At 32.1% G+C, this 72,089-nt stretch overlaps 4 protein-coding genes and 1 pseudogene across 4 annotated transcripts; 1 reads left to right on the top strand and 4 right to left on the bottom strand.

Annotated features, from left to right (window-relative positions):
* Positions 1–19,108: 19,108 nt before the first annotated feature.
* On the bottom strand, positions 19,109–19,959 carry LOC118034872 (auxin-responsive protein SAUR78). Its single transcript, XM_035040303.2, has one exon. It carries the CDS (start codon positions 19,842–19,844, stop codon positions 19,437–19,439), a length of 408 nt encoding a protein of 135 aa, XP_034896194.1. The 5' UTR covers positions 19,845–19,959; the 3' UTR covers positions 19,109–19,436.
* Positions 19,960–34,253: 14,294 nt separating this feature from the next.
* On the bottom strand, positions 34,254–41,046 carry LOC118034873 (protein SLOW WALKER 2). The gene is made up of 16 exons (XM_073404244.1): positions 40,236–41,046; positions 39,785–39,860; positions 39,301–39,420; positions 39,101–39,176; positions 38,843–38,911; positions 38,635–38,715; positions 38,470–38,541; positions 37,691–37,783; positions 37,455–37,607; positions 37,203–37,286; positions 36,919–37,066; positions 36,601–36,686; positions 36,137–36,219; positions 35,704–36,066; positions 35,299–35,521; positions 34,254–35,123 (listed from the first exon to the last, which is right to left on the bottom strand). Exons 1-16 carry the CDS (start codon positions 40,969–40,971, stop codon positions 34,473–34,475), a joined length of 3,114 nt encoding a protein of 1,037 aa, XP_073260345.1. The 5' UTR covers positions 40,972–41,046; the 3' UTR covers positions 34,254–34,472.
* A 931-nt stretch (positions 41,047–41,977) lies between these two features.
* Positions 41,978–44,451, top strand: LOC118034875 (small ribosomal subunit protein uS2). The gene is made up of 5 exons (XM_035040307.2): positions 41,978–42,236; positions 42,853–43,115; positions 43,226–43,423; positions 43,725–43,923; positions 44,021–44,451. Exons 1-5 carry the CDS (start codon positions 42,080–42,082, stop codon positions 44,143–44,145), a joined length of 942 nt encoding a protein of 313 aa, XP_034896198.1. The 5' UTR covers positions 41,978–42,079; the 3' UTR covers positions 44,146–44,451.
* Positions 44,452–44,566: 115 nt separating this feature from the next.
* LOC118034874 (phosphoinositide phosphatase SAC2-like) lies at positions 44,567–54,208 on the bottom strand. The gene is given in 18 exon segments (XM_073407138.1): positions 44,567–45,044; positions 45,420–45,510; positions 45,589–45,759; positions 46,203–46,382; positions 47,126–47,236; positions 47,397–47,518; positions 48,191–48,548; positions 49,003–49,121; positions 49,124–49,148; positions 49,231–49,364; positions 49,568–49,665; positions 49,743–49,930; positions 50,180–50,256; positions 50,656–50,878; positions 51,606–51,771; positions 51,856–52,060; positions 53,719–53,869; positions 54,071–54,208. Coding segments are annotated over 17 exon segments (2,454 nt in total). The 5' UTR covers positions 53,794–53,869; positions 54,071–54,208; the 3' UTR covers positions 44,567–44,933.
* A 12,802-nt stretch (positions 54,209–67,010) lies between these two features.
* Positions 67,011–70,792, bottom strand: LOC118034871 (uncharacterized; annotated as a pseudogene).
* Positions 70,793–72,089: the final 1,297 nt, after the last annotated feature.

The raw sequence follows: 72,089 nt of genomic DNA, 5'->3' as shown, positions 1-72,089 counted from the left end.
CTATATTTCTCCCTTATAGTAAATGTGTTATTGTCGATCTTTTCATGTGTTAGAATATCATTTCTATTCCTTACCCTGTTTCTGTTAACTACTTGTTTTTATAAGGTTGTTGCTGACTAATATTTTAACTAAACTATATGCTTGTCTTATTGTTAATTAGGTGGATGTAATATTATAAATTATGTTTGATTTGGTTTAATATAGGTACTTAAAATATCTTCTCGAGATGTTTTATTAGGTGTTGACGAGATTGACTCCATTTCATCAACATTTGATTCAAATTTTGCTCCTATGAACACTGAAGAATTTAATGTGTTCATTAAAAAAAATGAATGTGTTGTTAATTTAGAATTTATGGTTTTAGATATTTTGTTTTAAATATCTTAAATTTATATTTGGTTTGTGTTTAGGTTATTGAATTAAATTTATGCTGTTGGTTTAAAATTTAAATTTGGTTTATATAAGTGTTGCATTATAACTAGTTAAGTGTTTTCTATAGGTCTTACATTGGATTTTTTTTGTTGACCCGGGTCAACCCATCTAACTCGTAGCTCGATCATTATACTAGGTCGATCACTGGATCGGGTTTAAAAACTATGCATGATCTTATTAAACAAATAAAAATAAAATAGTCTGGCTCTTTTTTTAGTATGGGAGGAGAATAATTATTGTGGATTTAAACAGGAGACTAAACTATGTTAGTTATCTTGAGCTAAGTATGATGATAAAAGAATTATCACTCAAACGGCTTCCTCAACCTTATGTAAAAACATGTATAGTATGTATAGGATGTCGGTATAGTAAGACACATTAGCTACCATATGAAGATTCAAAGCTTAGAGCAATAAAATCATTAGTAGCTAATGTGTGTGTGTTAATGATTTTGTAAGGTTTGTGTGGGTTTTCTTTATGAAAGAAAAATACATTCATAAAGTTTAAAGAGTTCAAAAGTTAGTTGAAGGAGAAGTAAGGAGAAAGATTCACCACTTGCGTAATGACAATAAGGGAGAATATAGCTCAGATGAATTCTTTTAATACTTATAAGAATTTCATATACATCACCAATACACTTGTGCAAATACACAACAACAAAATGAAGTAGCTGTGAGGAAAAATCGACATCTTGTGAAAATCTGTCGAAGCATGTTACATGAAGAACATGTACTAGAAAGATTTTGGGCTAAAGTAATGAGGAATTATATAATCAATAAACTCCCACAAAAGAGGTTAGAGTTTATATCACCTTATGAGAAACTATAGAATACAAAGCCTATGGTTAGCTATTTTTAAGGTTATGTATTTATCCTTAGTCATCTACACAGCAAATTTGATAAGAATTATGTTAGATGTATATTTATAGGATATGATAGCCAAAGAAAAAGGGTGAAAATGTTATGATCTTATGATAGGGAGGTGTTCCACATCACAAGATGTGGTGTTTTAAGAACCACCATCTTGGTGGTCTTTAGATAAAAAAGGATGATTCCATATTCAAAAGAGTTTGAAGAAAGGCTACAATAATAGAATGATGAAAAATCTATACAAGTTCAATCAAGTTTAGAAAATCCTAAAAAAGTATACAATGATTTTATTAAAGAGCAAGAAATTAATTAGAATCCTTGGCATACTAGTGTCTACCAACAACAAATAGATGGATGTAGTATAATAGATGAATCATCTCCACAAATACATCTCAAAAGATCAACAAGAGTTTGTAAGCCAAACTCTAAATATGCTAATACAAGCATAGTAAAAGAAGCAAGTGAAATGTACCTAACATTTTTAAAGAAGCATTACATAACTCTAAATAGATTAAAGCTATGAAAGAAAAGGTCAATGCGGCAGGACAAAATCAAACATGGGATATTGTGCCTAAACTAGTTAAGTGAAACTTATATCTTGTAAATAGGTTTACAAGATTAAACGTCGAGCAGATGGATCGATTGAAAGGTATAAAGCTTGTTTGGTGGTTCATGGGTTTTCATAACAATTTGGTTTAAACTATGATAAAACATATAATCATATAAAAAAAAACTCATAATTGTACGAGTTTTACTTATAGCAAACAAGAACTCAAGACTATGATAGATGGATGTGAAGAATGTATTTCTTCATTGAGAGTTGGATTGATAAATTTATATTCAACAAGTAGGTTTTTATATTAAAGATCATTATGAGCATGTGTAAATTGAAAAAAAGCACTATAAAGATTAAAACAAACATTAAAGGCTTGGTATGGTAAGATTGTTGAATTCTTTATTTAAGAAGGATATTTAATAACACTTTAGATTCCATCTTATTTGTGAAAGTCAATGAAGGAAATATAGCTATTGTACTAGTTTATGTGGATGATTTAGTCATAATCGGTGATAATGAGTTATTATCTAAACAAAGGAGAATTTTTCAATTCATTTTCAAATGAAAGAAGTTGGAGATATCAAGCATTTTTTTAGGTTAAAGGTTGATTGTAAATAAAAAGGAATATTTGTTTGACAAAAAAAAATATTCAAGAAATTTGTTAGAAATGTTTGGTTGCAAGTCAGTTCTAACACCAATGTAACCAAGCATTAAGATAACTACTCATGAAAAAAAAAAAAACTTAACAGATGCAACAATGTATTGGCAATTAGTAGGTAATTTGATCTATTTAACCTTGATTATATTGAATATTTTATATAACATTGATGTAATGAGTCGTTACATGCAAAATCCAAAGTTTTATTTAGAAGCAGTTTGAAGAATACTGAGATACGTGAAGAGTACAATTGGTTATGACATTTCATACAAGAAAGGTATAGATTGCAAGTTAGTTGGTTACTATGATGTTGATTATGCAGAAGATCATGACACTTGATGATCTACGAGTGGTTATGTGTATAAGATTGAGCCAGGAGCAATTTCTTTGTGTAGTAAGAGACAACCAACATTATCCTTATCAACAACAAAAGCAAAATATTGAGCGGTAGCAATGGCAGCTCAAGAAAATACTTGGTTGATACAATTGATGAATAATTTACACCAACAAGTAGATTATGCAATAATGTTCTATTATAATAATCAATTAACAATTTATTTGACAAAAAAATCAGTGTTTCATTCAAGGAAAACATATATAGAAATACATTATCATTTAATTAGAGAAAAATCAATGCAACAGGAAATTGAGATGGGTTGACAAGACATATGAGCAAGTTGCGGATTTGTTTACAAATGGCTTGAGCACTAGAAAATTTGATTGTTTTTAGCTATTAGCTTAATTTAGTAAAAGAGTGACGATTAATATTAAGAGGGAGTATTAAAATTCAATATCAGTTAGGACTTAGAATTTAGAGTTCGTAAGAATTCTAATATTGTTAGAATTGTGCAATACTATATCATTATTTATTTATTAGAGTTTTATCATTATCATGAATTAGCTAGTTAGATAAAGAATAAAGGACTTAGTCTAAATAAAACTCGTAAGGCTATATATATAGCCACCTTAAACATTCATAAATATACATAAGTAAATAATAAAAAGAAAATGTTAGCTGTGTGTTTTTATTAGAGCGAAACCAAAGTGAGTTTTGTTCAACATCTTGTTCTTATCAAAACTTGGTAACTTCTTCTTTGACTAAGGCTTTGTTTCCTTTCTTTTCCCTTATAATTGCAGAGCTGCTTCCGTGCGTGATAGAGCTAGCTATCTTTCAAGAGTCTAGCTCAGCCATATTCATCGTGCTTGGAAGTGTGATCATCACTGAACATTCTTTCTCTATTTTTTAATATAATTTGAAGGGTTTATGGAACTGAACTTGATATTCTCTAGTTAATTGATGCCTCATGTCTATATGTGATTTTGACTCTTTCATGCCCCATAATTTTTTATGTTTCAATTTGGTTGGAAAAATGATTTTTTTTTTTTTTGTTAAGGAAGAAACAAAAGAAGGTGGGACATCATAATCATAAACCATCCAAAGAAATTAAAATTTTCCATAGCCCTTTCTGTTGTATACAATGAGTACGTAGCTTGTACCCGTAGGCCCTAGCTAGCTAGCATTGATTTGCTAACATATATTTTGAACCACGAAGAAATGAGTACTCGACTCGATGTGAACAAGCAAAAACCAGAATATATCATGTCAGGATTTAAACCCTTTCGATTTTTTCTTTTTATCCATGTAGGCTGATTGTTATTAGAAATGTTGAAATTATTTTGAAAATATTAGATTGGTGATAATTATCAGCAAATATTTAAACCGTTTTCAAGTTCTTACACCTAATTTAGGGCAAGATCCTATGCGCAAAGCTGTTGATCACAAACTCATAATGACAGTAAGATAAATGACAAACTAAATCTAGCTACAAGTTTCTAGCCTTGGAATCTCTTGTTCTCTCAATTTATATCATCTTATTGGTTAAGAAATAATTAAATCATGTGTATCATTTAACTTTGTGGTCATGGCATGTACCTTTTTATAAATGAAATATTAATATAATTGCCTCTTTCACTTAGATGGTAAGATGGTAAGAATATCAGTAATCAACATTTTGCAAGAGCACTTAACAGAAGAATGCATTTCTTTATGTGGAGCTCGAGGTGTGAAACCTAGCAAGTTAAGCAAACTAATTAGAGCTCGAGGAGTGAAGGGACTTGGAGGTACGACTTCATTGCTGCCTAAAGGTTATGTTCATATTAGCATAGGGTTTAACAATGATGCCAGGCGATTCATTGTTCATTCAAACATGTTTGCGCCTCAAGTGCTGCATATATAATGCATAGTGTATTTTTTCACATCAAATAATTGGTCTTTAAAAGTTGAATGTATGACACTCTCAAAGCTTCAATATTAGAAAACATAAAACCAAAGGATCTGTATCAAGGATTAGGATAGGGCTAATATTGTCTTTTCACATAAAATTAAATTATTATTTTGTGTTTTCATTGAAAAAATTGAAGCCCTTGTTTTTTGGGTATTTTAGTATTTTTTTTTTTATAAGCTCATTGGTCATTAAATGTTTTAGTGAGGGTATGGTAGTCTTTTCATAATTATTTGTATAGTAAAAATATTATTATACCCTCAAGCTTAACAAAATTAAGATATGTTGTCTAGGGGTTTTTTCTACTTTTCACAAACTATTAAATAGTTAAAATACATTTTAAGTCTTAGAAAAGAAAAAAATAAGCTTTGTATATAGAGTATTTTTATTCTTTCACAATGTTTTTTGTGTAATTTTCTATAATTATAAAGGGATGTTTTGATATTTTAATATTGTTTTATTATTTTTAAATTCTAAAAGTTGTGTTGGACTCATGTTTATTTGGATCTAACAAACAAGTAAGACCTAAATTACTTGCTTATCATATTCAAGGTTCTTGAATTTGTTATTAAATATTTTTATATATTTTTTTAAAAATAATAATATTAATTCACTGTGAAGCTCATGACAATATACCACGTACAGTCATGTATCTTCTCAATACAAACACTACCATAAATTTGGATTCAAATAAATGGTTATCTTTTTCTATCTTTTTACAAGAACGGGACAAGCTGGAAAAAAAAAAAAAATCTAATCGAAAGCTTAGACTCTGGACTCTGTCTTTCATTTTATGTAAGATAAGATGATCCATCAATCAATCTCTTAGCAGAGAGGTAAGTGATGAAGTCATATGATATGAAAATGAGATCCCATATCCTCCCAATCTGTGCAAGTAGCTTCCCACTTATTCCAAGACTCGATGGTGTCAATCAGACTCGATGTGTACGCGAGTGTGGTAGAATTTTTTTAAAAAAGTTATTGTTTTATTCAAAATTAATTATTTTATTATCTTTGAATTGAATATCAAATTTAAATTTTAAAAATCAGCAATTTCAAGCAGCCTTAATGTATCTCGTGACCAAAAGTCGTGACTAAATGCAGCAGTGATTGATTGAGATTGATGCGAATAGACTTGCCGACGGTGACTAATAAGTGAAGATGAACAAACAGCAAATTGACAGCTTACCTAAGATTGCAGCTGGCAGACCAGTCGCTGTCATTCTGAAGAGCAACAGAGTTCAAGAACACAAAATTACAACCCAGCAGGTTTGGCATATTCTGGGTTTTCAACACTTCGTCCTGAGTTCTGATGCCACCCAGGAGGCAAAAAGGTTAACCCTGTGGGCTAGGCCGTGGTAAATATGCCATTGAGCACACAGATTACTATCGTGTTTGAAAAATAGTAACAAGTGTTTTTAATAATTTTTTATGTTGAAATTATATTAATAATATTTTTAAATTTTTTAAAAATTATTTTTGATATCAACATATTAAAACGATCCAAAACATACAAATCACATTAAATTTTAATAAATAAAAAAAGTTTGAATTTTATAAAAACATGATTTACACCGTGTTCCGAAACACCCTTTACATACTGCCTCCTCCTCCTGTTTCGAGCCCCTCATGGCCCCATGTCTCCTTAACAATTGATTGAGCTTTGTGTTTCTGCATTCATGCATCATAAAAGGGGTCATTTTCACCTTGGACCCGTCTGCTTCTCCTCCTATATTAGTGATATCAAATGGGAAAATGTGCTGAATCTTCAGCAGAGCGAGTAGTTGAGGGTTTTTTTTTTTATTGTGATCTCAGCATTTACGAAATTGACATGGAATCTATGAATATGAACAGAGAAGATGAGTGGTGCTGAAGATTCCACGTATTCCTATCTCACTACAAAATTTGTGCTAATCTTGAAGACCCCTTAATGAAATCATCTGAAAAATCTAATTGTTTTTTGTTTCACTAAAACAGATACATAGATCATCTATGGCTAGCTGTTGGTTAATTAGATGGAATGTTTATGAGACACCTTTGCCGCACGAGGGGCTTGCTATAGGAGTCGTTCAGCTCCCCTCCAGTTTCAACTTTCAAGTGTATTCGTTTTTCTTAAAAATTTATTGCAGATGCGAGCCACTTTCTTAAAAATATCTGAAAATGAAACGTTTAGTAAATCGGTGTCGGCAATATTTGATATCATAATATTAGTTGTTTTTTTAAATGTTTTTTTATATAAAAAATAATTTTTTAAAATTTATTTTTGATATTATTATATCAAAACGATCCAAAATTATAAAAAAAATTAATTTTTAAAAAAAATATTTTATAAACACTTTTTGAACCCAAAAAGAAACATACTCTATAATATACTTTTCATGTCCATAAAAGTTGAATGCGCTCTGATAATATCCATGGGCGCCACTTATATATGAGTTTGAGAGCACTACTTACCTAGTAGTTGTGTGTATGTGTACTAGATAGGAGGTCCCGCGCTATGCCATGAGTCGACCTATTATTCTTTCAATGTAAAAATATATTAAGATGATTCAATGAGAAAATACACTTGAGATTATGGTAATTGACTAGAATGGATCTAATAAACTTGGTTGATTTAATAATATGATTAGAAATTAATATGGTGGTTTAGTAAATGGGTGTTGGTAATGTTTGAGATTATAATATTGGTTGTTTTTTAAAATATTTTTTATATAGAAATATATTAAAATAATTTTTTAAAATTTATTTTTGACATCATTACACCAAAAACGTTCCAAAATCATAAAAAAAATTAATTTAAGGGAAAAAAATTTATAAGCACTTTTTAAACGCAAAAACAAACACACTCCGTAATATACTTCTCATCTTCATAAAAGTTTAACCCGCTTTTGATAATATCCATGGGCACCACTTGTATATAAGTTCGAAGAGCACTATTTACCTAGTATTTGTGTGTGTGTGTGTGTGTGTTTGTTTATACTAGATAGGTGGACCATTTGGATTTAGTAGGGTTGGAGAGATTTTGCAATCTCATTTCAATTATCTCATGTCAAGATTTGAAGTTTTGTTGATAACTTTGGAGAGTGATTAGGAAAGTGATTGATAATGGTTGTTTTTAAAGTATTTTTGTTTGAAAATATATTAAAATAATATTTTTATTATTTTTTAAAATTAATTTTGATATATGCATATCAGAACGATTTAGAAACAAAAAATATTAAAAAAAAAACACTTTTGAAATATAAAAATATACAAGATGTAAATTAGAGTTACATGAATTATTTTTTCAATGTAAAAAAGATATCAAGATGATGTGAAACGTTCTTAAAAAAAAAAAAAAAAAGGAATTTGAGATTATAGTCATTGATTTAAATGGATTTAATAAACTCGGTTAATTTAATAATATGATTAGAAAATAAGATATTAATAACAAATAAAGCAAAAAAAAGTCAACAACGATTTAATGCAAAAGATGAACGCTTGTCAATATTATGAAAATATATCCTTACAATATTATTAAAACATCTCAATGATTTTATTTGTTAACAAAGTGAAAATTAAATGAGAATAACATGATTTCATAGGAAGAAAAATGAAAAAAAAATACATGAATTTCAATTCCTAGCTAACAAAATAACGAATGACAAAGTTAAAAAGAAAACAATTTTCATAAACAAAAAAAAAAGAAAGAAATTGGCTCGAGTCTGTCCGAGCCAGCATATAGGTGAATTCTTAAAAATACATCCTCTAAATAAACCGGACATGATAATTTTTTATCATCCAGCTTGAGCAAAAATAAACTAAATCTATAACCTAGTTGTGGGACCGGGATAACCCCATGAAAAGTAGACTTAATAAAATCACGGAACTCAATTCTCAAACCAATATAATATTAAAAGGCAAAATTAAAACAAAAATATTTTAAAAAGCAATGAGAAAAAAAAAATCTAACTCAATCCTATTGAACTTATTGAATCCATGACCCAAGACATGATATTGTGATAATTTCATATAAAGAAAAGTTAAAAAAAATATATATCAATTTCCAACGAACCCTATCACGCTATGACGTCAAGACTCCTCAAAGTTGAGAGGGGAAATAATATCAAGGAAAATTAAGAGTCTCCACCAAGTAATTAAAGGAGATTGTTGGTCATAAAATGTACATTGGTTCCAGATATTCAGGTACGAGGTTAGTTGTGCTTAAAGAAATAACAATGTCACCCCTTACAACATCCTTTCTTATAAAATGTTACATTTATTATGTGTTTTCTTCTAAATTTCTCTTTATGATTATTGTAATTATCCTAATTGATTTTATTTTTTTATTTAATTTATAATTATTTTGTGAAAAAATAGACATTGATCCTTAAAAATAAGAAACTTTTTGATTTGGTTATTAACAAAAAAAAAAAAATCAAGTCTTGACATTGATCCCTTTTAGAAGGATACTTGTCATTTTGGTTGTTCATGAAAAAACTAATATTTAGTCCTTTAAGGAGACTAGTCTTTCATGATATTTTAACATTGGTCCCTCTATATATATAAAAAAAGACTTGTCAATTAAGTCATTTTGAAAACAAGCATTGGACTTGTCATAAACCAATATTTTTCAGGTTTTCCCTAAAATCATTTTTTTCTTTTAAAATCCAAAAAAAAAAAAAAAGATTGACAACATGACAAGAGCATACTAAGAAGGGTTTCAAATACATGGAGGAACTAAGCTAGAGTTTTGAATAAATTTAGGAGACTAGTTATACCGTAGTATACCCAAGACTGAAAATAGCATGACTAAGCTTTGCATCATCACATAATGATAATATAAAGCAGTAGAGCATATTTCTATAGATTTAATAAGAAAATGCTTAACATGAAGAACCTACTCAAATCCATTGTCATTGAAACCTTGATCAACGGAGTTTATAACTACTCTTTATAGAAATGATTAGATACGCTCCCTAACTAAACTCTCATCAATGTTAAATAGTAAATAAAGAACTATATTCGACTAAGAGAAGCAAGTGTGACCAGATAACTATATTTACAAAGAGAAAAATCTCTTCAATGCAATCAATCTCTTACAAAGACATTTAAGAAAAACATTAAATGATCTATTTATGATCATTTGATATTTCCTGAGCTCATGGCAACATCTCTAACCACCACACATGTTAAGGTGTTGGTTACCATTAAGGGAAAAGAATTCAAGCAATAATTACCTCCAATGAAAAGTGACGCATGAACATAAAGAACTTTACCAAGTTTTGTCACTTTCACCACGATCATAGTTATGATATTGAGGAATGTCATGCCCTAAAAAAAAAAAGATATAAAGATTAAACTTTAGGAGATTCATCCAATAATGTATAAGGAAATAAATGTAACCTGAAATAATAGGGAAATATCCAATGATGCACTATCTAAGATCTGATAATTTTTAGAAATTGTATTTCCATTATCTTTTGAAGTTTTCAATAAAATAAGTAATACATCTCCATATCTCCAATGTCTCCAATGAAAATCTTCATAATGAGATCTCTATATCTTTAGATTTGTCTCTAATTTCTCCAACAAAAATCTTTATGGTGAGATCTTCATTGAAATCTTCATGTCTCCATACATTATCTTCTTAAACAATGCTTACACATTGCTTTCACACAAAGTATTCTCTACTAGATAGGTGTGTTTGTGTGTGTTTGTTTATACTAGATAGGGGGACCATTTGGATTTAGTAGGGTTAGAGAGATTTTGCAATCTCATTTCAATTATCTCAGGTCAAGATTTGAAGTTTTGTTGATATCTTTGGAGAGTGATTAGGAAAGTAATTGATAATGGTTGTTTTTAAAGTATTTTTGTTTGAAAATATATTAAAATAATATTTTTATTATTTTTTAAAATTAATTTTGATATATGCACATCAGAACGATTTAGAAACAAAAAATATTAAAAAAAAAAACACACTTTTGATAATGGATTTAATAAGCTCGGTTGATTTAATAATATGATTAAAAAATAAGATATCAACAACAAATAAAACCAAAAAAAAAATCAATAACGATTCAATGCAAAAGATGAACGCTTGTTAATATTATGAAAATATATCCTTACAATATTCTTAAGACATCTCAATGATCTTATTTGTTAACAAAACAAAAATTAAATGAAAATAAGATAATTTTATAGGAAGACAAATGAAAAAAAATATGAATTTAATTCCCAGCAAACAAAATTACAAATGACAAAGTTGAAAAGAAAATAATTTTAATAAACAAAAAAAAAATTGGTTTGAGTCTATCCAAACCAACACATAGCTAGGTGAATTTTTAAAAATACATCCTCCAAAGAAACTGGAAATGATAATTTTTTATCATTCGGCTTGAGCAAAAATCAAACCATATCTATAACCTAATCGTGGGACCAAGATAACCCCGTGAAAAGTAAAATTAATAAAATCACGGAACTCAATTCTCAAACCAATCTAATATTAAAATGTAAAATTAAAAAAAAATATATTTTAAAAAGCAATGAGAAAAAAAAAATATAACTCAACCCTAATGAACTTGTTGAATCCATGACCCAAGACATGATATCGTGATAATTTCATATAAAAGGAAAGTTCAAAAAAAAAAATATCAATTTCCAATGAACCTTGTCACACGATGATGTCGAACGAGACTCCTCAAAGTTGAGGGGGGGAAATAATATCGAGGAAAATTGAGAGTCAATACCTAGTAATTAAAGGAAATTATAGGTCCTAAACTGTATATTGATTCTAGATATTCAGGGAAAGGGTTAGTTGTGCTTAAGAGAATAACAATGTTACCCTTACAGTATCTTTTTTTATGAAAAGTTACATTTACTATGTGTTTTCTTCTAAATTTGTCTTTGTGATTATTGTAATTATCCTCATTGATTTTAGCTTTTTTTATTTAATTTCTAATTATTTTGTGAAAAAATAGACATTGATTCTTAAAAATAAGAGACTCGTTGATTATTCACAAAAAAAAAAAAAAAATCAAGTCTTGACATCGATCCTTTTTAAAAGGATACTTGTCATTCTGGTTGTTCATGAAAAAACTAATATTTAGTCCCTTAAGAAGGAGACTTATCTTTCATGAGATTTTAACATTGGTCCTATATATATATATATACTTGTCAATTAAGTCATTTTAAAAAACAGGTATTGGATCTGTCATAAACTAAATTTCAAGTTTTCCCTAAAATCATCTTTTTTTTAAAAAATCCAAAAAGAATAAACTGACAATATGACAATAGCAAACTAAGAATGGTTTTAAATATATAGAGAAACCAAGCTAGAGTTTTGGAAAATTTTAGGAAATTAGTTGTATCATATTGTACCCAAGACTAAAAATAGCATGACTAAGCTTGTCGTCATCACACAATGATAATATAAAGCAGCAGAGCATATTTCTATAGTTTTAATAAGAAAATGCTCAACATGAAGAACCTACTCAAATCCATTATCATTAAAGCCTTGATCAGTTGGGTCTATAACTATTTTTTATATGAATGATTGGATACTCTCCCTAACTAAACTCTCATCAATGTTAAACAACAAATAAAGAACTATATTCGAATAAAAGAAGCAAGTGTGACCAGATAACAAAACCCATATTTAGAAAGAGAAAAATCTCTTCAACACAATCAATCTCTTACTACGACATTCAAGAAAAGCACTAAATGATATATTCAGGATCGTTTGATATTTCATGAGCTCATAACTACATCTCTGACCACCACATATGCTAAGGTGTTGGTTATCATCAAAGGAAAAGAATTCAAGCAATGCTTACCTCCTATGAAAAATAACATGAACACAAGGAACCCTACCAAGTTTTGTCACTTTCACCACAATCATAGTTATGATACTGAGAAATGTCATGTCCTAGAAAAAAAAAAGATATAAAGATTAATCTTCAGGGGATTCATCCAATAATGTGTAAGGAAATAAATGTAACCTGAAATTATAGGGAAATATTCAATGATACACTACCCAAGATCTGATAATTTTTAGAAATTGAATCTCTATTATCTCTTAAAGTTTTCAATAAAATAAGCAATACATCTTCATATCTCAGATGTCTTCAACGAAAATCTTCATAGTGAGATCTCTATATCTCTATATTTGTCTCTAATTTTTCTAACAAAAATCTCTATGGTTAGATCTCCATTGAAATCTTCATGTCTCCATACATTATCTTTTTAAACAATGCTTACACGTTGCTTTCACACAAAGTATTCTCTACTTTATAAATAATAATTTTTTCAATTGTGAGAGGAATAAACAAACTAGTTAAACCCATGTCTCTCTTATAAACAAACACTCATCTCTCTTTTAGGGACGTTAACAAAAATCATAAAAAGGTAACATTAATTGTACAAAACAAGTAAGTTTTTTCCCTTATTTTTTATGTTTAAGTCTTTCAAATATGATTATTTAAAACATTTGAAAGTGTGAAAATGATGATGTACAAAAAAAAAAATGGTCATTTGGACCAGCTTAAATAGGCATTCATTTGGAAATTTGTGTTTCATGAAACATGAGCCTATAGAGAGAAGCTGACATTTAAACTTAATCACCATAGCCCAAGATGCAACCCATGAAAAAATTTATTCTTGTCTAAAGTTTTCATGACTTCATCGGCTACCTTTTAAACTGGAGGGGAGTTTAATCCTTTAAAGACAATAGAACGCCACATCCACATGGTCTAAAAACTCGATGGTAAAATCTAATTGTTTTATTATTTATATATAAAAAAATATAATTTTATAATGGAATCATTTGCATGTCATTAAATTTATATTTATTTGACCAATATTTTGGTAGGTTCTTTGTCACCTATTGTGATGAAATTAAATGCATCGAAAACACTGGAAAGAAAACTTATATAAAATGCATGACAACGAATCAAAATATGTTTTCTATGTCGGTAGTTCTTCATTTATTTCTCGTGTATCAATTTTTTTTCTAGGATTTTTGTTTTTTTTTTCTAGATTTTTAAAAATTACAATTTCTTTTAGTACGTGTTTTCAGTACTTGTGAGGGACATCTCCAGCATAAAAGAAAAAAAAAAAGTACCAAAAGGGTTTACATGTTGTGATATTGGATAGCATTTGAATATATGATGACTCACTTGATTATTTAAAAAAAAAAATAGTGGGAGAATTAACTTACAACATTAAAAGAAATAGGATTTTTTATGGTGTTTTTTTGTTTATATAAATAATGAATCACTTTAATATATATTTTTAATATTTTAGAACAAATCCAAGTTTTAAATTAGTTGGTTAGGCCTGTGACAAACAAAAGGTTGTAGGTTCAAGAGCTTGGAGGGATAACTATTTTCTAGATTATAATCCACGACTTGTTGTCTATTAATTTTGTTTTTAAAAAATATAAAAGGTGAACGACCTGTTATTCATTTTTTTTAATTAAAAAACATATATAATAGGACTGCACATGCAGGCCGAAACCCTTTGGTGGCTTTTTCTTTTCTTCATTTTTTTTTTGTTACTTTGTTTTTTTTTTTTTTTTACACTCCTAAAAAAATTTGTTGGATTCACTTACTTTTTAATTTTTATATGCCTTTTAAATAGTATTATTAATTTTAATTTAATATTTTTTTAATTATTATGTATTTGATCTTAAAATAAAAATACTAATAATAGATTTTTATGAAATAGGTTGTTTATTATTAGAATGTGTAAATAGATTTGGAAAATGATTTTATAACCTTTATGGTTTCTTTTTAGCTTTCAATCACATAAATTATGAATATACTATTTTGATTTTTTTTTAATTTTTTTTAATAATCATAATTTAAAAAAAAACATAAATAATATTTTCAGATAAAACCATTAAGTTGGGTCATTGGCTAAGATAAACAAGATATATATTAATAGAAAATTTTATTTTAAAAAAAAATACAAATCCGAAAAAAACTATCAAAAAATTAAACTCCCCGCAACATAGACGGATCGACTATTAACCCTTGACAATAGAAGCTTCGAACACTGACATTCTGTGACTCATTGGTTAGTCTTTGTCAACAACGTAAATTATTTTCCTTAAAAACATGACCAAACCACATATAATAGCAATTGGATTTTCCTTAAAAACATGAATTAGCTTTTTTTATTTTGATTTAAAAAAAGTGTGGTTGGGTGTGGTTAGTTGAATTTAAATATGTGTTTGGTAAAAATTGTAGTTGAGATTTATGTGCAGCAAAAAACATGTATAAAATGTTTGGTTGTGATTACTTTTCAAAAGTGTTTTTTACTTGAAAATGCATCAAAATATTTTTTTGTTATTTTTTTCAAATTATTTTTTATATTAGCGCATCAAAATGATCTAAAAATATTAAAAATTTTAATTTGAAGAAAATTCAAATTAAAAAAAAAAACGTTTTTGAAACGCAAAAACAAACAGAGTTTTACGAAACTCAGTTAAAAATACACGTAAAAACTTCATAAAAACTATGTTTCAAATTTAATTTTTTAGTGGATCTCATAATATAGAACACAGTTGAGTGTATTATTAAATACCTAACTATATTTTTTACACCGCAAATAAAAACACTACAACTAAAAAAAGGGACCCTTGGTCTTTGTCAAAAAGGTAATTATTTTCCTTAAAAATATGACCAAACCACATATAATAGCATCATCAAGTATACAATAATAATTGTGGATGCTAAAAGAAGCATCTCTAACCACCCAATCATTTCCATTTATATTATATATTTTCCTAACTCTTTTTCCTGTAGCAGTTAACAAGCCCGTCATACACTCAACAAACTTATTCACATTTTTAGTGCCTTGGGTCCACATGTTTAATCTTGCCTTCTATCCCTTGCTTCCTAAGACTAATAATTAATTATAAATACTTGCTGTATTTTTTGCTTAGCCAATTGTCCCAACTTTTATGTACGGAGTAATGAGTATAATAATGAACATTTGTTTCCCAATTTTTATCTACAATTGTATATTGAAAGCAAACCTAAATAAGCACTATATGTTATTTAAAAATATAATAATAGTCATTTTTTAAAGTATTTTTTATTTATATATATATATATTGAAATAATATTTTTTATTTTTTAAAAAAATATTTTTGATATCAACACATCAAAATTATCCATAAATATTAAAAAATTAATTTAAAAAAAAACAATTGATTAATTTTTTAAAAAAATATCAATTTAAAATACAATTTCAAACGAATTTAAAGACACTATGGTCTAGGATGTGTACTTCTCTTAATATTTTGAATTCAAATTTCGAGATTAGTAGTTAAAAAAATAAATTATTTAAATGTACGGGCCAATATAAAAAATATGCTTTTAAAATTAAAAAAGAACTTAATCTCGTGTGAATTAATTTAAGAATACCCTTTGTTATTAAAAAAAATTCCAAGTACATAAAATAAAGTTATTACCCACCACACCCACTTCATGCTGAAGGAGTAGGTGAAAGGGAGTAAGCGTTTACAACACAAGTCTTATTGTATTAATTTTTTATTAAAAAAAAATATTTATAATTTTATTAATAATAGTATATAGTTATTATTTTGATAAGATTCGAAGAGAGACCATGAGATGACTATAAAAGGAACCATTGACCTTTATAAAATATATCACTTAACCAACCCTCTAATTTTTTAGTGGCATGGGTAATGTTATTTTTTTAAAATATTTTTTTTTAATATATTAAATAATATTTTTTAATTATTAAAATTTATTTTTCATATCAACACATCAAAACAATTTAAAAATATAAAAAACATTAATTAAAAACAAAAAAAAAAATTAAAATTTATTAAAACTTCGGCACAAACACAACACCTAACAGATATTGTATTTGATATTATTTTTTTATCAATAATATCAAACGAATCTGAATATGTTTATCCCATAAGGAAATTTTGATTGGGATTTTATATTGATATAGTTGTCATAGCAGTACTAATTAATGAACTGATCTCTAAGAGCGTGTTTGACAGTGTGGTAGCGGTTGCTTTTCAAATAGTTTTTCGTGCCGAAATACATGCCAATGATGTTTTTTTATTTTTTAAAAATTATTTTTGACATCAGCACATCAAAACGATCCAAAAAGTACAAACCGAACTCAATTTTAGCAAAAAAAAAAAAATTGAATTTGGGCAAAACACCATTTGGAACGCATTGCAAAACGGTGTCTAAGAAGCTAAATCAATAACAACAACAACAACAACAATAATAATAATAAAATACTAATAATAATATCGATGGTGTGGACGGAAGTAAATTTTCTATAATGAAAAAGATTCTAATACACAATTCAAGATTCGTTTCCTGTAACAGGGCCAAAATGAAGGGGGACCAATAAAGTGGCAAGATTTTTATTTTTTAATTTTGAAAAATATGATTAAGTAAATTACCCTTACAATAAAAAAAATTCTTAAACTGGGTTCAAGGGCATTTTTATTTTTTCATTATGGTATTTTTATCATATTCAAGTTTACTTAGGGGTTATTTGCTAATTTAAAAAAAATATATAAATATTATTAAAAAAATAGCATAGGTAATTGTGTGAAGTTATCCGGCAATGAAATACCGGCTTCCATAGCTTGTGTTATCAATAGACCTCTGGTTTGGCGCCAATTACCTTCTTTTCTTTTCTTTTTTTTTCTTATATTTTTTTTTCTCATGTTCTGCACTTGGTACTTCAAGAGCTCTTTAATTTATTTTTCTTTTAAACTTGTTTTTTTTTTATTATTATATTGTTTTATATGAAATAACTTATAAAATTAATATATATTTTTTTAATTTCATCTAGTTTTAGTTTTTCATATATTAGATTTAGTCCTTATTTTTATTGTTATTTATTTTATTGGAAATAATTTTTAAGATTGAAATTTTTTTGTGATTTCATCCTCCTTTGGTTTTGTTTTTTTTTTTTTTTTTTGCCTATCAAACTTAATCCTTATTTTTTTTATTGCTATTTTTTTATTTTGAAAATAATTTTAAATTGATAATTATTTTAGTTTTATTTTTAACATTAAATTAGTTGGGAATTGAGCTTTTTGATTAAACTCAAGTCTAGGATTTCAGGAGTTGTGAATTTGGGAGATTAACCCAGGTTTAGGAGATTCGTCAAAGTTAGCTTGGTTTTTTGTTTTTTTTTTTAAGCTCATATTTTTTTTAATTTTATCATTCAATATTTATTTAATTAAAGATTGGTTTCCTTTTTTTATTTACTTTCTATTAGATTTTTCATTGATTAAAATGGCTCAAGTTATCTCACCCTTCAAGACATAAGTTGTTAGATAATTAAGATTCATAGTTTTATTCAATTTGCTTTCAATATGGCTGCCTTGATATTACAACTAAGTCATAGATTTTGCATGTTAACCCGAATGGACTCGAGTCAGGTTTTGTTTACCTTTTTTTGGATTTTATTCTTTTCTTTAATTTCAACCTTCATTTTTTTTTTATTAAAAATTGAGCTTCAAATTTTTTTCATTTTATTTTCTATGGGGTTCTCACATTCTCATTTAATATTTTCTTTGTTATCTAAAATATCCTTCAACATTTTATTTTTTTTAAGTAATTTTTTATCCTTCAATTTTTAATTGATTGGGAATTGATCTTTATGTTTATTTTTTCCTTTCTTTGGAATTATCTTAATCCTATGCCCATCATGAAGTTAGCTGTTTAACCTTATTTGACTTAGTTTTTTTGTCATGTTTTTTTTTAAAATAAAATATTGTTTCATCCCTCGATATTGAATTGTTTAATAACTAAGATTCATAATTTTATTCAATTTTATTTTAATGTAATTACCCAAACATCACAACCAAGCTACATATTTGACGTGCTAGAACAGATGAGTTCATATCAGGGTTTTTTTTATATTTTTATTTGTTAGTTTTTTTTCTCTTTATTTATTGTCATCATATTTTTTTGTGTTATTAAAATTAGTCAAATTTATTAAACTTAATTTACTCAATTATTAGAATCTCATTTTTTTCTCTCTCTCTCTTTTAGAAATGTATACATTACCTTAGTATTTTCTTCTTTATTTGTTGAAAAAAAAATGGAATATAGGCGGGCCACCATGTATTTATTCTGGAGAAAGGGACAGTAAAAGCTGGCGTCACATCTAAGGGAGCAAACGTGCCCCACCACCCTCGAACCGCCATGCTCATGGCTTCTAGAGATCTTGGAGAGAGTAATTTAACAGTTTCCACTACAAGAAGATCCTATTGATTTGATTGCCAACCTGAACCATACATATTGCCGTGGTCCTGTTGTGATTCATTTGATCTTACGCTGCCTTCAAGCATAAAGATGAACGTACAAGAGATAGCTAGGGAGTAGATTAATGGCTTCTCGAAGCATAAAGAGCTAAAAACTTGATTTCATGACCTATGACCTAATCTCTGTATACTTTTAAAAAATTTAGAAAAAAAAAAAAAAAAAAACCCTAGCTAATCACCTTCTTTAACAACACAATCCACCATTAAGCAGATGGGTTATCCTCGCAATCAAGCTCAATTAGTACAGTACTTGATTATTTTCCTTTGAATGCCTCTAATATTCTTTTACTACAGCAATCTCTTACCATCACCGTCATCATCAGCAAGTGTAATAGAACTCAGCAAGCTCCTCCATGGACCCCAACTGAGAGCCGCCGCTCTCAAGCATCCACAGCAAGTGCTCAAACAAAACAACCTCACAAGCAACAACAACTACTTGATTATCTTCTTCATCACCAGAACCAGCGCCTGACCTGTCCATTAAACCTTGGAAAAGAGGATGACAGATGACATCGGAACGTAAGAGATACCTCCTCCTTGACTTTCCAACATAAACTGCATGAAGTCCATTTGAAACCTTGCCATCGACGTGATCATCAGACTGATCGCACTGATCATGATCGTTGTTAAAAGCAGCAATGGAGCTATTTGTGCGGCCTGTCTTGGTGAAAGATGGCAATCTCTTTATGGCGGACTTGAGCTTTGTTAACTTGGAAAACTTTTCCATTTATCTATCTGTGTGTCCTTGCTTTTCTTCGTATATCAAGAACTATTAGAAAGGGAGAGGATTTTGTGTAGGAAGAAAACCAAGGGTCTGTGAGAGGAATTGATGAGGAGAAAGAGAAGGAAAGGTTCCTATATAAAAGAAGGGGCTGGAGGAGAGAGAAGAGGAACAGGCATATACGTGCATGGCCCACTGTTTGACACATAACAGCTAAGAGATTGCTGCTTTGTTTTGGCCTTTGGTGGGTGCTTTTGGTCGAGAAATCTTTATTTTTACTTTCCTGTTTTACCTGCAGACATATCTCCATTCTCGTGTATTTTTTTTTTAAATAAATTATTTTATTTTAAATTAATATTTTTTTATATTTCTAAATTATTTTAATGTGTTAATATTAAATATAAATTTAAAAAATAAAAAATATTATTTTAATATATTTTAAAATAAAAAACAATCATAATCATAATATCAACTAATTATTATTACAGTTTTGCTAAGAAATTTTGTTGTGAATGATTGCATGAATTGCAATTATGTGTATTTGATCGTATTTTTTTTTATTTCAAAAATATTTTTTAAAAAATTAAATTTATTTTATTTTTTTATTTCAAACTAATATTTTTTTAATATTTTTAAATTATTTTAATATGTTGATTTTAAAAATAATTTTTAAAACATAAAAAAAATATTATTTTAATATATTTCTAAATAAAAAAAATATTTTAAAAATTAATTATAACCACAATTAAAAAAAAGACCCTAATACAGGGAGTCGTGGCAGTTGCAATCCCACGTGAATGAATCTTAACCTAGTGGTTCAAGATCATATAATTGCCCTTTTCTCGTAATGTTTGATGCTGCCCCTTAATTATGTGTCTCCTCACAATTAAAAGCAAAAAAAATAAAAATGAAATTGTAATTAAATCGATAATTGAGATCAGAAGCAAACTAGCCAGTAGGGGTGTTGGTTCTCTGTTTTAATTCGTCAAATATCATTTGAAGCTGCTTGTTGGTAAGAAGCCAATGGTTCCCATCTGTAACACCGACTGGTTCTGTTCTAAACACCAACTAGTTCTGTTCTAAACACCAACTGATTCTGTTCTTAACACCAACTGGTTCCCATCAGAACAGAACTTAAAATGAAACTCATGCCTAATTGTTTGGCACTTGATAATTTCAACTGACACTACAAGATTTCACAGTTTTACCGACGGAACTATTCTGTCGGTGTGTGACAGAACGTTCGTCGGTAAATTATTTACCGACTATATTACCGACGGCATACTCCCGTCGGAATACCTTTTGTCGGTGATTCCACATTCCGTCGCTATATCCGTCGGTAATAAAAAAAAACACATTTACCGACGGCCGACGGCCTGTGCGCGCCAAAAAAAAAAAAAGTTTCCCGCTTGGAATATACCGACGGAATACATTCCGTCGGTGTTATGTAAATACCGACGGACTAACTCCGTCGGCAAAAGTGTCGGTGATATTTCATACCGACCGAATAAATCCGTCTGTAAATTCGTCGGTATTTTTATACCGACGGATTATTTCCGTCGGTGAGTATGTCAGTGATGGGATGGCATACCTCAGACACTGTCCAATGCCGACGGATTTATTCCGTCGGTAAATCCCTGTGTAATTTTTTTTTTTAATTATTTAGAAAAAATAATATAAATTAATAGTAATACAAACCAATTATGCAAATAAAATTTATATTAAGCAACAAAAACTCAAAGTTAAATAATATTCATTACAAAATGAATGTGTTTAAAAAAAAAAACAATTAATATAAAGGTGGAGGAGGAGGAGGAGGAGGAGGGTGGGGGTTAGGCGGCCAAAAAGGATTAGGCGCACATGTTCCGCCTTGTGTCATGTTCATGACCATTTGACGAAGCTCTTCATAGGCCGCTCTTTGTTGTTCAGACTCTGCTCTGCGTTGTTCGTCCGCCAATCTGTGTTGTTCGTTCGCCAATCTTTGCTCTTCTTTGAGTTGTGTGTACGCCTCTGATAGGTGGTCGCACCTTTGCTGCAAGGCCACAAACTCCTTAGATTGGGAGCTCGATACAGATTGGGAGCTCCCACCGGTTGAAGCAGTACCGGTCGACCGCAACTTGGCAGCGGTAGTGTTGGAGAGCCCGTAAACCCAATTTTTATCGGGTCCACCTGACGATCCAGCCTCCATCCACAAATCCAGATCGAATTCCGGATGGGTCGAAGGATCATCCCCGTATCTCTCCCTCAACCGATTATTATAGGTCTCCTGAAAAAAAAAATCATATTTAATTCAATAAACATAATAATAACTTACAAAATAAAATGGTTAAACAAACACACCACAAACTGTTGAGCACGGTTGTCAACGAACTGTTGCGTCCCCTTTTGGCGGTCATGACTCCGCACGTGCGTCTCCACAAACAGCTCCATAGGGCTCGGCTCACGTCCAAGAGACGTAGCCTATATATAATGAAAAAAATGTATTAACAACAAATTAATTGAACGATATATTTCATTTAAATTAATCTTACCATCCGTTTCGCATGTGCAGCAAACGGAACGGAGCCGCCGGTGTGCGTTGTAACCGAGCCATGAATTTGCCGATTCCGGTTGCCGGCACCGGACTGTGAGCGTCGAGTGAACCGCTCAGACGTCACGTGCTGAAGATAGTGCGGCCATATATCTTCCGGGATGTATATTGGTTTGAAATCCCTCCAAACCGCAACATCGTTCCAGCCTTGTAACCCCTTATCCCTCGCTGTTTTTTTTTGCTTTTTTCTGGGCGTCATACCAAAAATCACGCAACCTAATTCACGCACGAAAAAATTACATTTCAAAACATAAATAATTATGTAAAAAAAAGTCGTATTGTTTTCGATGTTACCTAATTGCCGCGTGATTTTCCCACACCCTCCTCACAACACTGTCATGTTCATCGTCCCAGCAGAATCGATGCTGTATATAAAAAAATAATTTTTTAAAATGTTAATAATTTATTTACAATTATAACATGAATTTATAATTAGAAATAAGCTGAAAATTATATATTAACACGAACCTCAAATCTACGAAACCATGCATTGATTTGAGGCATCCATTCAGGATGTCTGGATATCTGACTCCATTGAAACAATGGAATCTCCATCGACGCTTTAAACGCCGATGATATTAATCGGGCGGCCTCAATGTTTGTGAACCTGAAAAGAAATGAAATTAATTTGTGATTACTTCATAAATTATGTTTTAAATTTGTTTTTTTTATATAAAAAAACTAAAACATTAACAAACTTACATTGAAAGATCGTCCTTCCACTGTGCCTCGAACTGGCGGGTAAATTGATTCCGCTTCGAAGGCATGCCGCGTCTGCGATGTGAAACATCGCTGGAAGAGGCAGCATCGGTTGACGGCGCAGGTGGTGTAGGTGCCTCTTCTTGAGAGGCACCTAAGGAAACATCATCATCGCTGCTAGACGAACTTGATTCGACTTGACGACCAGCTCTGGTTTTCATTTTGCGCATCTAAACAATTTTATATTAATAATTGTAAAATAAAATTCAAAAGTTAAAAAAGATACTACCCAAATCCACAAACCTGCAAATATTAACAATAGCCACAACCAATCGAACCAATCTATACTAATTATTCCAACATATTCAACTATTAATCCTAAGATAAATTCAACGTTAACAATTACAATTCACAAATTAATCAATAATTATATTCAAAACAATAAAAAATATAACAAAAAATAAATTCAATAAATTCAACAAATTATACTTCAACAAATTAACAATTACAATTCAACAAATTCAAAAAATTCAAAAAAATTCAAAAATTCAACTTTAACTAATTCTAAGTTAAATTAACTAATAGCAATTCTAACAACACAACAACAAAAAATATTCAATAAATCCAACAATTAAATTCAATTATTCAACAATTAAATTAACAAATATTCAACAAATTCAAAAAATATTCAAAAAATTCAACTTTAACTAATTCTAAGTTAAATTACCTAATAACAATTCTAGCAACACAACAACAAAAAATATTCAATAAATCCAACAATTAAATTCAATTATTCAACAATTAAATTAACAAATATTCAACAAATTCAAAAAATATTCAAAAAATTCAACTTTAACTAATTCTAAGTTAAATTACCTAATAACAATTCTAGCAACACAACAACAAAAAATATTCAATAAATCCAACAATTAAATTCAATTATTCAACAATTAATTCAACAAATTCAAAAAATTCAAAAAATATTCAAAAAATTCAACTTTAACTAATTCTAAGTTAAATTACCTAATAACAATTCTAGCAACACAACAACAAAAAATATTCAATAAATTCAACAATTAAATTCAATTATTCAACAATTAAATTAACAAATATTCAACAAATTCAAAAAATATTCAAAAAATTCAACTTTAACTAATTCTAAGTTAAATTACCTAATAACAATTCTAGCAACACAACAACAAAAAATATTCAATAAATCCAACAATTAAATTCAATTATTCAACAATTAAATTAACAAATATTCAACAAATTCAAAAAATATTCAAAAAATTCAACTTTAACTAATTCTAAGTTAAATTACCTAATAACAATTCTAGCAACACAACAACAAAAAATATTCAATAAATCCAACAATTAAATTCAATTATTCAACAATTAAATTAACAAATATTCAACAAATTCAAAAAATTCAAAAAATATTCAAAAAATTCAACTTTAACTAATTCTAAGTTAAATTACCTAATAACAATTCTAACAACACAACAACAAAAATATTCAATAAATTCAACAATTAAATTCAATTATTCAACAATTAAATTAACAAATATTCAACAAATTCAAAAAATATTCAAAAAAAAAGGGAACGAAATATACATACCTTAATAATGTGTCAAATTCAAAACTTTATCTACATTGCAACAAAAAACACCAACACAACAAAAATAAAAACAACTAAAAATAAAATAAAATAAAATAAATTAGAAAAAAAACACATACCTTTTAATATAATGAAGATTTACAACACCAAATCTTGCTAGAGATTAAAGGTGAAAGTGTTTAAGGATTGAGGGGGAAAAAATAAAAAATCTAGGCTGAAAAACGCAGGAGAAGAGAAGAAGCGGCGGGGAGAAGAAGAAAAAATGAGGCGAAGCGGCGGGGGTGGAACTTATAGGTCAATTTTACCGACGGACTCCCCCGACGGAATTAACATCCGTCGGTAACAGGTTACAAATCCGTCGGTACAAGGTCAAAATTCCGTCGGTATTTTTCGAATTTCGCCCCGAATTTTTAAAAGCCCTCCAAAATTTTCGAAGTCCGTCGGTGATTCCGTCGGTAATCTGACAAGTTCAGGGGCGCATTAATTAACGCACTTTGGGAAATGCGCGGTTCGTCGGTAATTCTGTCGGTAAAATGGGTAACCGACAAATTACCGACGGAGCTACGCCGTCGGTAATACCGTCGATGGTGGTTTTATGTTTTCGAGCTTACTGTGAGATGCCGACGGATGTTATTCCGTCGGCATGGCCGTCGGTGATTGTGGCATTTTGTTGTAAATATTTTCGAACTCTCTGTGAGATACCGACGGAAGGTGAGTCCGTCGGTATGGCCGTCGGTGATTGTGGCATTTTGTTGTAAATATTTTTGAACTCTCTGTGAGATACCGACGGAAGGTGAGTCCGTCGGTATGGCCGTCGGTTATTGTGGCATTTTGTTGTAAATATTTTCAAACTCTCTGTGAGATACCGACGAATGTTATTCCGTCGGTATGGCCGTCGGTGATTGTGGCATTTTGTTGTAAATATTTTCGAACTCTCTGTGAGATACCGACGGACGGTGAGTCCGTCGGCATGGACGTCGGTGATTGTGGCATTTTGTTGTAAATATTTTCGAACTCTCTGTGAGATACCGACGGACGGTGAGTCCGTCGGCATGGCCGTCGGTGATTGTGGCATTATGCAGGAAAGTTTGTCTTTGTATTGCCTGTTTACCTTCCTGCAGAAACTTAACTGATAAACTATCCATCACATAAACACAATAACCACATTGCTTAAACAGTAAATATTTTGTTTTACAAAATACATCATCAATAATCTAAATTACATGAGACAAATGTTTTTACATAGGGCTTCATGTTCAAAAAAAGAAGCTTTACCTCCGTTTGCTAGCGTGAATGCCTTGTTGTTTTCCATGCAGTATGGACATGCGAGTTTCCCATGCGTGCTCCAACCAGAAAGCATTCCATAAGCTGGAAAATCACTGATAGTCCACATCAAAGCCGCCCTCATAAGGAAATTTTGTTTCCTAGATATATCATAAGTCAGAGATCCGGAGGACCACAACTGCGCCAGCTCATCTATCAACGGTCGAAGACAAACATCTATATTCCGCCCCGGGCTGCTTGGACCGGGTATGACAGTAGATAGAAACATGAACTCCGGCCTCATACACATTCCCGGTGGCAAGTTATAAACTGTGAGAATGACCGGCCAACAAGAATAGGGAGCAGCAAATGACCCAAATGGGTTGAACCCGTCTGTACACAACCCAAGTCGAACATTCCTTGATTCAGCAGAAAAGTCAGGATGAACACTGTTAAAGCGTTTCCACTCTTCGCCATCAGAAGGATGCACCATCACACCATCAACGACATCGTGTGTTTGGTGCCATGTCATGTGCTCAGCAGTCCTTGGTGACATAAATAACCTCTGCAGTCTAGGTGTGATCGGGAAATATCTAAGTTTTTTATATGCCACTAGAGTCTTCCCCCTGCCAGTTCTGGGTTTGTAACGGGAATGCCCGCATGTCATGCACTCGGTCATCACAGCATTTTCAAGGTAGTATAACATGCAGAAGTTAGGGCACATGTCAATTTTCTGGTATCCTAAACCGAGGGGTTTCATCATGGACTTCGCAGCATAGAAGTTCTCTTTGAGCCTGTTCCCTTCTGGTAAAATGCTTCTTGCCCAATCAATAATTTTGTCATACCCGGCCTCACTCAACCCGTGATCTGACTTGATGGTGAACACCTGTGCCACAGCCGATAATTTACTGTGGTTTGTGCAGCCATCCCATAATGGTTCGTCAGAATCTTTCAACAAATCAAAAAACATAGCTGCCTCTGCATTAGGTTCTTCTTCTACGATTGGACATTGATTGACATTATCTTGATTCATTCTCATTGCATCCATAACCATGTTTCTGTAAGGATTAGTGTTGTCATTTGCCGCTTCATGCACGTTGCTAGCACTAGAAGTTGACCCAACCACCGTTTCTCCCATTCTCCTATTACTAACAAATACCTCTCCATGTGCATACCAACACTCGTAATCCTCCACAAACCCTTTGTGTAGAAGATGCATCATTACAACATCTGGATGCAGATACTTTTTATTTTGACACTTCCTGCATGGACACCTAATACCGCCTCCAGTAAAATTTCTGGGAATAGATGTTGCGAAATTAATAAAACCCTGAACCCCGATACAATAATTCATCCTCCGCAATCCTTGGGGTGAATCTAGATACATCCATGAACGATCATCCATGACTTCTATCGAACCTCTATAAAAAGGACCCATTAATTAAGCAAGCTCTTAATTATTTCAAAACACAACATGTAATTCGGTAATTCTACAAATTAAATTTTAACAATTTTCAAACAAATACAATCTTACAAAATCTAAAACAAACCATAACAAGTATAAAATTATACATTCATATACTACAAGTTTGTTTGAGAAATAACAATAAAACATGTACATCTACTAAAAAAAAATAATACATATACTAAAAGAACAATAAAATTAACATTTAAATGTTAAAATTTTAAAAGATAGAATTACTTACAAAAAATGATAAAATCCGTCGGTAAATCAGAACACGGATGCTGTGACCACAAAACAAATATAACTTGTTGTGCTGAGATGAGAAAAATTCTTGTTTTGGGGTGAGGGGGGGCTGGTTATTTTGCAGATGGGGAGGGTTAGGATTAGGAAGAAGAAGGAGAAATAGGGGAGAGAGTGTCGGCAGAGGAGCCATATATTAACTTTTGCCGACGGACTTACCGACGGACATTAATATCGTCGGTGAATCCGTCGGCAAAACCGTCGGTACACGTCACCGCACGGACCTGCTGTTCAAATCCATCGGTGATTCCGTCGGTATTTTTAACGGTGCACCCGTCACGTCACTGGCACGGATCTGGCATTTCAAATCCGTCGGTGATTCCGTCGGTTTTTTTTTTACGGTGAATAGGTCCCCTCACGCGTACGGGCCCCAGTTTTTAATTCCGTCGGTGATTCCGTCGGAAAAATCACCCGCCAAAACCTCCGCGCTACTGCCCGCCCTTTTTTCATTAATTCTGAATTTTCGGTCGGTAATTCGGTCGGTAATTACCGACGGACTATTTCCGTCGGTAATTACCGACCGAATTACCGACGAATATTTTCCGTCGGTGATTTCGGCCGAAAAATACCGACAGAAAAAATTCCGTCGGTATGTCCGTTGGTATTTAGCAATTTTCTGGTAGTGTGATTAATGAAGTTCTTGTCTCAATCTTTGTCTTGATTATATATTTTGATTGTCGACTTCTGATTTTGTGATATATAGTCATATTGATATTGTAGCTAGATATTAATTCACATTAGTACTTGCAAATAATTACCATTCAAGGAAAAAACTAAAACGGAAAGGAGTTTTAACAAAGTCAAATACGGTAACTTTATATTTATATTTATATTTACATTTACATTGTAGACTGTAATAGTAAATTTTTTAGATTTTAATATTTTAATTTTTCATATTAAATTAATTGGAAAATAATTTTTTTAGTTGAATTTGAGTATGAAATTTTACAGGTAACAAGTTATAATATTAATTTAGATTTAGAAGATTCATTTAGAGTTGATTGATTCTTTATATATATATATATATATATAAAAATTCATGTTTTTTTTTTTTTAGTTTTATCTTTCAACAACATTAAAGATTGTGCTTTGTTATTTTTTTTTTCTATATAATTTTTTAATAATTTTAAAAAAGACTCTAGTTATCTTCGGTCTTTTTATTATTTTATTTGTTAAATTTAGGTTTTTTTAAAAAAAATTATTTTTAACTGCATATACAATCTCTTTTAATGTTGTCATGCAGTATTTCATTGTAGTGTTAAAAACATCGTGGTGAGCTTTTAATAGTGTGTAGTAGTGTTCACGGTGGAGTGATAATAAATCTCTAACGAGCTTATCTTCCTTCTCCTCCCTAATATAATATCATCAATTTATTTTTTTATAGTTAATTATTGCTTTTTTTTCATTTTGTTTATTGTCAATGTTTCTTTTTAATCATATTATTAAATTAACCGATTTTATTGGACTGAATTAAGTGAAAAACATGAATCTTATATCTTTTATACTTTTTTAAAAATATTGATATTGGTTGAATATCTTTTTAACTTCTTTAAAAATGTTGATATTGTTTGAAAAAAAGATTAAAAAGGAAAAATCGGGGAACTATCTTATTCTGATAAAAGGAAGAAGAAGAAGAAGAAGATTAATGTAGATATCGAGGGGTTATATCATGTGCAATGCAAGATATCATGAGCTCCTAATCATTGTCAGATCATGCTTAAGAAGATCATGAATTAGGAGCACATTCATAAGAAAGAAGAAGAAGAAGAAAGAAGAGCATTATGCTGTTTGAGAGCTTTAAAGCAGACATGAGATCAAAGACACAGCTGCATGTCGACGATTCCGATGTTGCATATACTGAGGAACACAGATATTGTGCCGTGGGGAACCACGAGATCGAATCTGGTCCAGGTTGTGCTTTCCATGTGATCTGCCGTTAATATTGTGCAAAATAGCCGGAGATTTAAACCAAAAAAAAAAAAAAAGCCTTTTCCGTTTTGGGAAGAAAAAGTAAAAGAACAAATTTATACGAGGCCAAACCCAAGACGCCATGCCCAGACAGGAGGACTATGCAAGAATCAAGAGGGGTTTTTATATTACAATTACTTTCACATGAAAAACTAAATGGTGCGTTGGAACCACTGGGTATTGCACGCACATACTTATAACATTGTCGGTTGAGATAGTGTTTTACACTCTCTCTCTCTCTCTCTCTCTCTCTCTCTCTCTTCTTAAATGTCTTTTATTTTGGTCATTTTGGTCATTGAACATTTAGTTTTTATATTGTATTTCCATTAAGAATTAAACTTGATGAATTATGTGCCAAAACAACATTTTAGTATTGGGTTAATGCCTAATTTTATAAAATTAAATTACATTTTATTGCTTACAAAAAAAAAAAATTAAGACTTTGTGAATTAAGTTTGACTCTAAAGTAAAAATACAGCCTTTCTTTTCTTCCTTTTTTTTTTTTTTTGCAATTTTTCATGAGGCATGTTTTTAAAAGTTTTGAACCCTAAACTTTAATTTTTTATTTATTTATTTAGTTCATTTAGTTCGAAACTTTTATCTTTTGGTTCAAAACTTTACTTATTCACATTTTAGTCTATGAGAAGAAGAGTCATTGGAAAACAGGGAATAAGAAAAAAAGTTATCGGTTTTTTCGCATTTTAATAGATAAAAAAAATAATCTCAATATTAATGGATTCTATTTTCCAAAAAGGGTTCAATTTAAGTGTTTTTTACCTTTTATTTTGCTAGAAAAAATCCGAGATAGGGAATGTTTTTCATCCAAGTTGATTTTTTATTTTTAGAGTGATTAAAAGTTGTTTTGAGGTTAAATATGGATTTATTAAGATTTATGAGATGCTTCTTAGGTGTTCTCAAGTAGAAAAGGGGTTTAAAATGGATTTATTTTCTTTTTTTTTTACCAAAAGATCATAGCTCATTTGTACAACTACATAGAATACATTGTCTATCCATTTTTATTTTTATTTTTAAAAAAAGGTGTTGCAAACCCGCAATCCTGGCCTTGCAAACCCACACACTTGCTCTTCTTTTTAATGGGTCAGGTGCTTAACGGTTGTATTTTTTTATATTTTTTGTTTAATTTTAATTATAATTCATGAAAATAAATTTATTAAGATTTATTTTATATGTTATTTTATTAAATACTATTCAATTATTAAACTCAACTAAGTTTATGACCCAGCTCACTGATTTCACAGGTTAACTAGGGTTAGCCTAGATTATTCTGAAATGTCATTATTTTAAAAAGTTAAAATAATGTTATCTTGAAAAAGTTTTTTTATAGTTAAAAAGAGTTTTTGATCGAGTCATGTTTGGACCCGCCACATTACTTTAGGTTAGTTCTTACCCAATTTAATTTAAAACTTGGGTCAAATGAGGGGTCAAGATAAGGGTCTCTAAGTTGACTCTTCAGGCCACGCCGATTTAGTAACATTAACAAGACATTCATAGCGACAACGCGTGGACAATGTATTATTATTATATTTATTTAATATATTCCTGTCAAAACTATTATAATTTTTTTTAATTAAAACTTGTTTTTATGATTATAATAAGATATTATCTAAAAAAAAAATATTGTGGTAAAAATGCCAAAAAGAAAAATAGGGCATGTTGATTTAATTAGAGAGGTATCTTTTTTATTCTTTTTACAAATCATCATCATTCTTCTTCTTCTTCTTCTTCTTTTGGTTTTGGTTGCTTTTTATTTTTATTAAATAAGGACCATATAACAAGAGGTCATAGTTCTTTTTAGGGGGGGGGAAAAAACATAATAAAAAAGGGAGGAATTATAGTGGCAAGTCATTTTGTTTCAATAAAATTTAAATTATTACTTTTAATATAAAAAAAACTAATTGTCATATAATTAAATTAAAGTACTCCTCACAATACAAAACAAATATCTTAATCGGCATCTATTTTTCAACTTCTTGATTTGATTTTTAGTTAACGTTAACATAAAAAAATTAATATTTATTGGTGTATGTAATTCTCAATTTATTTTATTAAACAAGCACATTAGATTTTCAATTTACAGTTAAAAAAAATATGCTAAAAAAAAACAACGCTTGCACATTTTTTTTTATGTAAAATTGTTTTTGATCCAATCCATAGTAGGACTCGATTCAACCGACTAGTTTGATATATACATGGTAGCTTAATTATTTAAAAGGTGCATTCATGGCAAGGGGATTTTTTTTTTGAAATATGAAACAAATTGGTAAAAGCTTGGGGAGAATGACATGAGTTTGAAAAGTATTTGGGAAATGGTACAATTAGAAGTTTGAACACAACTATATTTAAAAAAAAAATTATATACAACTGCTATTAAAAATAATGATTGTTTAGTCAAAGCCAAAATACATGTCTCATGCAAGTTAATTAACATGTATTAAAGTCAATTTAAAATTTTATGAAAATCTAATGGCAAGAAAGAGATAGGAGATAAGTTGATATGGCAGGAGAGATAAATATGGAAAGAAAAAAAAAAAAAAAGGTCACCAGAGATACACTAGAGCTCTATTTTTGATATACCGATACTGTTAAAAAAATCTCAACGAGACAATTCTAATCACACCTGGGAATATCAAACATGAGGTCGTAATTGATTAGGTGTTTTGTTTGAGGTTAATTATAACATCGTTTGGTGGTCTTTTAATGTGTGGTTGAAATTATCTTATCGAAATATTTCTAACAGTACCAGATATGTCGAAAATAAAATCTCGGTATGTTTTTAGTGACCCATTATTTTTTTTTTTCTTCTCTTTTCTTTTTCTCCATTTTTATTTCCTGATATTTTTATTTTTTTAGTTATTGAATTTTGAATCTCATTTATTGTCCATTGAATCTTCTTAAAATTCTGGAGTTAACTTTTGTACATGTTAATTTTAGCTTTTGACTAAACAACCATTATGCAGTACAAAACTAATATAAATTTTATTTAAATTATGTTATTTCTCAAGTATTCTTTTTAACATATGTATTCTCTCAAAAATTTTAATAAGTTATATTAGAATGGTAAAAAAAAAAAAAAACCGTGGTAATGGTAAGGGTCCATCTTCTATAGCATATTTTTTTTAAGCCATGACATGGTTCTAATTGACCGCGGTTGCAGTAGGAAAAAAAATTGCAGTTGCAGATGTTATGGAACATTCACGTTTTTTCTTTTTAATTCTTTTATTTGAGAGGAAGATAATTCGAATCATTTACGTATAAATCAAAATTAAATATGCTTTTCTAACAAAGATTAATCTATTGTAATGTAATGAGAAAAATATTATATATATTAATTTTAAAATTTATATTCAGTAAATTTAAAAATAATCATACTTTTTTATATAGAAATACTAACTTTTGGGGACATGTAATGATCACGTTTAATTACCTAAAACTCGTACCAATATATTTAAGGTTGGATTTTTCCATGCTCTTCGCTCTCCAACTTTCCTCTTTGCTTTTATGTGTGTTCATATGTATGTTTATTCCACTATTTTCTTAGTAACCAAACAGTTTAAGTCAGCCTCCTGCCAGTAAAACTTTCGTCTCTCTCTCATTTTGTCTCGTCCAACTTTCACAAGAAACAAGCAACCTTTATTTACTTACTACAAGAAGAATTTGTTGAGAAGATGAGCAAGAACAATAATATTCCTGTCCTGTCGACATTTTGGATGCTCCCAAAGAGTACATTTCTACATGAACGAACCTGGATTGTCCGAGTCTGATATCCTGGTACGTATAGCCAATGTTCCATTTTGTGCTGTAGTTTTTTAAATAAAAACATCTTTGTTGCTGAACCAATTTTATTGACTACAGGTGACTGTTGAAGATGAGAATACTCTGGTGATTAAAAGTGCAGGAAAGAGGAAACGCGAAGATGGTGATGAGGAAGGCTGCAAGTACATCAGGCTTGAAAGGAAGCCACCTCAGATGCTGCTGAGGAAGTTCCGGTTGCCCGAGAATGCCATTGTGTCTTCTGCCATTACTGCTAAATGTGAGACTGGGGTTTTGCCTGTGGTTGTTGAGAAGCATCCTCCACCACCCTAGACAGAGTTGCTATTACTATCTCTTGAAATTAAGGAGACTGAAGAGTGAAGAGAAAATTTGTGGAAGATAATGAGTTAGGTTAACGAGCTCTTAATTAGGGTTTTGTCCAGTTTGTCTTCTTGATGTATATGATTTTGCAAGCATCTTAGGCTTAAGTTATGGTAAATGTGGATGATGGTGGTGCAACGAACCCGTGCTGTGTCGAGATTTGAAACCATATTTGCTAGATGGAGAAGAGGCAAAGCAATGCATCCCTCCATCGAAGCATTCTAGTCAAAGATTCAAGGGTAACAGCGGAGGCCTAAATTCCCAGGGTACAGAGCAGGAGAGTTTGACATCTTTTAGAGAGCTTGTAACAGCAACAATTTCAGTATCCGGTAATGAATTGGCAAATTTAAAGAGCAGAACTCGAACAAAAAAGCTTAAAATTAAATATATTTTAAATCAACAATCCTGTCATGACCAGTTTGGCCATGCTGCTTGATCTACCAAAATTGCCTGGTTTATAACTTGGCGAAAAGTTTTGAAGCGAACGAGGAAAATGCACCAACAATACACACCAAACTCTTGTGTGGTTTCTTGGGAATTTGAAGGCACATGACAGTACAGAAAAACCAACAACGTAAATTAGGACTCTTTAGATGATTTTCTCTTCTTCAGTGATTTAGACTTTTTCTTTCTTTCTGACTTCTTTTTTGTTGCACTATCTTCGTTTAATATATGCTCATATTCCTCAAGACTTGCAAATGGGGACGCACCTGCCTTCCCTCTAGACTTCCGCTTTCTTTTCCGTTGGTCAAGCCCATCCTCATCAGTACCATCATCTGCATCCCCGACATCAACAGCATCATTGTCACTGTCAACAATGGTGTCAAAATCTTCTCCCTCAGTATCTGTTAGGGCATCCACCTCCACATCATCAACTAAGTCATCGTCATCTTCATTAACAACTTGGTCCAAGTCATCGTAGTCATATTCATTTTCTGCTCCGTGACTAAGATTGGTAGAGTCTAATAGATCATCGATCTCTTCATTGTCACTCTCATCATCACCAACCACATCGTCGTCGTCGTCGCCATCATCACCATCACCATCACCCACATCAAACAAGTCTTCAGCAGCTTCCTCTTCAGCTGCCTTCTTCTTTTTCTTTTTCTTTGGTTTTGAAGTATTCATTTTATTCACATAAAACTTGTGAAAGACAAGATCTTCTGGAGGTACATCTACTTCAGCCAATGAAAGAATTTCAGGCCCGATCAAATGCATGTTCATGTCAAGCTGAAAAAAATGAAAAAGTCAGCGACGATACAAAGGAACTGATGCTTTTGTTGCTGCTGACAAAAAAACAAAGCTTCAAACCCTAAATGACAGGGAAATCTGAAATTCATTATATATATAAAAAAAACACTGCAAACACAAAAGGGCAACAAAAGTAAGTGCTATGATAGCTAACCTTCTTGGCTGGTTCAATTTGGGAGCCACCATGCCATGCAGTCTGCTTGGGTTTCTTCTCCATAAACTTGTCTAGGAAAGCAGTAAGTGATAGATCATTCAGTGGATTTCCATTGTAAACAATATTAGCACCAGATAGAAGTGTCCCAGCCATGGTAGCAACAGATGGATGCGCATGTGAAGCAAGTACCATCAGCTCCCACCAGCTAGCATGATCTGCATTGCTGTTGATAAATCGGAAAATAAAGTCAGAAAAAAACATCAACACCTTGAAGTGATGGTAAAGAGGCCCATAATTCCTTTTTGTTCTTTTTTATCCAAAGAAATGAAAAGCATATATACCACATACACATTATATGATGCAAAACCCAAATGCACCCATTTAATTGTAGAAAAGACAACATACCAGTAAGAAGGTTCCCTGTGACGTGGATCATATCCTCCAGGCAGGGAGGACCCTGAAGAATTTATTTGTGGCTGGTTACCATTATGATCAGATTGTGGTTGTGAATCTTGAAGTTCTTTTGAACTGTCTCCCATTAGCAACTCCTCTTCATCTGAAACATCATCCTCGGAGCTAGAAGCGGGAGAATCACTTTCATCTTCTGCAGAATCACTTTCAGAGTCGATCTTATCACCATTTTCAACTAAATCAACTTTGATCTCTTCTTTTTTGGGTGTTGTGGAAGGTTCATTATCAGTTTCTTCCATTATGTCTTCAAAATGTTCAAGATCTTCATCAACTGACTCACTTTGGAGCACCATGTTCCTGCAGGATAGAACAAGTTAGCAAACATGGAAAAAAAAAACTAGTAACAAAAAATAAAAATCAATATTACCATAAAGGTGGCCGTGCTTTGAGAACTTCCGAGAGGAGAAAAAGGCATCCACAGGAATACTGAGGTGGCTGCTGAAGGGCAACCTGTCCAAGTATCTAAGGTCAATCTTCGTTTCAAATGCATCCCAAAGAAAGGTACTAGACTTCCAGAAGATAAGGAGAAAAGAAACCTACAGGTCCCAAAATACTTTTTTCTATAAAAAAATCAGACTGAAAAATTCAAAATATAGTGTGCCCTTTTGAATGCTCAAATGAGCATGTGATTAAAATAAATCCTCAAAGACATACATATGAAACACTAACGCCTTGTTCTGTCATTCTACTAGAAAGAATAGAGATATATGTGAAGCAATTAATGCCGAATCTTACACAATAAGCTATTATGGTGAAACAGGAATAGGAAATCAGAGAAAAGAGTTGATCAGCATTTATAGATAGGTTCAACTAGAATGATAGATTATTAACCTGCAATAGTCGCTTTGAAAAGGCAGCAACCCGCTTCAGATTTACATCACTTTTCATGGCTCTCAGAAGGAGTCCAATAAACATTTCTGCCTGAGGTGCAAACCATACAAAAGGGAAATACAATAAAACAAGAGATTCAGGGTCAATTTAAATCATAGACAGGAATTGGAAAAACAAAACCCAGCCTGCTTAAACACCACGAGCTGTTTTGAATGGTTAAATGATATAAAAGCAATAAAGGGTACCAGCTCAAAGAACTGAAGCCGTATATATATTAAGAAAATAAACGTCATCTCCTAGCAAAGAAACACTGGATACTTGCCTTGGATGAATTCATGACAGCTGGAAGTAAGAGTTTGGAGTACAAAGAACGGTAAAACCGGTCACTGACAATCTGATTCTTCAATGAGATTTTATCAAGAAGCATCAGTGCCTGAATCCCCACATTGAAATTCTTGGAGTGAACCTGCACGATCAAATATATATATATTGCTATTAAAGCACAGCATAATACCGAAATTGCCATTTACCAATCATTAGGTAGCCATGTTACATCACTAAATGGAGTTCTCTTGCAATTGAATGGTAGACCAGGAGATTACCAGTTGGAAGAGCGTTGGTGTTTGGACCTCAATAATGTCATCCGCCTCAGCACTTGAAACATAAGGAAATGCTCTATTAACACCCTGACAAGATGGCAACACAAAGGAAGCATAAATTCTGAAGCTGCTGCCTTAACAGAACAAAATCTTTGCAAAACTAAAATGTTGGAGAGCTCTAAAGAAATGCCTGCATTCATTTGACTTCTCCTATATCAAAACTTTCCTCTAAACATAAAAATTGTTAATACTGACTGTTAAAAGAGCTGATAGAAGTCGTGAATCCAATTCAATGTGGGATTCTGGTGAACTTTTTATCTCGTTCTCTTTAGAAGAACCAGAAGTATTTCTCTCTGCCTTGCTGCTTTTATCCATCTTTTTGCTGCTGCCTGCCTCAGTTATCAACACCTGTGATTGTGGTTTGTCGACATTATTCACAAAGGAGAGGTCAAATGGGAAAAGAACACATCAGATATGAAAGTCATTAATACCTTGAACAGAGCAAAGTATACATCTATTAGATGTTTTGCCACTTTTGGTCCATCGCCTCTATGACCAAGACGAATTTGACTCAGAAAATTAACCTGCATATGTATAAGAGCTGAAAATTAAACCAGATCAACTGAGATGCACAGTTTTGCTTAAGTTGAGTTCAAAACACATCTCTTCCAGAACTAAAACAGAAAGCAGTTTCTTGAAAAGAGTGTAATTCAGTAACAATTTAGTTAAGCATCAGGGTCAGGAGATAGAGAAAAATAACTACCCAATTAGGTTGTAAAACTTCAAACAACATCAATTACATGCAAGAACGATGCAAATAAATCATTTGCCATGACAACTGAAGCATATTTATAAATGCAAAAGTAATAGAATATGACTTCTCTTCTAAGTTTAACCCTAGTAAACATGGGTTTCACATTTCACAGATGCAGCATAAGAATGAGTTACTGATCAAAACTACATCTACTGCCTTAATTCCTTCTTTTTTCTTCCCTGGGTATTATTAGGAAGAACAAGAACGAATATCACAGAACAGGATGACTAGAGCACAAATGTATCAAACGCATATAAATGTGATAACTATGGCCTAGGATGGCAAAGGCAAGCTTGAAGGATCTACCATGAAATATATCACAACATACAATAGCAACGGTAATTGGAGTTGAATGAACAATTTCAAAATCAAATAAAAATTAAGAGTGAGAAGGGTTCCATGAGCATAATCCAGATCATTAGCTAGCAATTAAGGAGTGTGTTTGATTAGACATACAGCATGGTACTTTGATCGTAATCCCAAATGAGGTCGAAAAAGAAAAGAGTCCACTTCATCAATCACCACAGCCTGCAAAATAAAATGGCCTACAGAAGTCAACTAAATAAATTCTTAAGCCAAACAACATATACGAATACAAGTAGCTATATTTAAAAGTTGTACCTTCATGTTTGGGTGGTCAGACAAAAGGTTGGATAAGTGAAAGTCAGCATTGGATGCACTTTTATTTTGGGGATCACCTAGCTGTAATATAGAATCCAGGCGTAAGATACATACACTGGCTTCATGAAACTGTATCGCATTCCAATAAAGAGCTTCCAAAGACAATACGCTTAATTCTCTAGACAGGTAGAATCAAATGCTAACTTACTTTGTTAACTAATGCAGAAAGCAATCTGCGCTCCTGCTCTGATTTGCTCTTCAACAATGCATACATTATCTGTAAGAAAATCACAAAGTGCTAATCATGTTCGCATACCCTAAGAAAACCAAAGGAAATGGTGATTACTTCTCCTTGTAAATAAAAATCAAATACATCAATTGTTCAAATTGCATGCTGAATCATATTATACTCTTCAAAATCTATGCAAGAACACAGATCATTTGAGGACTAAATGAGAAGGCCAACCTTCAATGACTTGTCTTTTAGTGCAGGTAGCATATCTCTTGATGCTTCCTCAAGTGCAAAAACAAAACGTTCGTACCTGAGATATTAATGCATGTCTAATTAGGATTGAATTAAGGCATGCAATGCTTGTCAATGCAAGGAATGAAAAGTTGAAGACATGCTGTTTCCACATGATTGATAGGAGCAAGAAAGAGGCCTACCTCTGCTTTAAACAGTCCTCCCAATACCATAAAAGAAGAAGAGAATAACCATCTTTTGTCTCAGGAACATTATTTAGAGGCCTCTGTAAAAGGGTCTTCAGCTTACGATCAGGTAGCAAACTGGTTAAAAGGATATGAAAGGCAGATTAGTACACCAATGAATGAACACAACATAGGGAAACCATTGATAGCAAGCTATGACAAGGAACACCTCTCTGATCATGTGATATCATCCATCAGGATAATACCAAACTAAGAGGAAAAAACATCTCATCCTCACAGATTCACCATTAAATCACAATGAACAAAGGGCCAACAGTGTGAAATTCATAATTTTCCAAATACAACCTATATCAGGCACTAACACAGAGAGGCAAGTGGCCAGAAGCAGACCACATACAACTTCCTAAACTAATATAGAAAATGAAAAGGATATAAAGCGAGTAAAAGAAAAGGGATAGAGAGTAGTAGGAAAAATGACAACGTTGAAATAAAAAGCTCTTTCAATGCTTCAAATCCTGTTAGAGCATGCCGCTTCCCCACCTTGGATGTTACCATTCCTGTAATCAGTATTACATCCAATCAGGACATGGGACTAAATCATATTCAACAAAGAAGAAGTACTTAGCATTTAATTACACTATAATCTTCACATACTAATCCACTAAAATCCATACAATAGTTCTTCCACATAAGCTAAACCTAAAGTGAAATGCAATGCTATGGCTACAATACAAGCAATGATTCAAATGTTTCATATCCCTATAATAAGAGGTCAGACCCAAATACTATCCTATCGTTGATCAAGGAGAGAAACTTTGGTGATCGTAGTTCATTGAAAGCCAATTACAAAGGCCAACAAGAAACAGGAAAGAAACAAATTAAAAAATATAGAAAAATAAACATAAAAACAGCATTAAAATCCAACAGAATACCTAAAAGTGCATCAAGTGACCTCAAATTTCCAACAGGATTGTCACCAATAAGCACAGAAAAGGCAGACACTTTATCAGCATTAGTCCCAGACCTCTGTGTAGCTAGCAACATCTTAATATCCCCCTTTTGACCTCTACCCTGTTCATAATCTTTTCCATACTGCCACATCAATCTCTCCCCTAACTCTCTTTTCTTCTCCACAAAGCTTTTCCATTCCCCAACACCCATTTTAACTTCCAACTTTCCTTTGCTTTCTTCACCCAAAACTTTGTTCTCCAATTCCATTAAGTCCACATGCCAGACACCCACTGCACCTGCCTTCACTAAAGGCAACTTAGGGAGGTTCTTGTACTTGTCAAATTTTCTTGTAATATTACTGTTCTTGTCATCATCACCGGCATCAAGTGACAAAATTGGAGGCTTTGGTGTTGGTTTTGAAATGGGTTTTTGTGATTTGTCATTTTTGTTTCTAAAATTTGGAGGCTTATTTGGGGGTTTTTTATCAAGATGGGGTTTTTGAGAAGGAGGAGGTTTGTCTTCGTTTTGATTTTGTTTTGGTTTTGGTTTTGGTTTTGGTTTTTGTTTTGGTTTAGGGTTTCGAAAATCAGTATCGTTGAAACCAGTGTAGGAGGAAGTGGAAGAGGCGAGGCCTAAAGAGGAAGCAAAAGAGGCTACCTCTGATTTCAACGCCTCTATGTTGTCCTTTGAGGGCTTCGTGCTTTTTTCTGTCACCATTGCTTCTCTGCCTCTGCCTCTGCCTCTGCCTCTGTCCGCTCGTAGAGAGAGTTTTAACTGTAAGTAGTAGGGTTTTAGCTTAGGTGGGCGACATGTCGCTTATTTGTTTTCTCGCGCTCCTTTATATCTGATGTCGCTTCTTACGATAATTAAAAGTTTTTCTATCATTGTTGTCAATTTTGGAAGAAGAAAAAAACACTAAATATATAAAAATCAATTTTATGTAATTTTGTAAAAGATATAAATAATGATATTTTTGTTAAAAAAAAATGAATCCTTTAATTATTGTATTTGTGAGATTTTATATGTGAATTTTGCATCTTTTACCTTTAAAGATGAATATTGAAAAAATAATTAATTTAATGTTTTTAATTTAAAACATTCTAGTTTAATGCTTTAAGGAATCAAAAGGCTAATTCAAACGTATTTTACTAAATTCCATGTAAACCTATACTAAGGTTAATAATCAGGGTCATAATTAAAAAGTAAATAATATCTTGAGAATATTAATTTTTTATTAAATATATTATTTTTTAAAAAATGTACATCATCAATTTGGATATGAATTGTTTTATTAAAACCAAACATAAATGGAACTGGTTACCGTTTGAGAATGCAGGTATAAATCGTGTTCCATAAAAATTTAAATTAATTTTTATTAAAAAATAATTTTTATATGTTTTGAATTATTTTAATAAATTGAATCTTAAAAATAATTTTAAAAAATAAAAAAATATATTATTTTAATGATTTCAATAAAAAAACACTTTAAAAAATAATTACAATAACAATCTCGATAAACTCTTCTAACTTCATATACGAAAATTAACAGAGAATACTTGAGATGATTAAAACGAATTAATTAAATCTTTTATATGAAAAAAATTAACACAATATATTTTATCCATTAACCTTAAGACATATCGAACGCAGACATGTCGTTCGAGTAGATATGGACCCAAAATATACTTGTTTGGGCCCTAAAAAAACCCCAGTGGTGGTAGCAGAAGCTTTCTATCACTCCCTTTCTCTCTTAAAATAAAAAAAACCCTAGCCCTCATCTCTCTCTCTCTCTCTGACAGGCTGACACAATCTCAAGCAGTAAACCATGGCGACAGCAACAGGAGCAGCTGCTGCGGCAACAGCAAAGGCACTTTCGCAGAAAGAGCTAGACATTCAGATGATGTTGGCTGCTGAGGTTCATCTTGGCACCAAAAACTGTGACTTCCAAATGGAACGTTACGTTTTCAAGCGCCGCAATGATGGTACCCAGCACACTCTCTTTTTATATACATATCTGTTTTGGATGCGTAGATCTTATATCTTGAGGAGATAGTTCGTTTTTTATGGTCTATTGTGGATGTTGATCTATTGAAGGTTGAGTCTTTTTGTTTGTTCTTTTGTTTATGGATGTTGGATTAGAGTTGATTTGTGTTTTTGGATATCGAGTAGTTGCAGAAACTACTTGTTTGGTAGTTTTGGTGCTGAAGTAATGAACTTGAAATGGTCTGGAGATGTTTGTTTTGGAAGATTTGTTTATGTTGAGATCATTGGTGGGAGAAAACCTGTGGAATGAAAGTTAGTGGCTCTATGTTTTTTGTCATATGTTATTGAGGCTTCAATTTGGCATCTGCTAACTGTATTAGATGCAAGGGAGTTATAATTTTAAACTTGTTTGTTTTAATGGTCAATTGTGCTTAATGTTTGTTGAATCATGAATTTAGTTTTTTATTTGTCCTTTTTTCGAATATATGCACAGTGTGCTTATTATGGCTACTCATCCTTGTGATGCATTTGACTGGAAAAGAGTATTTAGCTTTAACTTGGTCATGTTTAGCTCATGATTGTTTCTTGTTACATTTTTTGGTGTTTATTGCACAGGAATTTATATCATCAATCTTGGGAAGACATGGGAAAAGCTTCTGCTGGCTGCCAGAGTTATTGTTGCAATTGAGAACCCCCAAGATATTATTGTTCAATCTGCAAGGCCCTATGGTCAAAGAGCTGTCCTCAAATTTGCCCAATACACCGGTGCTCATGCAATTGCTGGAAGACACACTCCTGGTACCTTCACTAACCAGATGCAGACTTCATTCAGTGAACCTCGTCTTTTGATCCTCACTGATCCAAGGACTGATCACCAGGTGAACCGAAATTCATCAATATCACTGAGCTTATTATGCCTATTGGTCTTTTTGCACATTGTTGTTTTTTCTGTCTTCAAATTTTAATCTTTATCATTCATGCCATGCAGCCTATCAAGGAAGCAGCTCTTGGAAACATTCCTACCATTGCTTTCTGTGACACTGACTCTCCGATGCGGTTTGTGGATATTGGCATTCCTGCTAATAACAAAGGCAAGCACAGCATCGGATGCCTGTTTTGGCTGTTGGCAAGAATGGTTCTACAGATGCGTGGAACTATTCCTCAAGGACACAAGTGGGATGTTATGGTAAGATATTTATTTGAAAGCTGTTTCACATTCTATCCCTCAAGCCCCCTTCTCTTCACTTTCTGTTTTTTCTCTTTAAATTGCAAGTAGGATGACTGCATGCTGTGGACACCAAACTTTCCATAGCAAAATAGGCATTTGCCTGCATATGCAGGCATGTTGTATTGTTTAGTATTTTAATGCCACATTCTACTGCCTGGGATTGCCTTTATGTATTATTCTTGGCAAGTTTTACAGTTTCACATTAGCTATTTATTGTTTAGGAAGCATGAACTGCTTTGTTTGTCATTTCTTTGGACAGGTGGACTTGTTCTTTTATAGGGAACCTGAAGAAGCAAAGCAGGAAGAGGAGGAAACAGTTCCAGCTGCTGATTATGCACTACCTCCCGCTGACTACGGGATTTCTGCTGGGGAATGGAGTAGCACTATAGCCAATAGCCAATGGACAGCTGATGTTGCCCAACAACCCATTCCTGCGGCCAACTTCTTCCCAGAGCAAGGTAATAACAATTCATTCAGACCTACGAGTTACCTATCTTTCAGTTATTTTTTGCACCAACAGTCTTGTTTCATTCCATCACTCTATTCAAATATTAGGTGGACTTTCTGTTGAATGGGGTGCAGCTCCTGCTCCTGCCCCTGCCCCTGCCCTGGCTCCAGTACCCCTTTCAGCTACTGAACTCGATGGTCCTGCCCCCGCTGCTACTGGCTGGGACATTTAAATTCCGCAGGAATGTTAATGCTCACAACAGCCATGTTTTGCATTTTATCCAGAATCATGAGTTAGTTTTTGAGGGGGGTCATAAACATCAAGTGGGGACATGTTTTTCTTGTTTCTTTTTGGGCTCGGAGTGGTTGCAGACGTTAAATTTGTTAAGAGATCATAAACATCATAGCTTTTTGACACTGATAGGGGTGGGGTATCCATAGCAATGCTGTGTTTTGTCATGTCATTATTTAAGCTTCTAGTATCTCCGTTGCCCCCTGTTATTTACATGTCCTGATTCAAGTGAATTTTGATTGCCCAAGCCGCTGCATCCAGCCATTTTGTCTCTGCTCCCACAAACTGTGGGGTGATTCTCCGCAAGAATTGATTTATTCCAGTTACTTTAAAACCCTGAGAATTTGTGTAACGCTGGTCAGTGGAGACTTGAGAGTAACATTTGTTGAATGTAACAGTTGAGAACTGCCCGTTCTATTCGCTAGATATATGTAAATATATACAGGTGGTTTTGAAAATTATTCTTTTGGGACCTGAAGGAAATGTACTCGAGAGATCCAAATGAATTTAGCTAAGCTCTTTACCCTTGTGATTCCTCAATCATGCCTCTTTCTGGAGGCGTGCAATTGAACAAGATGCAGCGAGTCTTTACACTATCCAAGAACTACTTTCTGCTTCAATAAATGATATCTTTAGGTTGATCCTTATTTTCTGTGGTGAAATCCACATCCTTCGGATGGGATTCAACGGATTATGGCACAAATGAATGATGTGATAGAAAATTGGAGGTCAGCTTCCATGGGACAGCATCTCCCCATACATTACCCACCGCACGAAGTGGTCTGAAAATCCACCCTTAAGGTCATCAGAAGAAAGATGGGTCCCGGTTTGACTTGCTCCCTGAACAAAAGGAAGCAGCAGATTAACATTGTGAAACTAACATAAATCAGGAAAGCAAGTGATGAAACATGGAAGGGCAAAATTGTATGGGATTTGTGTGCACAACGTAAAATATATTTGATGCTTGAACATGTAGGAGATTGATCAGGCAGTTTTAAGCAATTTAATAATCACATGGCGGCAATTGAGTTAAATGCTGACAAATAACTTGATTGCTAATGTATGTCATACACACTGTAAAGAAATTGTGAGTGCAACCCAATCTCCGTTCTTGAAAGCCAGCATTAAGTCCAGACTCCAGACAACTCCTTGTAATGGTCGCCATAAAGGCATCATGCATGATGTGACACTGCAGCTAAAATAAAACATACTGACCTTCAAGCTAGATCCAGACTCTGTAGCAGATGTTCTGGTTTCTATTTTCAGATCATTTGCAAGATTCTCAGACGATAGGCCAGCACTAGACCTGCAGCCATTAAAACAATCGATGAGTATTGTCTTTGGCTCCTCAGCTGAAGCACTTAATAGGAAGCACAAAAACTACCTATCAAATAGATCTTCACACGAATTCCCAGATGAGTAAAGCCACCCCTTATCAAGGAAATTTGAGCAGTTACAAGCATCCCCATGTTCTTCATAGCAAATATGATCACTTTCAAAGTATTGGCATTCCTCATCTTCAAATATCTTCCTGCAAGGCATTGAGGGAATGTACCTAGAAAGACACCCAACATTAATCAACATCTCCATAGGTGCACATCAAATGCAACAACTGCATGATATAAAAGGGTTTAGCATGCATCCAAACATCTCCATTTCTAACTGAAAATTACATGTTGAAATTTGAGTGAGGACAGTAGCCAGATTTTGTAGCTGCAGCCTTTATAAATATACCTCACTTATCCACTCCCATGCCTACATTTTAGATGAAAGAGTAGATGTCACTACAATAGCGGTGGAATGACAACTTATCTCCTAATGGATAAAGAAATATATCCTACTTAATAAAGAGAAGCTATTTGGCTTTTCAATTACTCACCAACTATGCACCTCTAAGAGGAATGATGAATACAAATCAGATAAACCATGGGCCTGTTTTATCAAATAGGGTAATAAAGACATAACAAGCATGAGAAGCATTAAGCAATTTAAGCAGACCTGGAATATGATATGTCAATGTCACAAGCTGGTATCTCCGGAGTTGAGTCTGAAAGACCCTTATTAACTCCACCCTCCTTTTCAGATAAAGTTTTACTGTATCCAACACTGGCAGCTGATACAAGCGACTCACTTTCACAGGGAAGATTGCCATCAGAGAGTGATCTTTTAATGAGTGACCTAAAGATAACAAAAAAGAAATGTTTGCATAAAAGTTTCCCTCAAAATGAAATTCTAGGTTCATGATATTTATGTCTCATCATTATATGGTCAAAGTAACCCTGGCATTAAGCTCACAGACAAGCATGGCTAAACACACATAATTAATTTGGAAAAAAGCCCTTCTGTTCAAAATCATTTGAATCAAAGACATGAAATGAGAAATTCCAATATCAAAGTTGTAGTTATGATTTGAAAAAAAAATGACATAAGGAATTACATTTACTGGAAAAAACCATGTTTAAGCTGGTGATTTATTTGCAACACAACATTGAAACCAGATCTACATCATATCAGAAACATGCACTTTCTCCAAACCAAGGTCTTTCACCAATATATCTTCTTGTAATACAGCTTTCCAATTCACAAAAGTGTCTCTACATAGTTCTTATTCACAGAGAAGTCCCCAGATATGAAGTGTAAAACTTGTCAAATGCAGAAACTGAAATTCTCAACACAATTCTCCTTCCTTTCATGTGAAATCATAGTCCATGCTGACTCTTAAGCTCAGTTAAATGTTTTTGCATTGTCAATGATTACCTACTTTTATACCCCATTGTCCAACGTAATGTTAACCCCCAAACCCACCCAAACGAAGTGGTTACCTAAACAAGTGCACCATTTCAAGTTCAGCTATAATTATGGAACTGAGGGAGTTACTAGAAAAGTTCTTGAGATATAGCATGTTACACAGAATACATTACCTAGCATTCTCAACTAAATCAGGACCACGCCTTCCAACATCATAATGCTGATCTGAATCCAATTCCCAAAGTGCTGGTTTTCCCTGCTGTGGCTGGAAATGACCCAGGAACCTGACCAAAAGTTAAGGCAAATATCACATCAAATGCATAATCCATCCCCTGCAATGAACCCCTACCATCAAAACATACTATTTTAAAACTCCCTGACCTTGGATGTTCTTTTCGGAGAAAAGTAAAGATGGCAGTGAAGAACAGAGCTTATTTAACTTACACATTAATAGCATCTTGTTTCTCAGCATCCATGTAGGCATTGCTGTAATAACGTTGTAGAGTTGTAAAAAATTCCTGGGAATGAGTTGCTGCTTTCCACTGACCTCTTCTCTCAGAAAATATCTATTTAACATCATCATTGCAGCATAGTGAATTAAACATCCAGTATATTTTAGAAACAAGGATGTTTTGCTTTTTAAGCAATGAGCTGACAATTTCAATGGTAAACACATCAATTTCAAATTTAACTCCTGAGATAACTTACTTTCTTCCCATGGTAAGGATACCAAAAGCGATTACCTTAGTTCCTTAACATCGCAATCAAAGAGGTGATGACATGCAAACTTAAATTTCTTAAATAAAACTCCGAAGTGACACAGCCAACTTAGTCAAATAGTATAGCTTGCGCACCCTGGAACATTGAACAGAACTACAACACAAGTTTGGCATTTTTTTTCCATAGGCTCACCAAAAGCACATGCATCCAAAACTAAGAAACATCAACAAGCTCATATATCTTTCTTTCTGATTTCAAAAATCCTACAAATCAAATCATCTAAGCGAGCAACAGACCCATCATACTGCAATTTTCAAATTGAATAAAGTAAAACAATCACACACCTACAAGCTCCATAATCTCATGTGTGAAAATACTTGGTTTTTTCCTCCAAATTAAAAAAATTGCAGGGTAACAGCTAGCTGTGCCAAAAAATGTATTCCATCCACACATTTATGTCCAATCATATTTTAATCATATAAGCAAACAGTAGGCCTCCCCGGACCCATAAGGATTACCTTGTTGTGAGCAGCGGACCCACCATACTGCAGTGCAAGTGTGTCGCCCATTGTCTCGTAAATCCTCATTAAATCCTCTGCTAAAGGATTATCCAGATCAATATTTGGATATTCTATATATCCAAGTGCATGCAGCTGGTGTCCAAGAGCCACCAATCCATAGGCATATTGTGCAACATTTGTGCGGTCTAAACAGTCTATGCAATTGGTCCTTAAAACCCCGTTTTGGAACATTGGAACCTTGATACTCTGATTTTGATTTGCATCACAATCAGCTTTGGTAATTTCTGAATCCAACTTGCCGACATTGCCATTTTCATTGGACGGGTTTTCAAGAGAACAGTCACCATCATGTTCCCTGCACCAAATTTGCATTGCTACCATCGTAAGGAAGTTACAGGAATTAGACAGAAAGCAAGGGAAAAATCATGGCAGTGTACCCTAAAATGAGTAGTTACTAAAAGGGTATCATTCACCATAAGATTGCATTTTCTGTGTCTTTCCCACCTCTTTTTTAATGATTACAAAGCACAAATGCAAAAACACGTATTCCACAAGCTGCTCATTAATGATATATGAATTCTGAATCAACATATTTCCTCAAATCATTTGAAAATCAACAAAGCAAAAGCAAATACACATCAATTAAATGAATTTACAAAAAAAATAAAAGTAGCCTGAAAAGCAATTGTGTAAATACATTGTAAAGTTTAGCAGGGCAACAAATTCTCAGAGGAAGTATTTCCCAGAGTGGTTGTGACAAAAAAAAAATACCATGTAAAAAGAGTTGGAAGCCTTTTGCATTAACTTACTCAAAGCAGGACCCATTTAACAATCCCTTGGAGCTTGAACTTGGCATGACTTGACAATAAAAGATCCCAGTCAAATCCAATGCATAGGCAGTGACTCTTCCAAGGCAGTGACTCTTCCAAGAAGTGCTAGGACATTTGTAGCTCTGCTGAAAATAACCAAACACTATTGACTTTAATCATCATAAATTAATGTGAGAAAGAACAGTATGGGGTGGGCAAGTGAAGTACTTTCTAGAATGTTTATTCAAATCCCAGTGTAGGAACTTCAGACGATTCTCCTCAGATAAACTTTTATTGATAACTCTGATGGCATTTGCAAACTCAGCCCGAAGTATTGTTTCACGAGGCTTCTTTTCATGCGACTGCCAATCACCAACATAATTGCCAAAAACATACAACAACAACAACCAAGCCTCAATCCCAGACAATCACTAAATATAATAATGAAAATAATAAAAACAATAACAAAAATCATGAATCAACTTTCATATACAAGAAGCTTAAAAAGATCACATGAGCACAGGCATATGGAGCAATCCGTGTCTTGGTAATTGCAGTAACCTACCTTTATTAAATTTAAAATAATTATTGGATTTCCATATCTCTTCACAAGATTTTCAAAATGAAGTTTTGTTGCCTCAAAATTTTGGTCCTTCCTTGATACTGCAAAATGATAACAAATGAATAACTTAGGAAAGTTATCACTGAGAATAAAAAGGTTCAGAGTACCGAGTTCATACACATAATGTCAGGTTTAAGATTCAGTCGTGAGGATTCCTGCGACCAGAAAAGCGGAATTGAACCCCGATTCTGCACAACAGAACTTATTTGCACTGGCTGTTCTTCAGAAACATCTTCAAACACAACCTGTTCTGTCTCGACATCATTAGCTACTCTACCCTTCTCATTGACGCCTCGTTTTAGATATCTAGATAGAGAAGAGAATAGTAAAGTCACAACAAAAATCATTGTAAGTTCAGCAGCGATCAGGGGGGTAAAACTGGATAGTGACCTTTTCATAAAGTCAGCAGCAGACTATATGAAGAGGTTAATATAAAGATTGAATCAAAAGCATTTGAGAGTTAACATGTTCAAGGGCAAAAGATCTAAGCAGCCAACCATAGATGAGGAAATCCAGCTAGCATGTTGTTCAAAAGTTTTGAAAGACTATCCATACCTTGTGCCAGCATAATGCCGTGATCGTCTAGCAATTAGAGCCAATTTAAACTCCCTGCCAGATACTGAAATTTTGACCTGGATACCAACACAGGAAACCATAAAGATCAGGTTGAAGTCTCAGAATAGTTCAGACAAATTTGCATCAGCAAGATTGAGAGGATATTGTGAAGGCAAGATAAATGTGGATGATGTTAATCTTCTGTTCAACTTACAAAAGGAGCATGTTCTTAATTTAGTTAATTTCCCTCTCCAAAGATATTGATAGGGGAACTTCAACTCCTAACTCAAAATGGGATATTATAATAAACTCGATAGCTTTGAAAAGAACCAGACTAAATGTAGGAAATTAGAGAAGATGGCAAAACATAACACCATCATATTTGGTATGGACATTTTCTATCATGGACTGTTCTTTACTTGCATCAAATGTCTTTAAACACTTTTGTATGGTTGGTGACTTGAAATAAGATGCACCTGTTTAAAGAAGCCATGTACTAATGCCACCGTCCATAGAGTATTCTTGAGGTTGTTTCGAATTCCTTGAGTTAAGAATTCATTCCAAACAAACATTGATTCATAGTGAATTTGTCCTGTCTCGTTAAAAGATAAATTCTTCTGGAGACTATGCATGACATTGTAGGAGTAGCTGAAAAAGAAGTCTCTTGTAAGGTCCACCGTGCATAGGAGCTTCTTGTATCTATTTCATCAAGACAAAAAAAAAAATTGAAGGACAAATCAGTATGTATTTAATAATGTTACAAAGAGAAAAGGATACTATGAATTGTTAGTCCAATAAATATCAGCCAAGAAACTAAAGTAAAACAAATAGAAAATAAAGAAAGAAAAGTGAATTTTCCCCCACAAACCCTGATGATACCGTGTCTCATTCAACATGTTCTATTAACATCACAACAGCAATGAAGTTTGTCCCTGTACATATGCAGGAAATGAACTGGAAATAACCACTACACAAAATTATCAACTACGAAGGACACGGCAGTAACATTTGCTATGCATACCTTAGAATTAGATGCCCTACATGTCTCATCTCAAAAACAAAATTAAAGAAAGAAAGAAGATAAAACTATAACTACAACTACTAGAAGAACCTGAATAAGTTTGAATCACAGAAGCCCGCATCATTAATTAACAATGAAGGGTGTGATGACAAAAATAGTCAAGAAATTACCTCCAGTGTTGAACCAGTCTACTTCTAACAGAAAACACACAACTCAGACTAATTGTCCCAAATAATTAAATGAAAGAAAAATACCAAACTATTAATTTAAAAATCAAGCCACCACAACCATAAAAGAGCCATCATCTAATTACAAATCAACAATGGCAATTCTGATACTAGTCTCTTAGATCTCCTTAACGGTGCCGAGTACATATTACATTTACATGCAGAATGGACAAAAGACCTGTTCTCGTTCTTAGAGCTAGTCATATTGGACCGCACAGCAGAATTTGGAATAGGAATCATCTTGCTCTTGGTTATAGCATAAATTGTATGGCCACAAATTGCACCAATCTTCCTTCTTTTTGTTATCAGCAGCATGTAATAGGGTCCCAAAAATTTAATGAACCCTATGTTGAAGAAAAAAGAAAGAATGAGTTCAATAAAGAAACAGATTAAGTGCTTACATAGAAGACCTTGCAGATAAAACATACCGACAATTCCGTAACAAATAGTGACAAATTTAAGTCCACCCGTTGACTTGTTGCCTTCATGTATTCGCCTTAGCAGATCACAGCATTCACTTTCTGAATATGTTGTAGAATCTTCAAGAACAATGAGTTCAGATGGCTCTAAACGATCAATCTTTAACACCCTCCAAATGGTTCTGTTCTTGTCTCCTCCAATCATATAAAAATTCTGTCACATAGTAGATGTTGGATTAGAAGTTGCTGTAATGATGATTTGAGAAATTGGCATGGATAATCATTAAATATAAATAAAAGAACGATGAAAATCAAAATGTTCCGACAAATAAATTCATATTACCAAAGTCACTTTACTATGTTATAAAATAAATTGTGAGATAAATGAGAGAAGCAACAAAAAGTTTCATCGAACAAAAGTGGGAATTTTTCAAATGGGAAAAGTACATCATTCAGTTCATTGAAATTCAGCATGACAGGAAGGAGAAAAAGTTCTATGCAACTGGTTTCCTGCTTCATCATCATAAGGATGCAACTCGTGCAGGAGCACTAGTTGAGCATAGTTTTCCAATGTGGTAGTGACTTCAGGGTTCAGTGAGAGAAAGGGCTCATATTACCCGTAATAAATTGAACATAACCCCCAATACTGAAAAATATAGGACAAAGACATGATGGGATAACAGCTTCATTATAGCGTACTAAAACCAGCACAGATTACTCCCTTCATACTTCTTATAAAACAACAAGAAACAAAAGGTCTGGTAAATTTTGGGAAATTAATGTCCCATGTCTGTAATACTCTCTCTTTATAAGATTCACTGAAAGAAAAGATGGACCATGCTTGACCACCTTATTGGAACAAGATTAATACAATGAAGTTACCCCGTTGATTGCATGCTGAAAAGAAAGACAAAAATCTTTAAAATTCAAAGACCTTTTATGCCTCAAAAACATGATACTGTGCAAGAAAACATGAGGAAGTAATCAAAAAGGTGAGTGAATGTGGGGGGAAAATTTTGTATGGATGCATGATTAAAATGTTGATCTCAATTTATACAGAAAAGGAGGAAAGAGAAGGAAAAACAAGCTAATTCATGTAAATGTTTTTACTATTATTAACCTTAATCCTACTATTTGATTTTAATAACATCAAAGAATTGTGCAACAAATGACACCCAAATTTGGCATAACATACTCCGAGGAACAAGCTTGCCGACATGTCAATGAGCTGCTAATGTATAAAAAACTGAATGGAACCTGAGCAAAATACATACTCTTCTTTCCATTATTTTGGGGGAAAAGAATAAGGAAGCAAAACAAGTATAACAAAAGTGAAATTTGGACATGTGTAACTCCTCACTGTTTTGCACAAATTCCACATCCCTACTTTTTGAACAAAATCATTCTATGACATAAACCCAGCATGCTTTGAGATTTCAAAATGAACTAAGCAAGACAAAACTAAAATAAACTCAACCAATTGCGGACTAAAATCAAAGAGACAGAGTACTCTATTCGGAACATTATCTTCAAAGCTGAATTTCCAATCAGGTCCACACCACCACCTGATCAAGTCAAAAACCTAAATCCAACACCATGCGAATCATATCCAATGTAAACGATCACCCCAGAAAAATCATCAAAATTTTAGAATTCCTCACTTTAGGGAGGCAATCACAGAAAAAATCAAACGAAAAAATGCACAGACAAAAGAAAAGAGAAAATTCAATATCCCAGAAATCACAATCAGGAACTACAAAACCAACAAATCATAAACCTCAAAACACAAAGAAACGAAAAACAAAAACCAACAAACACAACAACATAAGGATAACGATTGAAGAAAAGTGAGCGAGTGATTTATGTGTATACCGAGCGAGTCTCGTAGAGTCTGAATTTATGCAAGTAACGGGAATCGGAGGCACCACGAATCATGTTTGTTTCCATTTGGGATCCCACCTTGGTGAACCTCCTGGAGTGGAGTCAACTCCACTGCAACAAAAACTCCTCCACTTCACAAAATCTACACTCAAAGCACACATCTTTAACTATTTATCTGTCTGGCTTTTCATCATATGTGTAAGCGAACACGCAGAATGAGAGTTAAGAAAAACAAAAGAAACAAGAAGCAAGCAAGCAAACCAAATCACTCAAAGTTTCAGTCTTTCGTTTTTTTTTTTCTTTTTGCAGTGAAGATTAGAGTTTTGTTGGAGAGAAAGCAAACCAGAGAATGAACTAAAGACGTTTTGGAGCAGATAGAAGAGAGGCCACAGACCACAAACAGAGAGAGAGAGAGAGAGAGAGAGATAAATCAAAAGGAAAAAAAATGTAGTTGTTTGTTTATTTTGTTCAAAAACATATATGTAAAAAAAAAAAAAAAAGACTTTAATTTATTGACACTGTTGCTTTATAAGTCGTCAGAAATTCAGGAGAATGCGTGAGTTGTCTTGTGAGTTTTTACTTCATGTGACTTTACTCTCTGGATCCGTGTTGTACTTGTTTTCATTTTCTTACCGTTACTGACTGTGTTTCCTTTATGTTTTTTAAAATAATTTTTTTGTTTTTAAATATATTAAAATTATTTTTTTTATTTTTTAAATTTTATTTTTGACATCATAATCATAATAATTTAAAAACATAAAAAAATTTTATTTAAATTAAAATAATTCAAAATTCAATGAAATGTCAAGTCAACAATGGCCTCAAATATAGCCTGAGAAAAAAACAAATTATGTCCAAAACACGGGTTACTTTTTAAATGATAGTGCTCAACATTGCAAGTTTGCAATTGAATCCAATTTATTTTTTGGTTGAAAAGTATTTTTATAAATATTTGAATTTTTTTATTTTAAATTAATTTTTTTAATAATTTTAAATTATTTTAATATGTTGATATTAAAATTAATTTTTAAAATAAAAAATATATTATTTTAATATATTTTAAAACAAAAAAATTATTTTTAAAAATAATAAGAATGTGAGCCCTCATAAGAGATTTTAAAGGTTAAACTCTACTGGTATACATAACAAAGCGTACGTTTCAAGAAGAATATTTTATAATTTATTTTTGTTGGGTTTTATACATAGACAAAGGTTAAAAAACAATTATAAAAGGTTAAGGAAATACTAGCTTAATTAATTAGATTTTAAATTTTTTTTCTAAAAATTATCAATTTGAGTCTCATAAATTTCAGAATTATTAAAAATTTATATAATTATTAACTTTTGAATCCATAAAATTAATAAAATTATAAACAAATTAATTAAAACATTCACATTAATTAAAAAAAATCCACTTTATTCTTCTTCGTCGTCAGAGGCCAAATCTCATGCTATACATACATACAAACAGTGATAAAATAAAGCTATCATGGATTCTCTAGTAGAAAACTTTCAAATATTAAATATAAATGAATTGTACGTTTTAAGAGGCATCTTTTATAACTTGCTTTTAATGTTATTCGTTCATGATAAAGGAAATAAGAGGAGAATTTTGGACATAAAATTCTCTGAAGACATCCCTTGTGTTCACTTCACCGAGACAAAACAGAATTATATATATATATATATATATATATAGTTGGATTTCAAAGAATCAATCTTCTCTCTTGGAAATCAGTATAAATTCCCAAGAAATTGTTCATTTGCTGGAGGATTAGCGTATTCTATTCGCCACATGCAGTGGATCTTATTTAGAGTATGTTTGGAATTATGATAGGAATTGTAATTTAAAATATTTTTTTTTTTAGAAATGCATTAAAATAAAATAAAAATTATTTTTTAAAAATTATTTTTGACATCAACATATCAAAAAAATCTGAAAATATAAAAAAATTCATTTTAAACAAAAAAAATTAAAATTTAAGGGAATGCGGTTTGCATCGTATTTCCAAACACACCTTTAATAACATGGTTGGTAGCATGTTCTTGTAATTTTTTAGTTTTTTTTTAGATTAATTTTTTTATATTTTTAAATTGTCTTGTTGTGTTAATATCAAAAATAAATTTTTTAAAATAAACAAATATATTTTTAAAAAATATTTTCAAATAAAAAATAATTTTAAAAAAACTACCATCACACGCTAACCAACAAGCTCATAGTAAGAGCATCTCCAATAAAAAATGCTATTTTAAAAAGCTAAAATAATAAAATAACATTTTAAATAGTATAAATATAGCTTTTTTTACCATATATATTCCAATAAAAAAAATCATTTGAAGAGCCAATTATATTGGAGTAGAAGAAGTAAGTGTTTTACTATTTCTTAACAAGTTTAATGTTTTTTTTACATAGCTACATTTAATTGGTATATTTTTTTAATAGCCCCACTTTGTTGGTTTTGGTTTTTTTGAGAGATATGTAGAAATAGTATTTATGGAAGAGAAAAGGCATTTTAATATTTTGTTTAATTCTTTCTTTAAAATGTGCAAAATAAACATAGAAGAGCCAAAATAATATTTTTTAATATTTGGCTTTTTATTTTGCACATCCATTGGAGGAGATGCTCTAAGGTCCATTTCAAATAATTCTCCACCTTCTCATAGGAAATATATTTTATTTTATTTTATTAATAACATATGAAAGGACGATCTCATGGTGTTAAGTGAATAAGAATATGCTCGTATCATATTCTTTTTTTGGCCCAACTTGCTTGCAAGCACATAATGTCATAATAATATTCCATAGAAATGTGGAATATTTGCAGTGATGGCCATGCTTGAACTCTCATTTTCCATCTTCATCGCATGACAATATTATATTCGCCTTGATTGACTTGCCAAGCTTGGAATGCTAGTCGTGCTTCCGTGCATCTCTATTTATTATTAATTAAATTACTATTTTTTATTATAGACAAAAAAAAAAAAGATAAATAACAAAAACCCTCTCCCACGTATCCAATATGCAAGTTGGTAACTGTAAGTAAAACTCAAGCCCATCATATACACAGTCCAAGTGATGGAATCAATATAAATAAACAGAAAGGATATCGATGAAAATCATTAAGCCGGTTTCAAACAAAAAAAAAAAAATGGAATTGAAAATAAAAATTTATGTAAAAAAATAAACTCTAAAACCAAGACGGATATTAATATAGGATAAGCTATTAAACTCATGAGTTGGATCATGAAGATGATATTATCCCGTCGAGAAAAAATACAAAACCAAATTTTCAACCAACACCAAGTGGAAGGATGAAAAATGTAAAAAAAAAAAAAAATTTATAAAAAAAACCTAAAACAAAAATAAAATAATAATTAAAATATTGATGATCAAATTTGATACTAAAATTGAAGGATAAGCCTATATTTTTTGATTGAATAATAAAATTAAAAATAAAATTCAATTTCACAAAAAGATTGAAAATAAAAAATAGTAATTAAAAAAATAAAGAACTGATTTAAAAAATAAAATAAAAGGATATCCTTAATTTTTTGTTTGAAGAGTAAAATTAAAAAGACCCTTAAATTTTACAAAAGGACCCATAACAAAAACTTAGCAATAAAAAAAATAAAGATTGTATTTGAAATAATAATAAATTGACAGAATAATTCGAGGTTTGTTTTTCTCCAGCAAGCACGAATTCAAATGATAAAAGTGAAAAAAAAAACCATAAAAAGGATAATATGCGCCTCCTCGTATGGAAAAGGACAATGTTGCCTTTAAATCCACCATAAAAGGCGCGGTTTGATGAGCTGCACGCGCCACTAGAGTGTTATAGCCTCTTTTACTTTCTAATTTGTGTATTACATGAGCTAGCCAATCTTACATTGTGCAATAATTAAAACTCTTTTTATTTGTTTTGATATCAATTTTGATTCATAAAGTTCTAATTGTTTTAAATAAGTAAAATTTAAAAATATTTAGACAAATCAAGCTATGAATCTTTCCCCTACATTATGAGACCCCAATATCTAGAAAACCATAATAAAAAATTTAATAAATTCTCGTGCAACCCAGTTTTTAATAGGACAAAGTTAAAAAAAACACAATAATTTTTAAAGTATCAACAAAGCTTTAATTACTACAAAAAAAAAAATTATTTTGTAAAATTAAACATTTATAGAGCAACATAATATTTCATCGACACTCGAGGTTTGCATATGTAAACGAAAAAAACAACCCCGCAAAGCTCAAACTCACGTGATTGCAATGTCAATGGGCTAATTTTTTTTTTATAAAAAAAAAACTGAAGAACCAGAACATAAATTACTAAAGGAGCAAAAAAAAAAAAAAAAAACAGAAGAAAAAGAAACCACTGTGGATTATTGTTATAATCCACAATGATTAGCAAGCGAGTGTATAGTAATTTCACCAGGAGACTTAGTTTTTTTCTATAATTGTAATTTTACGTCTTCTTTTTTTCTTCAATAAAACAAGTTAATGGATCCAGTAAAGGTGACTGAGGATAGGAGGGGCAAGTTCTTGGTGCCTTTAATGCCTTGCGCTGTTGCGCAGCAATTCTATTTTGTATGTTTGAAAATTTAATTATAATTATTTTTTAAATAAATTTTTACTTAAAAATATTTTTTTATTTTTTAAAAAATTATTTTTAATATCAGTACATTAAAATAATTTTAAAAAATTAAAAATTTATTAATTTAAAAAAAATTAATTTTTTTTCAAAAACGTTTTTAAACATAAAATAAACAAAAAAGTCATATATATATATATATATACTAGAAGAGATAAGGTTGAAATTAATATCATGTGATGGAGTTGCGTCTCAATATGTTTTTTCAAGGTGTAATTATCCAGTCTTGGTGTGATTTTATGCGCGTTGACTTTGTTATATGAAATTGATGAATCATTACTAGCCTAGGATGTTATTCTTATCTCAGTGAATAATAAAACTGTTTAATATATAACTTTATTATATTCAAAATATTTTTTAAAAACATCATATTTCTTCCTGTAATTTTGCTGTGTATTAATTATTTTTATTATCCATAAATTAATAAAAAATAAATGCATTGTTTTGTTCTAAGGATGTTTCTAAACAATAATAGAAAGGACTAATATGTAACTCTTTATTTTTAAAAATAAAAATAAAAATAATTCATTTATTATTTGAATTTGTTTTTTTCATTAATATGTGAATATTTATCTTTGGGTTTTATTTTGAGACATCCTCCCTTGACGTGGTGAGCGATTTTAAGCTAGATCGACATGATTTATATAAGTTCATTCAAGCGTGAGTAGCAATATTCAGACCTATATATATATGCAAGAATATGAACCTTCATCATTAAAAAACAACACACAAAAGAGAATTTACATTAGATATAATATTTTAGATTAATTTTATCTTTTATTTAGCATAACTAATCATTTATTTATAACATCTGAAATATTAATTAGAATTTTCTAGTTATTATAAAAATTAAATAGCAGCTTTTTATTATTTTTACTTTTAGTAATCATAATAAACTCATTGAGATGTCCTAGCAACATAAAAAAAAACGTACACTTAAATCATCTGAAGAGGAAATTAATCTTTAATCAACGTTACTTGCCATCAAAATAAAATAAAATAACTCTACTGGTCAAGATATCACATGCTTCAACTAATATATAAATACTATGGAAAATCTTATTTGACAGCCATAATATGTCATGCATTTTTATATAATTGAGAACCCCACAAAAATGATTACATAAAACAAGTCTGACTCGTTAAAAGACAGGAAATGGAGAGAGTGGTGGCGAAGACGTGTGGATATATAAAAACTTTACTTCTCATACAATGCAACCCTCGCACGATTTCAAAGGCAGGCGGAGACATTCCATTCGCTGGACTTTCCACCCAACCTTATCTTCTTTATTTTTATTTTTTTACAATATTACCCAAATACAGTATAAGGTTAATTAGTATTCATATTAGTATAATGATGATTTTATATTTTTAATCCAGAGAAATATTGTAATTTTATATTATTTCTTAGTTGTTGTTAAATTTTCAGGGAATAATTAGATCTTTTCATATTTTTATAACATGATAAAATTATTCAATTACTTTTAAAAGAAAAAAATATTGACATCTAGGACTTTTTATTTTTTAAAACATAATAAAATAACTAAATTATCAATTAGAATCAAGAATTTTTTAACTTGGGTCTAGGAACTTTTTTGCATTTTCATCCTTGTTGATTGTAGGAATGATTTAATATTTTAATAAATATAAAATATTATTTTAAAATCAATCAAATTTATTTAACTTAAAAAATAATCTTCATCACAGATTTTTCTTATTTTTTAAACAGTGACGTTGACTCAACATTTATTTTTATATATAAAAACAAATCTTAACTGGCTTATCACATAACGCCGGCCACCTGGAAACTAATTAAATAAAAAAAAATTATATTATATTTTGTCTACAACAGTGACAAGACTTGCGATTAAATAACCCCTCCCTCTCTCTCTCTCTCTCTCTTATATATATATATATATATATATAGAGAGAGAGAGAGAGAGTTTGATTCATAAAATAAAATAAAAATTCTATCATTTTTGTTAATTTAAAAATAAGATAATAATATTGAGGAGTGAAAGCAATTGTAATATGAGAATTATATTGATCCTTAATTTAATTAAGTTTTAAATTTATTTTTTAAAAGTTATTAATTCGGGTTTTATAAATTTTAGAACTAGTAAAAGATTATATAATTATTAATTTCAGATATTATAAAATTAATCCAGATATATACAAACTAGCTTGATTAGTTATATTAATAATAATAATAAAAATTATAGTGTTGACAATGAAAGCAAAAATAATAATAAAAGTGAAAAATAATGAATAATTATTAGCTTACTAACACAAAATTCACGCATTCACGCTCCACCTCGACGAGATGAGACATGTATAAAGATTGGGTCAATACCAACCAAACAAATGATTATACACCTTATTTAAGGTGGCCAATCATTCTTGTTCGGTATTCATATTACAAATCTTGTCACGTTATTATATTTTGTCGAAGTAAGATAAAGAATCAGCTACCGAACATTGATTGAAAATATAATAACGTGTCCAGAGGAGTTATAGGTAGGTGATATATATAATAGTATTTGTTCAACCTCTTCTATCTAAACTTGACTGCCAATTCATCCGAAGCATCTGGATCTTCTTATTGGATAAATACTTTAGTTAGGGTTTGGTATAATTGAGTAAACCTATATTTCTAAAAATATTTGATTTTATTTTTTATTTTTTATGTGTTTTTTTAAGTTTAAGAAAAAAGGAGAGAAAATCGTCTATTTGCTACAGGTTATTTCCCAGAAGTCGAGCATTTTGACATGCAATGAGATCCACCACTTGTCCTCATCTGCGAGGCGAATGGTTAGTGGGTTTGGCTTCAATTGCTGTGGTTTTGACTTGATGTGTATGAACGTGGAAAGAAGAAAGAGGGAAATGGAGAAATTCTAAAAGAAAACTTTCCAAGTGATTCTTCTAATCATCTTACACGCCGGAAGCTGCAACTTTCCGACCTTGGATTCTTCCAATCACCCTCTTCTTCCGTCTCTCTTCTTTCTCTCCCTCCCCTACCTCATGCTTTTCTTTACTTTATGTAAAGAAGAATATTATCGGATCATCAATAAAGTGAGCTTGTTGCTTTCATATATATATAGCTGTTGCTTTCACTCTGCTATATTTCAATTTCATGGAGCCCAGTGCTCACTGCATGATTCTTCTGTCACTCTCATCATCTTGACATGCCATTAGCAAATCATTAATTGTTGATTGTGTGGTAAAATCTTTGCCTATAAAGTCATAAGCCCTAAAGTTCACTGGTTGTAGAAGGACTTGATTTCTTAAGATCGACCAGCTTGCTGTTTAGACGCCAGGTTCTTTGTATTGCATCTGGTTCTTCACCGGGCTAATGCTGTTTCATTCCCTTTTTCTGAACTTGTCCCTTCATGGGGGAGAAGAAAGGACCCATCACGTTATTTGTTAAGTTTCTACAAGACCATGCTATATTAAATGATAAAATAGCTTTTTAAATAATATAAAATATAATTTTTTTAATTATATACATTCCAACTATAAAAAGTTATTTATAAGAACCAATTATATGTTAATATATTTTATGTTAAATTAATTTTAATATAATTATATAATTAATTTAGATATTTTATATATAATATAATTATGATGTTATTAATTATATAATTAATATGAGTAATTTATAAAAGTAATATAAAATTAATGAAGTCATAAAGTTAAAAGATATAATTTAAAATTTATTTATATGAATATTTTTAATTTTTAGTTTTATATGTTAATGTTAAAAATTTAATTTTTTAAAAGTAAATTCAAATTCAAACTTTGAAAAAAACCGCCATTTTTTTATAAAAAAATTCAAGCTTTGAAAAATTGACCGCCAACATTTTAAATTTTTTAAAAAATAATCGTCAATATTCTAAGATTTCAAAATTTGTTGAAAAAATAATCATCTATAAATATTCTCATATACATTAACATTTTTTCTCATCATTTTCTTCTCTCCAATCTTTATTATATTTCATTAAAATTCATCATGAATCATTCTAATTTTAATTTTTATAATGCTTTTGATTTTGATGATGACACTCTTGTGTTCGCTTTTCAAGTTACTACCGTTGTGGTTTGCTGAAGAAGAATCAAATAATCAAGAGCGGAGAATAGGGTATCGTGACTCTATTTTTTATCACAATATTGTTAATCGTAATAGAAAGGAAGGTGCGTTAAGGTTATATAATGATTATTTTGCTGAAAATCCTAAATTCACTTATAGTCAATTCCGAAGAAGATTTAGGATAAGTTGTCGCCTTTTTCTTCGGATCGCAAATGCAGTGGAAGCTCATAATCCATATTTTAAACAAAGGACAAATGCTCTTAGTGTTCTTGGTTTATTTTGCCTTCAAAAGGTAACTGCAGCTCACAAAATACTTGCATATGGTATTTTTGTATATCTTATTGATGAATATCTTCGAATTAGAGAAACCATTGTGATAGAAAGTCTTAGAGCTTTCATCAAAGCAATCATAGAAGTTTTTGGTGATTGGTATCTAAAGGCACCAAACGAGGTCGATATTTGTCGATTATTATCAATTGAAGAGCAACGTGGATTTTCAGGGATGTTCTGGAGCATTGATTATATGCATTGGAAATGGAAGAAATGCCCAATTACATGGCATGGAATGTATATTGGTCATTGTTGTGAACCAACTATAATTCTAGAGGCGGTGGCTTCACAAGATCTTTAGATGTGACATGCCTTTTTTGGAATGCTTGGATCATTAAATGACATTAATGTTCTTGATCGGTCACCTATCTTTGTTACACTTGCTGAAGGTTGTACTACTCTTCTCAATTATAAAATTAATGGGCATGAATATATAATAGGATACTATTTAGCAGATGTGATTTATCCTAATTGGTCAACCTTTGTTAAGACAATCCAAAGGCCATTAGGAGTAAAGAGAAAATATTTTGCAAGTAAGATTCTACAAGAAAGGATGTGGAGCGGGCATTTGGGGTGCTCCAATCTCGTTTTGCAATTGTATGTAGACCTGTTCGATACTAGGATGAAGAAACGCTTGCAAATATTATGAAAGCTTGCATAATAATGCATAATATGATTATTGAGGATGAAGGAGCAATGAACCTTGGATTTAACCATGAACGTGAAATCAATTCCTTTATATCAGTGTCACGTGATGAAATACCAGAACTACATGATTTTCTTCAAACTCGTAATCGAATCAGGGATAGAGCAACTAGCTCTCAACTACAAGAAGATTTGATTGAACATTTATAGGAACAATATGGCAACAAGTAGAATCATTAGATTTGAACTTCTTATGTCATCATAAGTTTCAAGTTTTTTTTTTTCATTATGGTTGTTGCTTGACCGCTTTTTATGATCGGCTTGTTTTAACTCGCAAGTGCACGAGTGTGCGATGTAGCAATTAACTCGGTAAGATCGAGGTCATATCCACAGAGAGCTAGATCTGGAAAATAAGCTAGGTAACAACAAAAAAAACTCAAGAGAAATTAAATTAACAATAACTTGGTTGAAAATAATTGATGGATTTGTTTTCAAAGATGAAAAAGTGTAAATAGATTTTTAAAAGACAAGAAAAAGTAAGTCTTGGTCCAAATCAATTTTAATGGTGATGTATTGGTGATTTCTTCAACATATATAAGATAACTCAACCAAATATCAACGATGGTGATATTAGATCGGAAGATATTACAATGAAGTTTAAATTGATGAAGATTAATTATTGCTTAAGAATGAACAAGTACTTTCAAATTAAGTAAGACATTGAATCAAGCAATCTCTATACCAAAACTAAGGTTTGTGCATAAAAATTCAAGATTATAACATTACCTAAATGATTTCTAAAATTTCTTTGCAATAATAAAACATTCATGAAGAAAATGAGAAGATAAACATTAAGATTCATTTATATCTTAAAGAACTCACCTCAATCACCATCATCCTTGATTTGGATCCAAGAAAGAGATTAGCCAACCATGATTATATGTAAGAACACTTGAATAAACATGAAATAACTTGAATCAAACTGAAATAATAAGTTTTACAAACTAAAGAACCGAAATCTACAAAGAAGAACACAACAGAATTTCAGTAAAAATTCGGACACAAATCTGACTCTAAATTTGGACAGCAATTCGACCCTCTTAGAAGCCTCCCCTGGAGATGGCTATTAGAGACATATTTATAGGCAATTCTATGAGCTTTCCAGATCATTAAAGAACAGCTCATTTGGACATCTGAGTCAAAAGTTATGGGCAAAACACCGAAAGATGTTCTGGAAAATTAAATCAGGCCAGCTTGGAGAACACTTTGGTGCACGTTTTTCTTCCTCCTTTATGAGCTGTTTCTTTCTTCTTGTTGACCCAAAATAATGTCACAATGTCCCCTCCAGCTTTCCATCCATGTGCTTGCCCTCTTGAATCAATTAATTGCCCAAAATAAATCAAATATTATTTGTTGTGTGGACATGTAAGATCATGGATTGTGCTTGGGCTGATTTGGAGGCTGATTTGGGGGCTGATTTGGGGTTGGATTTAAACATCAAATAAGTATACAATTGTACCTATTATTTGGGCTAAGATTGACATTGAAACCTTGAGTGTTTGATGGTTGAAGTTTGCACACAACAACATAAGGTAAGTTTGGGCTTGAAATGGATCATATGATATTCTTTTCTAGAATTGGAAAATAATTGATTTTTTGGGCAAATTTGGAGCACTTATTTGAACCAAGATTTGCTTCAATCTTCAACTAAATTTCTCTTCAATTCTTTGTTCTGAATTCCGACGTTGAATTTTCTGAAATAATTCATTTAAGCTCCAAAAACCTATCGAAACATTAAAAGAAACTTCATTACTAAAAAGCACATCACTTATTATAAAAACCCAAATAAAAACAATAAATACATATGTAAAATAAAAGACTTAATGATACTTTTGATGCACAATCACACCCCCCAACTTAGATTTTGCTAGTCCTCAAGCAAAACAAAACATAAAACCTTTAAAATAAAAACAATAATAATAACATAATTAGGCTCGACTCATCACACTTAAATGACCTATCATGCAAACATTGGTATCTTTAACTTGGTGCACACAATAGCAAATAAAGAAAAATAAGCATACTCACATTCTCTAAGTCAAACATCCATACAAAATTCCAAATTCAATCGTATTTATCATGCAACCAACATAATTGATTCACGTGAAAACTCAACTTGTAATCTTCCCTTTTCACTACTACAAACAAGGTAGCAAACTAAAGAAATATCTATATATATTTTTTCCCTTTTTTTTTTTTTTTTTTTTTTTTTTTTTTTTGAAGATATTATTTATTCTTTTTCTTTAAGTGGTCACTTCCCTTTTGACGCGAATACAAACATTTGTGATGAATGCACCCGGTTACTCACAAAGTCACAAACTTAAAGTGCTTTGCATACTCATATTTCAAGCTGCCTTTTGACGTAAAGATAAACATTTGTGATGAATACCCCTAGTTACTGAACAACTCAAAACATTGGAGTAGATAGAACTTTGTACACATTTATTTATTTATTTGTGTAATAATTATTACTTTATTTACTTAAACCTTGTTTAGGACTAGATCAAAAGGGATAATCACAAGTAAAGCATCACACTCATCTTTCATGCATAATCGCACAACTCACACAACTTTTACAAGGAAAGATGTACTTCAATAATCTTTTAAAAAAAGTATGCTATATCTTGCTTTATAAGATATTATCTATCCCAAATTAAAGCATGCAATGTTCAACACAATAATAAATCCAAAAATGTAATGTTGATCCTAAACAAGTCTCATTCACATTCGAATGCAATTTTTTTTTTTTTTTTTTTTTTTAAACAAGCATGGTTATCTCAAGCATTCAACATAATCAAATATCTAAAATTAAGTTTTACATTATCCTCAATAAAAAAAAGAAAGAGAAGAAAAGTATAACGATTAGAAAACTGTTACTCCCCTTTTGTTTTCAAGGATGAATGTCTGATTGACTTGGACATGAGCTGACTTCTTGCTTGATTTTTTTTTTTAACCTGCATATCACAACTAAAAGAAAACATTGATTTTTTTTTTATTTTTTATTTTTTTGTGAAAATAAAGAACCTCACACCCCCCAACTGAAAATTATGCATTGTCCCTAATGCATGAACAAGAAAATATAAGAGATGGAAGAAAGAAATAAAAATGAAAATGAAAAATAAAATAAAAATAAAAACTCATTACTTCTGATACTACAATGGTATTGGATCTTCAAGATCCAATTTCTCAACTTCAGCCACAACGTTTTCAAGATAAAGTTTCAATCGATGACCATTTTACTTTGAAAAACATTTCCATTCGTAGGATTTTCTACCTCAAATGCACCATGCTCAGAGATGGATTTAATCACAAATGGACCAATCCATTTTGTCCTCAACTTCCCAGGAAAGAGATGTAATCGTGAATTATACAAGAGAACCTTTTGACCAACATGAAAGGATTTTCTAAAATATGTTTATCATGCAAAGCTTTCATCTTATGTTTTTGAAATTTTTGCATTTTCAAATGCATCATTTCTCAGCTCCTCTAATTCATCCAATTGAAGCTTTCTATTTTTTTTCAACCTCGTTTTCATTGTCATTGAATTGCCGGATGGCCCAATATGCACGATGCTCAATCTCAACAGGGAGATGACAAGGTTTTCCATAAACTAGCCTATAAGGAGACATTCCTAAAGAGGTCTTGTAAGCAGTGCGATATGCCCACAAAGCATCAACTAGTCGTAGGGACCAATCCTTACGGTTTGGATTGACTGTTTTCTCTAAAATGTTCTTGATCTCCCTATTTGCCAACTCAGCTTGGCCACTAGTCTGTGGGTGATATGGGGTACTGACCTTGTGAATTACACCATATTTTCTCATCAACATCCCAACGGGCTTGTTACAAAAATGCTTTCCCCCATCACTAATCATAGTCCGGGGCATGCCAAAACGAGAGAAAATATTTTCTTTCAAGAATTTGACAACAACTCGATGGTCATTGGTGCGAGATGCAATGGCCTCCACCCATTTAGACACATAATCAACAGCTACAAGGATGAAGTGGTAGCCAAATGAACTTGGAAAAGGTCCCATGAAATCAATCCCCCAACAATCAAATATTTCCAAAACAAGAATGGGGTTAAGGGGCATCATGTTACGCCTAGTGAGGTTACCTAGTCGTTGGCATCGGTCACATGCAACACAGAAGGCATGGACATCTTTGAACATAGTGGGCCAATAAAAACCACATTGCAAGATCTTGGCAGTGGTTTTCTTGGAAGAGAAATGCCCACCACAGGCTAATGCATGACAAAAATTAATGACACTTGGAATTTCATGATCAGGGATGCACCGCCTAACAATTTGGTCAGGGCAATATTTTAAATAGGTAGGGGTCATCCCAAAAAAAAGTTACGCACGTTGCGCAAGAATTTTTGTTTATCAAGTTTAGACCAATGAGAAGGAATCTGACTTGTGGCTAGGTAATTTGCTATGTCAGCATACCATGGAGAGCCAATGTAGGAAACAGTACCTGCACAAAATAAATTTTCATCAGCAAAGAATTCATTATTGGAGATTCATCAGTTGTGGTCTCATAGCTTGAAAGACGGGACAAATGATCAGCCACTACATTCTCTACTCCCTTTTTATCTCGAATTTCAAGGTTAAACTCTTGGAGTAGGAGGATCCATCGAATCAAACGTGGCTTGGCATCCTGTTTTGTGAGCAAGTATTTCAATGTTGCATGATCAGTGAAAACAATAACAAGAGATCCAACCAAATAAGACCTGAACTTGTCTAATGCAAAGACCACAGCTAATAGTTCTTTTTCGGTTGTAGTGTAATTCAATTGAGCATCATTCAAAGTCTTGCTAGCATAATAAATGACATGAGGCTTCTTATCTTTTCTTTGCCCTAAAACAGCCCCAACCGCAAAATCACTAGCATCACACATCAGTTCAAATGGTAAAGACCAATCAGGAGCTTGCATGATTGGTGCAGTGGTCAACAACCCTTTTAAGCTTTTCAAAAGCTTCTTGACATTTTGATGTCCAATCAAATTGGACATCTTATGACAACAAGTTACACAATGGTTTGGCAATGGTACTAAAAGAATGAATGAATCTTCGATAGAAACCAGCGTGTCCTAAAAAGGATCTCACATCTTTCACTGTTCTAGGGGTAGGTAATTTTTGAATGACTTCAACTTTTGACTTATCCACCTCTATCCCTTTTGAAGAAACAATGTGACCTAAGACAATGCCATGTGTCACCATAAAATGACACTTCTCCCAATTAAGTACAAGATTGCTCTCTTCACATCTTTCAAGAACTTTTTCTAAATGCATTAGACACAACTCATAAGAATCCCCATAAACTGAAAAATCATCCATGAAAACTTCCAAAAAAATTTTCCACCATGTCACTAAAGATACTCATCATACACCTTTGAAAAGTGGCTGGTGCATTACACAAGCCAAAAGGCATTTTTCTATAAGCATAGGTACCAAAAGGACAAGTGAAAGTGGTTTTTTCTTGGTCTTCTAAAGAAATCTCAATTTGGTTGTAACCTGAGTATCCATCAAGAAAACAATAGAAAGCTCTTCCGGCTACTCTTTCAAGCACTTGGTCTAAAAATGGAAGCGGAAAAATGGTCCTTCCTGGTCACCATGTTCAACTTACGATAATCAATGCACATACGCCATCCAGTTTGGATTCTAGTTGGTACTAGCTCATTATTTTCATTCTTCACTACCGTGACTCCAGATTTTTTAGGAACAACTTGGGTTGGACTAACCCATTTTGAGTTTGCAATGGGGTAAATGATACCCGCATCAAGCAGTTTAAGCACTTCACCTCTCACTACTTCCTTCATGTTTGGGTTCAGTCGTCTTTGCATTTGCCTCACAGATTTAGCCTCTTCTTCAAGATAAATTCTATGTGTACATAAAAGAGGGCTAATTCCTTTCAAGTCAGTGATTGTCCACCCAATTGCTTTCTTGTGTTTTCTCACCACTCTCAAAAAGTTCTTGTTCCTGCTCTATGCTAAGTTTTGATGAAATCACAATAGGATATGATTCATCTTCCCCTAGAAATGCATACTTAAGATCACTCGTGTAAAGGCTTCCTTTCTGGTTTATAAGGTCGGACAAGAGATGCCTCCACTTTCACTTGGGGTGAAATCAAAGGCTCAAACGATGGGGTCCATTGACCTATTGACATAATAGGCATTGGATCCAGATAAGTCTCGAGTTCTTTTACTTCCTCATCAACACATTCCAAAGAATAAAGTCTTTCATCATGAATTAAAGTTCTTTCCAATGGATCCTTTACCCATTCTCTCTCAAAAGTGTTCTTGACAAATTGTTTGGATCAAATCTACCTCTCTAATGTCCTCATGTTCACAAATTTGTTTTGGAGACATTGAATATGTTCATCTCCACAGTCATATTCCCAAAAGACAATTTCATCACCCCATTCCTACAGTTAATTAAAGCATTGGATGTAGCTAGGAAAGGTCTACCTAAGATGACTGGGATGGGAGCATTAGAACCTTGAATAGGTGCGGTGTCTAACACTACAAAATCAACAGGAAAGTAGAATTTATCTACTTGGACCAACACATCCTCAACAATACCCCTAGGAATCTTGATTGACCTATCAGCTAATTGAAGGGTGATTCGAGTAGGCTTGATTTCTCCTAAACCTAACTGTTCGTAAACAGTGTAGGGTATCAAATTCACACTTGCTCCTAAATCCAACAAAGCTTGGTCTATCTTATGACTTCCAATAATGCATGAAATGGTAGGACAACCAGGATCTTTGTATTTGGGAGGGGTCTTAAACTGGATGATGGCACTAGCATGCTCAGTTAGAAAGGCTCTTTCTTTCACATTCAATCTCCTTTTGACTGTGCATAAGTCCTTAAGGAACTTTGCATAAGATGGACTTGTTTAATTGCATCAAGGAGTGGAATGTTGACTTTCACTTGTTTGAAACAATTCATAGATTTCCGAGTTCACAAGATCATGTTTAGGTTTCCCTAAACCTCTGTGGAAATGGTGCTCTAGGAACAAATTCTAAATCACTCACTTTGACTCTAATTTTTCTTGAATCATCTCCTTTCTCACTCATCTCTTTTCTCATTTATCTCGCCTTCTTTGTCACTCAAACTCTCATTTGTCACTTGTGTTTTTGATTCCCTCTTCACTCTCCCTAGATTTCTCCTCCACAATACCTTTAGGAATCCCAAAACCTATAGCTTTGTCAACAATCTTTCCACTTCTAAGGGTAGTGATGGCTTGGACTTGTTCATGGTTTGAAGGTTCACCAAGTGAAGATTCACTCATGTGTACCTGACCTCTAGGATTTGGCATTGGTTGAGCTGGGATCTTTCCCTTCTCTTGAATGCTTAGTGATTGAGTCAACTTGGTTAGTTGACTTCGAATGTCATCTAAGGTCCTATTGGTCTGGTCTTGAAATTTGTAAGCTTGGTTGTTGATTCCTCCTTGTGTTTGCATGAATTGTGTTGAAGAGTATCCTCTAGGGATCTCTTATGAGGTGGTTGGTACGTGTTTATGTGTGGGAGCATGAAATGGTTTGGGGTGGAGGTTGAAATGTTTGAGGTACTGAAGAGCCCTCATTTCTCCATCCAAAATTTGGGTGGTTCCTCCATCCAGGATTATAGGTCTCAGAGTAGGGATTGCCTACTTGGTTTGAAAATGGCTTTCTAACATTACTTGAATCAGAAGTTTGGCCATATAGCACTTCCCTTGAAGGCTGGAATGGTAGGACACTCAGTTGTCCTATGCCCTTTGCTCTCACAAACAACACAACTTTCCTCTTGTTGTTCACTCATGACATGCACTTTTTAATCTCAAGAGACTCTACTTTCCTAGCCAATGAGGCTAATCTAGCATTAAGATCATCAGTCTCTTTTAATTGGAACTTCCCACTTGAATGAGAAATGGTGTTTCTAGACTCAACATGAAGTGGGAGAGAAGTCTCCCATTGCTTTGTGTTTTCAGCCAATTGATCAAAAAAATCGAAGGCTTCACTTGGTTCTTTGTCATAAAAACTCACCATTACACATGGTTGACACTAGCTTTTTAAAATCTGCGGTAAGAGAGTCGTAGAAGAAACTCACTAACCTCCACATCTCAAAACCATGGTGGGGGCATGCATTTAACAAGTCTTTGAACCTTTCCCAAGCTTGGTGAAATGACTCATTTGGACTACAAGAAAAATTCATCATTTGACGTTGTAAGGCTGCCGTCCTATGAGTGGGAAGTATTTTTTCAAAAATTCAGCTTGCATTTCTCTCCATGTACCTATAGACCTAGGACGTAAGGAGTTTTAGCCAAAGCTTGGCTTTATCCTTTAGAGAGAATGGGAACAATTTAAGCCGAATAGTTTCCTCAGTGCATGTTCTATCAATAAAAGTATTACATACCTCTTCAAAGTCCTTAATGTGTATGTATGGATTTCAGAATCCATACCGTGAAATGTGGGAAGAAGTTGAATCATGCCCGGTTTCAAATTGAAAGCTTGTTGGTTAAGAGGCAAGATAATACACGAAGGTTGTACTTTGTCTGGCCGGGTGAAGATACTCTCTAAGAGTTCGAAAATTAGGTTTGATCATTAAAT

Source organism: Populus alba, chromosome 1 (genome assembly GCF_005239225.2).
Source record: "Populus alba chromosome 1, ASM523922v2, whole genome shotgun sequence".
Classification (NCBI taxonomy): Eukaryota; Viridiplantae; Streptophyta; class Magnoliopsida; order Malpighiales; family Salicaceae; genus Populus; species Populus alba.
Note: the sequence above shows the minus strand (reverse complement) of the source record. Positions and strands in the feature narration are given on the sequence as shown.

What these genes read in the sequence shown, in the direction of transcription:
- LOC118034872 (XM_035040303.2), bottom strand. Translation starts at nt 19,844, where the DNA reads ATGGAAAAGTTTTCCAAGTTAACAAAGCTCAAGTCCGCCATAAAGAGA.
- LOC118034873 (XM_073404244.1), bottom strand. Translation starts at nt 40,971, where the DNA reads ATGGTGACAGAAAAAAGCACGAAGCCCTCAAAGGACAACATAGAGGCG. An exon ending in CTGACCACCCAAACATGAAG is followed by an intron (nt 38,542 to 38,634) that starts GTACAACTTTTA and finishes TTTATTTTGCAG; the next exon opens with GCTGTGGTGATTGATGAAGT. An exon ending in CATGAATTCATCCAAGGCAA is followed by an intron (nt 36,687 to 36,918) that starts GTATCCAGTGTT and finishes CACCTCAGGCAG; the next exon opens with AAATGTTTATTGGACTCCTT.
- LOC118034875 (XM_035040307.2), top strand. Translation starts at nt 42,080, where the DNA reads ATGGCGACAGCAACAGGAGCAGCTGCTGCGGCAACAGCAAAGGCACTT. An exon ending in GACACAAGTGGGATGTTATG is followed by an intron (nt 43,424 to 43,724) that starts GTAAGATATTTA and finishes TTCTTTGGACAG; the next exon opens with GTGGACTTGTTCTTTTATAG. An exon ending in CAACTTCTTCCCAGAGCAAG is followed by an intron (nt 43,924 to 44,020) that starts GTAATAACAATT and finishes TTCAAATATTAG; the next exon opens with GTGGACTTTCTGTTGAATGG.